This window comes from Aquila chrysaetos, chromosome 1 (genome assembly GCF_900496995.4).
Source record: "Aquila chrysaetos chrysaetos chromosome 1, bAquChr1.4, whole genome shotgun sequence".
Taxonomy (NCBI): Eukaryota; Metazoa; Chordata; class Aves; order Accipitriformes; family Accipitridae; genus Aquila; species Aquila chrysaetos.
In genome coordinates, this window is record NC_044004.1 from 84166315 (window position 1) to 84218270 (window position 51956).

The 51956-nt window shown below is 42.8% G+C and overlaps 2 protein-coding genes across 8 annotated transcripts; both read left to right on the forward strand.

The window, feature by feature from the left end:
• Positions 1–15902: 15902 nt before the first annotated feature.
• Positions 15903–28251, forward strand: LOC115340231 (collagen alpha-1(I) chain-like). 7 transcript variants are annotated; one of them, XM_030011487.2, is made up of 7 exons: positions 15903–16499; positions 16688–16814; positions 16894–16977; positions 26272–26405; positions 26591–26717; positions 26797–26880; positions 27304–28251. In XM_030011487.2, exons 1-7 carry the CDS (start codon positions 16057–16059, stop codon positions 27310–27312), a joined length of 1008 nt encoding a protein of 335 aa, XP_029867347.1. In that variant the 5' UTR covers positions 15903–16056; the 3' UTR covers positions 27313–28251. The 7 variants fall into 7 exon arrangements, with proteins under 7 accessions (XP_029867347.1, XP_029867367.1, XP_029867356.1 ...); XM_030011507.2 differs by lacking the exon at positions 16688–16814; XM_030011524.2 differs by having other exon boundaries at positions 16344–16499; positions 26797–28251.
• A 5321-nt stretch (positions 28252–33572) lies between these two features.
• LOC115340268 (C-X-C motif chemokine 5-like) lies at positions 33573–36824 on the forward strand. Its single transcript, XM_030011604.1, has 4 exons — positions 33573–33629; positions 35646–35772; positions 35925–36008; positions 36682–36824. The coding sequence occupies exons 1-4, from the start codon at positions 33614–33616 to the stop codon at positions 36704–36706; spliced, it is 252 nt and encodes an 83-aa protein (XP_029867464.1). The 5' UTR covers positions 33573–33613; the 3' UTR covers positions 36707–36824.
• Positions 36825–51956: the final 15132 nt, after the last annotated feature.

Below are 51956 nucleotides of genomic sequence, written 5' to 3' on the forward strand. Positions count from 1 at the left end.
TTGGTATATTGCATGTATGCTTATGGCTGATGTTTTTACGGTAAATGTGGTGGTTCTGGTTCTCAAAAGCACCCTGCCTTCCTCCTGCTTTGAATGCTAGAAGTATTCTGGAGACAGTGTGCAAGTCCTTTTCAATTCATGTGCCACAAGTCCTGCCTTTCACAGATTCACAGAGCTGAAAAGGAGCAAGACCCTCATTATCAGTAGGATTTTTCTTTCTTTTTTTTGTCCCTCCTTTATACTTCAGCACTGTTACTGTGTCAGGTATCTGGGAGTGCTTTTTCAAGCTTTGTTCTGAGTTCACAGGTCTTGTAAGTACAGAGTAATGAGCAGTTCCTAGGTGGTCATGAGATGCTGGTGCATCTGAGTCATTTTCTTATTCCCCGGGGCACTTTCCTTTCTCCGAGCAGCGCTATGTGATTGCAATGATTACAAAAGCCAAAAAGCACTGCCGCCTCCCTCAGCACCATCGCTTCCTCGAGGTAACTAATTTGTACTCTCTCTCATCCTGCTTAGCATCACGGCTGCATTCACTGTAGAGAAGCTGTGTTAAGTACAAGCCCAGTGCATCTACTCCATTACCTGTTGGTAGCATACAGACAAAAGCTTGTGTTCAAGGATACCCGGAGATGTTCGCGTATTATGAGTGCTATAATTAATGACTTTTTGCTTTCCTGTTGCCTAGGCTAAGATGTAACTGAAAAAGTGAAAACCCAAGACAGCCAGTACTGTTTGTTCACCACTGATCTGTTCAGAGACTGCTCCACCTCAAAACACAACGAAAATCTTCCTGGGCTTTCCCCAGGTATGTGTCTATTCCAGGGATAGGCATTTCTGACTGACCAGCCTGATAATCAGCAGCTTGTTTACAAGTCAGCAATTTCCCCTTCATCTCTTTGGTTTCACACCATCTCACAGTAATTTGTTGAGGACAGATATCAAGGGGCAGCTCTGCTTCTTCTGAGCTCTCTTGAATTGTGTCACACACTCTTACAGGAAATACGGCAACTCCAGGCCCTTGTTGGGCAAAAAGACCATGATACACTAATTCCATAATAGCCATCCACTACTTTTTTGTACAAGTGGATATTTCTCCTACTCCTGAGGCTCCTGTCATCTGCAGCCATCTACACAGCTATAGATGGGTTATTTGCCTTCTGCATTAGGAATCCGTGACAGCCCATTGTATTACCATAAACCAGAAATGAAGTATCTCATACTAACATGTCATACTGAAAACTGCACTACCTCAGGAGCAGCCTGACATGTGGCTCCAGCATCCATACTTTGAAGGTGGGAACCTTTTTCACAGTGTTAGGCTACACTGCTGAACAGATCCAGTAGCTCACTTTTGATTCACTGTCCAAAGTCTGTCAAGACACTTAGCCCCCTTACGTAGATAGGAAGTAGATATCTAAGTACCTTGGATGATCTGTGTCTATGGAATATTTATTTTCAAACAATGAAACTTGCGTTATGAGCAAGAGTTGCTTGATTTATTTAATCCACAGATGCCTTGCTTCCATGCAGAACCAGCTTCCAAGTATGTACTTACCTACCTGAAACAAGCATGTTCTGGGACATTTCCATCCTTAAGGCTTCTTAAGACTGGAACTGGATTGCTCTTTATACCTGCTGTGTCAATGGGTCTCATAACTGCTGTGGTTAGCCCTGAAAATGCCACAAAAACAACACATTAAGAACTGACTCCTGAAAAACTTAGGTAATCTGCAAAGATCTCTAGAAGAGCATGAGGATTTCTTCATCACATGCAGCTTTATATCACTGGTTGCCTCATGCTGTACAGGCTTGTGATATCAACATTAAAACTGGTTTGAAGAGAGAACAAAGGGGAATGTCCAGGTGTGGATGCACCAGGAGGAACGGCAGAAGGACTATAATGGCATGTACAGATGGCATCAAGATCCTAGCACACCTCCATGTGGCTTCTGAGATACTGATTCAGAAGACAAATGCCAGTGGGTGAATACAGTATGTACAGCATCATGGGTTAAGGTTAAATCATGCTGGAACTAATCGATATAATCACTATCCTTCATTAGTAATAATATTTATGAACAAGTAATATCTTTTCCAGATGAAAAAATTAGCAGCAAAACAAAAGCCCGTTTCACCACGCAAAACAAAGACCTATGAAAAGCACACACAAGTAAAGGGATATTGCTGATTGACGTAAGCCAGGCTGGATAATACCCATTCCCAGTGGCTCCATCTAAAAAGACAGTTTTGAGAGCACTCCCCAACTCTTGGAGCTGCACAAGTGATCCGGCTGCATCCCGACTCCCTGTCAGGACAACACCTGGATTTTCATCATCCCCTGCCATATCCTCGTCTCCACGGGAAAGAAACGCGGACATGCAGGGAACAGGATCAGGCAGCAGGCTGGAAAACCTCTTGTCCTGGTTTCAGCTGGGATAGAGTTAATTGTCTTCCTAGTAGCTGGTACGGTGCTATGTTTTGAGTTCAGTATGTGAAGAATGTTGATAACGCTGATGTTTTCAGTTGTTGCTAAGTAGTATTTAGTCTAAAGTCAAGGATTTTTCAGCTTCTCATGCCCAGCCAATGAGAAAGCTGGAGGGACACAAGAAGTTGGCACAGGACAGAGCCAGGGCAGCTGACCCAAACTGGCCAACAGTGTATTCCATACCATGGGACGTCCCATCTAGTATAGGAACTGGGGGGAAAAGGGGGTGGGGGATCGCCGCTCACGGACTAACTGGGTGTCGATCGGCAGGTGGTGAGCAATTGCACTGCGCGTCATTTGTACATTCCAGTCCTTTTATTATTACTGTTGTCATTTTATTAGTGTTATCATTATTAGTTTCTTCTTTTCTGTTCTATTAAACCGTTCTTATCTCAACCCACGAGTTTTACTTCTTTTCCCGATTTTCTTCCCCATCCCACTGGGTAGAGGGGGACTGAGAGAGCAACTGCACGGTGCTTAGTTGCTGGCCGGGGTTGAACCACGACACCTCTCTTTCCCATATACTAGGAAGACAAAGTTGGAGGTGGAAATGAAGCAGGATATAAACAAATAACGTACATTCAGCCAAGAAAAGCACTGAGAATATGTTCCTCAGAAAACACTAGGGACACTCTGGGCTAACTGCTGTCTGGAAAAAATAGTGTAAACAATTTTTTTGCTACTAGCATCCAGGCAAACATAACTGTGTTTTCTTTGTAAACAAAAACAATGTCACCAAAGCAATATCTCACTTCATTGCAACTTTCTCCTGTTTCCTAAATTTACCTCCCTGAACACTGAATTTAAGTCTGCCACTTGGCACAAAAACTGTTGATGTTATTTGCAGGTCTTAGTAAGTTAACTACAGGTTCTACAATGAACTATGAAAGCAAATTGGTCTTCTGAGGCGGGGAATACAAATAAGAACTTGTTAACTTGGCCCTGGAAACCAGAAGCCTGAGCACCTGGACACAGTGTCTGTGAAAGGGGACAACTGGGCACCTCAAAATAAGGCCTAAAATCTGGGACATTGTGAAAATCCTGCTTTTAGATCTGATCCCTAGAAACCCCTCACATCTGGCCCATCTACTTGATAAAAACCCCCAAACATTAAAGCAGTTTTTTAAGTAACCACGTAAGTTTAGAACACCAGAAGGAAGGCATTTTGAAAACAGAAAAAAACTTTTTAAAAACTGATCTTTTGTTTTTCTGAGGTCCTGTGGGGTGAAAAGATTATAAGTTATACATACCTGGCAGCACTGCTAGGGATCTAACATGATACAAGGAAATATAGATTCTGTGTACTTATTTAAAAGCAGAATATTTGAGATCACTAAAGATCTTATGAGTACACTCAGTTATGTTTTGCATCTAGAAGAAAGAAGATAAGCCTTTTTTTTTTAGTACCCTGCAACACAGAAGAGAGCTTTCAGTCCCTGTTGAATATCATCTGCATCTAATTTTTATCTACTGAGACAGGAGCATCTAAAACATTTATTCATGGAGTTAGTTAGAAAATGCAAGTAGCTGCAGTTGTCACTGTCCTGAAATACCGTGAGCCCCATATGACTCATTGTAACTTGCCTTCAAGATACTGGTCCAGATGACATTCTGCTGAGGGTTTGGCAGCTATGTCTGTGTGCATCCATTATTTGTTTAAGTAGCACTCACAGTTTTCCAACTATGATGAACTCAGCTGTTCATAAACAAGACCATAGCTGAACTCTTCCTAGCAAGCCAGAGTTCACTGGAGGCTGACAGTATCTTAGAGATACAAATTTGGGGGAATACATCTGTTGTTTGCTTCAGACTTCACAGGTGCCTCAGGATCTACCCAGTATGCAGTAAGAAAAATTGTGAAGATTTTGCAGCTAAGAAGTTAAAGTTTCTGGGCTGTTCCTCCCACTGGAATCGACTAAACAGGGAAGCTGACCACTTTTTGCTTTTACTTCTGCAGAGGCAGGTAGCTTTTTATTTCCCATACGTTATGGGAACCTTTTATTAGCACATCCCCAAGAAATGAAATCTGGAAAACATTTCACATTTGGAGGTTAATTCTCAAAGTCCCCCATGCCATCTAGGAAAAAGACAGAATCTGACTTCCAGGTAAAGTATAGGTGAAGTAGAGAAAGAATAAAGAAAAATGACACAAGACACAGGAAAGAGCCCTCACTAGTATTTAGTTACCCTTCTCCGAATAATTATGCAAGTGAGGCTGCCTAGAACAAACAGATGGTGTTTTCAAACTAAATGCATAATGAAAAATGAACCGTACAACTGATAGGACAACCTGTAGAATACATGACAATGTGCCACTCCAGCTTAAACAAGACAAAGCCCTTCCACCCAGTAACTTATCACTCCACCCTCTGCACTGAACGCTCTGCTGATGATTCTCTGCAAATCCCTCTGCACCCCAACACCTTTGCTGTTACTGTTTCTTTGATGCAGTGCAGGAAACCTCTTAGAGATTCCCACCCAAATGCAGGGTGTTGGCAAGCAAACATTCGGTTGGAGACGTTCAGGAGTTTTGGCTTGGTTTAATTGTTTTTCCCCACTGTCAGGAAACTCATGCCTATTAAAGAAAATGCACAGACAAGAGGCAGCAGTAGGTGGTGATAGCAAGACACTTTCATTCTCCCTCAGAGGCAAACTGATTGGAATTCAACAGTCACATCTCCAGGTTCAGGGTGGGAAATGCTAATACTTCCAGACTACACCGGGCTCAAGTTGTCATTATGTCGGCACTTGGGTGATTACTGTCTCTCTCATTTTGTAATCCAAGTACAGGACACAAGATCACAGAAGGACTCAGAAAATACCATCAAAAAGGAAGGCTGAAAGACAGGCCTCAAAGAACTGTTCTGTGTTAGATTAAGGTCAGAGCACTAAGACCAAAAAAAAAAAAAAAAAAAAAAGTTGTTTTAGGCCCATACAATCCTCCTGTGACTCGGCAAGAGTCTTGCCAGTGTTTTGTTGAAGTTGCGCAACGGGACTATGCAGGCCACTCCGCCATGCCCCAGTCAGGACAGGCTGCCATAGACCCGCAGGCTGAAGCCAGCTTTGTGGACAATAGCCATGGGAGCCAGCTCAAAACTCGGCTTTGCGCGAACACTTCCTGCCTGCCTGGCTGGACATCAGCGTGAGGAAGGGAGCACATGCAGAAACCAGGCAGCGGTAACAGGCAGGCAAGCACAGAACAACCTCGCAAATGAAAGAGCCCAGCGCAGGTGGAATTAGTGCAGTAGAAAAAAACATCAAGACAGGGCTTTTGCCAGACACTGGACAAAAGGAATGTGAAGTGGGGAAACTACATCTGGTGTTTGGCTCCTTAGGAAAGGAATGTTTTGTCCATTTTAATAAATACATGGGGTTACGTGAAAGATATCTAATTCCATCCACAAATCTTTTCTTCTGACTGGAAAAGCACTTTGAACCCCAAATTTTGATTAATCACCAATAACATGAAAGGGTGACACTGGTATAAGAAGTAGATTCAGTCTGCAAAGAAGACACACCGTCAGCTAGCTAGCATTCCTGGTGAAACAAGAGGAAGTAAGTGAAGGAGCTGGTGGGGGTGAGTGGGTGTGGAGTAGGGCTGGAAGAAAACAGGCAAAAGGAATTAAAATCAAAAGAAAGTGAGACTATGAAATCCAAGAGATGGAGAAGGTTCAAAATAAGCTATGATGTTCTAAAACAGGGGCTGGAAGCCTTCCAAAGAAAACTGCAAAATGTGTGCGGCGTGGTGAAAATATTTTCTTTGGAACAGCAAACATTAAACTTCTGCTGTGAGAGGAAGGCTAGCTGCAGACTTGCCAGTTCAGAATGGAGCAGAAATTAAGGAGGAGATGGGCAAATTGATCTTACCCTCAAAACTGTGGGGGACAGTAAATTTTCATTTAGTCTATAAATCACCACATCTAAATATCTGGTCAGAGACACCACAATTTAAAAAAAAAAAAAAAAATCCCCAGAAGAACAGTCAGTGGGAAGGGGATTTCCACTACAAGAAAAAATTTGAAGCTATATAGGATTGGCCAAGTCTCCATAGAAGTCCAGAGGTGCACTTTGATAGGCTTCTCATCCTGTTACGCAAGACTTATTTTGGAATTGCTTTTATTGCAAAACTATTATACTGGCTGAGTGAAAAAGGAAAGTGGTCAACAGCACATTTACTCAGCAGTTTTACTGACAAAAAGAGCTCCTGACTTGAATTGCCCATGTTTCCAAATTTCTATCACACTAGATGTAGATGCTAATGCCTACAGTTAGGAACGGTATTGATTCAACAACCTAAAGCCCACAGTCTAAGCTTACCTCCATAAAATAATTTCACCCAGCAGAAACTTCTAGAAGTTATTAGCTTTTTCTAACTTTTTGCACCACCACCCCCCCCCCCCCCCCCCCGCCCGTGGTCAGGATAAATCATACCTCCTTGCATCAAAATCCTGGGACAACCTCCCAACAAGTTCCAAACTGCAATGCTATGATCTCAGTATTATTCACAAATCCAAGCACAGTCATGATAGCACCAGTACCTTGCCTAAGTAGCAGTGCTGTGCTAACTGCTTCACAAAACCATCTGGCATTGACCCTCCAAAAAGTTATGTTGCTGGGACAGTAACAGATGGCCCTGTAAAGTAATTATTCATCAGACCTGGAGATCCAGGTGGCTAAACAAGCATCAAGAGTATTTCAGCAAGTTAATGGATTCTAGTTTCATAAAACACATCCCATACCTGCATGTTGACACTTTCAGCGGCTGCTGGAAAAGCTCAACAGATCTTGGGGAGAGTGAAGCACCTGCCTCTGCAGAATGAAACACAGATGCAGACTCCAGCATATGCCATTGCTTTTAAGAATTTACTGAACATCAGTCAGTAAGGATATAAATCACGTCTCGGGACAGCTTGTGTTAGGGCTTCACCCAGCACCATAAAGTAACGACATCAGCGTAAAATGGGTGCAAATAAAATCTGAATACACCCTATATACCTTTTTCTTCCTGCCAAATCAGAACAAACATTTACTATATTTGCAAGCAGAACACCAGAGCCAAAATTTAATTTGCAGCTCACTGTGCCACATGGGGTCTGGGAGAAGTTTGTAGGTAGCACACTGTAACTGGAAGCAGAAAGGCATGCTTAAAATCAAGCACAATCCATTACGTGAACACATAGGCTCTACTCTCTTTTATCAAAACTATAGCCTATTCTTCCCCCAGAACTTCTGGACCATCAACATCCACAGTCTTTCCTTAAGTACTAATTCATATTTAACGCAGCTCAGTTGCTCTTACTGAAAAGAGTTGTCCATGCAGGTGTCAGATCTTTGTGTGAAAGGCACTTCATGACCCAACACAAATAACGAAGAGCAAGTGACTTGTCAAGAAATGTAATGCTCTGAAAGCTTTATGTTTGAATTATCGATAACTGATAAACAAATGCACAGCAATCCGGGATGGTTCACGGCTGACTAAGCCGGACATTGCCAGCAGCAGACCAGTAATCAAGCCAATAAAAACATGTTTGCCGACTCACTTAATTCCTGTTGTCAAAATTCTATCAACTCCTCACTTTCTGCTAATTCCTTTTTCCAGAAAGTTAAGACAGGTGGAGTCCTTGTGTCCTCAGGCTCCTATTGTTAGAGGTAGAGTGCACAAGGCTGCACTAACTCCTGCTTCTCTCTCGCTTCCCTCTAGGCTTTCTCTGTTTGGTACTTCACTTCTGACAGCAAAGACTCATTCTACAAAAGAGAAGCAATTTACGTAAGCACTGTTCACTGTGAACACAATTTTAATAAAAAGAGAGCCAAAGAAAACACGCATTGTTGTAGCTAGTTCATACTGAAGACTGTAGCTTCACCCACTCCTAGTTAAGATTAACACCAAAAAAAAAAAAGTGTTTTTTGCATACCCAAATCTTTCACTAGCAGGAGACTAGACTGAGTAAGAAACATGGGAAAGAGCTGTATCTATCTGCATGCACTTGACCTATCAGCAGGCCAAATGCTATAGAGCAATTTCCTTGTTGAAAAATTCTCATTAATATTATTCCTGCTTGGAGGAAAGGATAAAGGAGAGCATGCAAATGCCTTCTGATACTAAAATGACTATTAAAAGAAACAGCATAAGCAAATGGGTCATGCTGGATCAATAACGTCTACAAGAGTGAGTTCTCAGTGAGAAGTACCAAGTACAGTTTGTTTCAAATAGTGTGTACCATGAATACAAGCTAGGGCCGTCCAGATGGAAAGTGTGCTGATAGAACAGTGCTCCACCAGAATAATGAGGATTTAAACAAACTGAAAAACTTCACTAGAAACCAATTATTTTGTCAAATTCAAGCATATACTCAAATGCTAATGGCAAACTTTATCTAAATTAAACTACTTCGATCTCACAGCAAAACAGTACTTGGAGATAGGTGAAATGATTCTTTTCAGTCAGTGTTCTGATCAATTTAATTTTAAGGGAATTTTGACTATTTAGAAGAAAACCAAAGGTAAAAATGCTGAATTTCAAGCAAATCAGAAGTTGCTTTTTTCAGTAGCCCATGTTCTAAAGAATCCCTCTAGCTTACTTAATCTTCTGCCTTCTCTGTGTACTGCTGACACCAGCGCTCACTAGCAATTTTGAGAAAGAAAAAATGGTGTGCTCACATTTGTTGGTGTAATTTTTAGCATGGTCTCCTTGCATATTCCTGCACCCTGTGTGTATTGAGGCTATTTGAAGACAAGCAATCAGAAAATTTAAAAAAGGAGAAAAAGAGAGAAATACAAGATAATGGGGAAGATAACCATTGACCATAACTTCAGTAGTGACTGCATTTATCAAAAATGTTATCGATGTTTTTCCTCCAAACACCTCCTTCTCTAAACATCTCCCTTTAACAAGCTGAAATGAATACTTGTCCCTCTTGCTGTTTTGTATGCTCTTTTGGATAGTTCACTGAAAATTAAGCAAACTTATCAATATTATTTTTTCCTTCCTTTCAACTAACAAGCAAGCATTTTTTGTTGCCAGGAGCAACGTAATCAATTTTATTACAGAGTCCAAACATGCTGAAGAATGAACCTACACATAGCACTCAAAATGCTTTAAGAAACTATTCTCTGAGATTGCAGATTTATTATCTTCTAGGGTGTAAGTCAAGTATGACTTCTTCACTTTTCCCTCATTGCAACACAACCAATGAAAGTAACATAGAGGATTAAAGTGTGGGTGTCGTAAGAGAAGACTTCAAAGATTTTGTGATGATTCCAACAAGTGTTCCCATTTTCACGTGGTCACCAGTCTCGTGTCACAGCTTTCTCAACTGATGTCATCACTTCGACCAAAAGACCACAACTATCCAAAGCACACCCTCAAAAATTACTCAGCTTCACAGAACCTGAAAACTTAGTTGGATTGAAATTGGCTAACCCAGGTTTGGGGATGTTTGGTTTTTTTTTTTTTTTTGTGGTTGGGTTTTTTTATTGGGTGAATTGTTAATTTTGTAATTGGGTGAATAGTTCATATTTTAAGAGACTCATATTTGCTCCACTTCCAACTATTTGCAGATGTAACAGACTTTTATGTATTTATTTTCAAACAGTTCATTTCCCAGTTAAGGGAAATCTTTGCTATCAGGATGGGAGGACTTTGTTTTCACTGCTTCTTTGTAGGGTCCCCTTAGGAAGCGAAAACTTAATCTTAGTTAACAATGCCCTGATATGAAACACCCATTTCACTGCTCATGAGCTGTATTAATACTGTATTCAATTTTCAAACTGAAAAGACCCCACTTTTTTAAATCAGGCTTTTAATCATGCTCCCTGGGGAGCCACACATATTTCTACCCACTACTGCAAAATATTACTACCTAGAAAGTATCAGCACAATGGCAGCATATTGCTGGCCCTGCATCCTTTATTCCATGCTTAGATAAAGCCACTGGAACAACCATCAACTGTTACAGGATCTGCTGTATCATGCCTGTACAAGGCATGGACAAAGTACAAGTCCTGCTGTCAGATGTTAGAGCCAGATACTCAAGGAGCAGCAGCCAGCTGCATATTCAGTGTAATTATGCCTGAATTAATGTGCAAACCACAGAACCAAGATCTGCCCCAGCAATCAGAAAACCTGCCTGTTTCTGGCAGACAAGCAGGACCTAACAGCCCACGGCAAGAGATCCACTCCGCCATCTGAATAAAGAGTTGCTCCTGATGTTTTTACAGCTCCAAGGACAAAAACCTGCAGGAAGTTCATAAGATGCAGAGCATTTTCAGCTGCTGGTAAGGCCAAGAGGAGCTCTTCATGCCTTTCAGGAGTTGGGATGACCTCAAAGGCTTACCAGCTGAACAGCTATGGGGGGGAGAAAGGCATCACCCAATTGTAATCCTTATCCAGGATCACACCTACCACTCAAAAGCCTGGGGGTTCCTCCCCCTCAGCAGGGGTAAGAACAAATTGCTTGAACAATTTGCTCCCATTCTCAAAAGGTATGTTAGGTATAAAATACCAGAACCAGGTCAGTCCACCACCAGCCAATCAATTTATGCGCTTTTTGAAATTGCTGTATGTCCAAGAGTCACACAAAGTAAGGTCACAGCATGGCAGTAACTATAATCCCATTAGCCTCCTCAGAAAAGGCAAGTTGGCACTTGAAAGTGAAACATGGAGAAATGATTACCAAAGAACTGATGTCAAAGCCAACCCTTTATATTTGCTAAGGTAATGCTTGAGTAATACAAACACATTCCTTTGCAGCTATTAACAGTGTGTTGGTTCATGGTCTTATTGTCACCAATGAGCACAGATAAAGGAGACCCTCAAACTCTGTTGAGGGGAAAAAGACAGACCTAAGGACTCCAGAATGTTAAAATTAGGTGAACATCCAGGAAGACAGGCAAGAAAATACTGACCATCATTTGTTATAGATCATTATTTTAAATGCAAATGTTAACATCTGAAAAGGTATTTAAGAAATAAGCGCACAAGAGTGCGTGATACGTGCCACAATGCAGTTGAAAAAAACTGAGTTGAGATCCTTTGTAACACAAGTTGAACAATGGGACGCTTGTATTTCTTACATATTCAGGTACTATTTACAGGGGAATATGGACTGGAAACAGTTCAAAACCAGAGAAGAACACAAGGAAATTTAAGGAAAGAAAACATATGATAGATATAAAAGATACTTCGCACAAAATAGTAGCATGATATTGAAATTTGGCTACAACCTCCAGCAAATAATCCCGGACACTGAAAAGCCACAATATTGTCTCTCTGAGAGCAGAGGTTTATAGGGTTGTACCTCATGACAGAGCTGGATCCACAGGAGGAGTCATAGGTGCTAGGGAATACTATGAAACATAGTATTGGTATAGAAAAAAAGGTAACATAATAATAAAGATAAGAGGGAATATCAGCAGTATATACCCTCGGATTGTAGACACTAATAAGTAGCAGTGACTTGACATTTTTCTAGCACTCTCTTACAAATCAGAACATTATTCATTCCTAATCAAAGCACTGGAGGCAAACATCTGACTTGTTAGGAAAAACCCCTGCCCCTTCAGAGATTGCTCATGTTAAACGGTTTCTAGGCAGTGTTAAAAAGTTGACCTAACACTTTTATCTGGGTCATATCCTCCAAACTCATTTTTGTGCAGTTAGGAAAGGTCCTCACTTGTTGAAATGAAAGAGACATTGTCTCTTGTTTAATTGCCTATTAGCTTTTCTGGGCCTGCCGCCAGTGAATGCATGGTCTCACTACAGATGCCAAGCCAAATACCTGCTGTGGAAAGGCAAGCAGCCAAAGTGTGCAACAAAGCAACGGAATCGCTTCCTGCATTTAAGGAATTAACAGCTGGGTAACTCAAAGAAGATTAAGTCATGTGGGTAGTAATACTCGGTATGCATTTCCTTAGGGCCTACCTAAGCTGGGACAGCTTTCTATGCTCTGGTAACCCCGAGGCCCACACTAAGGACACTAAGGGATTTCAGAGTTTCTTCACACAGCAGGTGCTACCGAAGAACCTAAGCAAGGCGGGTAACTTCAACGGTAACTTCAACGAAGCTGATGCAAACACTTTGGTGAGTTCTGTCATAGCTATACTGACACCACCACTCATGATAACTAATTTAAACTTAACTCAAGCACATCTGTACCGCCTGCAGCCAATGCATGACAAACTCATCTATAACGAAAGAGATATGGCAGCAGGCGGGGAAGAACTCAGCTTTCTAAATTCTGGCTGACATGATGCTATCTGTTCCCTGTCTTTTCCTTACTTTCAGAAGGAAATGTGCCAAAGGTGGTGAGGGGCTGCTGTCATCTGGACAGAAGAGAGCCTACCCACATTCACATGGAAGGCAGCTAGAGGTGATCTGGAAGTCAGCAGGTACAAAGCCTTGGTCAGGCAGATGGTCTTGCCTTCTGAAATACTCCGGGAGATACCCATTTCCCTTGTGCCAGGCCTGTTTGCGCAAGTACTGATTCACAGAATCAAGCTCTGTAATGCCTACTGCATCTCAGCATGTTCACGACTTCTCTGACTACTGCTCATCTCAGCACATGCCTCTCTGCTGGAAAGCTGACTGCTGAGTTTCACATATTGCTGTTCCGTGTCCAAAACAGCCTCACGCTTCAGACCCCAGGAGGCTACTTCTGGAATTTCCTCAGCAGTAACTGCTGTGGAATGAGTCTGACAGTTCACAGTTCAGATATTGTGAACAGTCATCCAAGCATAAAACCAAGCACTGTCACGTAAACTGTCCTTACTCATGTGTACCATCCAAGAACAACACATAATCCTACTGTGTATGAGTGACAATTTCTTACTTAACAGATCTGCTCTCCACATTTATTCAGAGCTGGATCTGCTAATGATAGTTTCAATGACCTGCACTGGATTATCTGTGCATCATTCTAATTCTTTATCGCCTCAGTTTGCTACAGCTGGGCAAATCCTTCTTCCTGGTAATACAGCGTAAGCCTCAGCTTTGCTGTTCAGCTTGTGAGGGCTATGTTTAGGAGAAAACTAGTTACGGACACACAGAAGTCTGTTCCACCCATGAGGGTGGTATAGGGCACCTGATTCCCATAGATTCAGGTCACTCAGGCGTGTGCGTTCCTATCAACATAGTAATGCACGTTTGCAAATGAAATTTGTGTTCATTAGTGTTGTCCTGCAAAGAACATGGCACTTCCTTGGGGCAGCCATACGGGGAACTCACAGTGCAATGCTTGTGCTGCTACAGCCTGGAGGGAATGGTGGCTCCATCCCTATGATCTCAAGGGGTCTCAACAGATCCCAGGGAAGGCTTCTAACTTTTCTGCTTAGTGGTTGCCCCTAAGCACCTGTGGGCAATTGTCCATTCTTAACAGTGGTATTTCTTACAGTGTTTTTAAGGAATCTCTCTAATTTTCAAGGAAGGCATGCCCCTGCCTCTCCCTGACTCCAACTTCTTCAGTTGCCACTCTACTGCCTTCAAAAACCCCATACAACACTACTTACCAGGGTCTACTACTACTATTACTACTTAGAAGAGTGAGTCAGGCTGCAAAAATTGAGTCTGGAAGAGCACCTCTGCTACAAAGTTTTGTCTTGAAGACGGAAGCCCAAGTTACATGATGCATCAGCTTTATGCACAATTTCATATACACATCAGTGCAGAATTCGTTTTCATTAAAAATAATTCATTAGTTTTCAAGTTTAAAAAAAAAAAAAAGAGAGAGATGGCATATGACTCACGGGAGGGTAACAGGCCCATATTTAAAGATGTATGCTTCTTTCAGTCTACTCAATGTAACATCCTCTGGACTCCAGCACAATCCCTGTGTCCTCTAGTAGACTACAGTCCACACTGCTTCTCTTGTAACCTCTCCATTTCTCCCCAAGGCCATATAAGCCAGTCCACATTTCTGCAACATTTTTCATGTTCTGATCATACCTAAACAGCTGGACGAGAGACAGCGCAGGAGGTAGCTAACTCCAAGCTATGCACTGGCTGCAGGCAGGAACATCTGGACTGGCCAGCTGGCAAGATGGAAAGAGCACAGCTTATGCTGCAGATTTTCCCTCAATGGCAGCACTCATCTGGCACTCTCTCTCCCTCCATCCAACATTGACTCTCCACAAACTTGTACTAACTTGGTTAATATCCCCTGATAGCCTCTTGTCAAATCTTTTTGAAGTTGGCCAAATGATACGAACTTTACTAGAGGGGTGAAATTGGGGAGCGGGGGGGGGGAATGACAGAGCAGGACAGAGAGATGTCTTGATCGTGTGATTTCCTTTTAAGACCAAGCTAAAAGCCAACAGCTTTCAAGGATGTCATTACCAAACTGCAACTGGAAAGGGGTGCAAATTAGTCATTAGATATTTCCTGATTACATGGGGCAATCGCCATTTGCTTATGACATACAATCTTCCCGCACGGCTGATCTCCCGAGAGACTAAGTCAGCATATGAACTAGCTGCTCTGTAGAAAACAACTCTCCAGAATGAGAGTCTCTGTGTACCACTAGGGTGCCACCTAATTAAGCTCTCGCTAGGACTGATTCACATGCTACATCTTACCTGTTTTGAGTCCTGACTTGGTTTTGCTTTCAGACAGTAAATCTTCTTATAAGGAAATAATGTCATTTTTCCCCTGAAAATCAGGTCAAGCCAGTTCAAAACAGTCACTATAATGTGCTTGGTTTCAAGTCATTCTAATAATGATTCATGAGCAGATCTGTTCTTCATAAACCAGGAACGTTTCACTGAAATCTGACTGGTTTTATCTAATTTTGCATTAGCACTTAAAATTTCAGATGTATACTGTATACAGCAAAGAAATATTTATTAAGTAAATAAAGATTAGAAAGTTGCAGGGGAAGGGAGAACTAAGAACACACCTGCAAATCTTAAATTCCTGCATAGCCACAAACACATCATAAATAGAAGCTAGAAGCTTCAGGGATACACAAGGCATTCGAGCTGTTGGGACAAGACACATGGCAGCCTGACCCAGGAACAATCTGATTTGCCGAACTCCACTCATGTTCACAAGTACCTGAGGAAGAGAGAAAAAGGATATGCTGCAAAAAAAGGACGGGCAAAATCATATTTTGTACTGAAACTAATTACAAAAGCAAGTGCTTTGACCATAACTGAACTAAACCTATGTGTAAATAAAGCTCAGAAAAATTGCATCTAATTTTCTTTAAAAGCTCCCAGAAAACTGCTTTTTTGCTGGTTTATAACAAAAGTTAGCAAAATGCCTTGACAGTCATGAAGACAAAAAGAGTGACCTATCTGTGCAGAGGAGTGGAATAGAAGACTTAGTGGCGTGTAGGTATGGAAATTTGAGTGTCTCCTAGCTGCAGGAAAAACAGGTTTGCAGTTTTCAAAAGGCAGGTGAAGATAGGGGTGCTCAGGGGAGCAACCCCCACCGGATGAGAGTGTGTAGTTGCACGGGGTTAGCCAGCGAGGCGAGCTCCAGAGCCCAAACCCTCCTTCGGCTCAGCACCCTGCACCGAGACTAACTGAAAGCAAACCGAGATCCCCCACGAAAGAGCCTCAGCTCCTTCCAGAGAATGGGGCGAGTCTCCTCCAGGTCCCACGCAAACCCCGAGCGATCCTCGGGACAATGCGGTGCCATGCTTCCCCCTCCCCCGTACCTTACAGGGCCGCTGTGCCGGCAGCCTCTCGGGGCAGGGAGCGGACCCTCTTCTCCCCCTGCCCCGCTCCTTCGGCACCAGACGCTCGGCGGTGGAAAGGGGCCAACGGGAGGTGCTTCCAGTCCGGCCGGCCCGGCCGCCCCACCTGGCCCGCGGCCGGGAGGTGGGGAGCCCAGCCAGGCACAACCCCCGGCTCCGCTCCGCACCCGGGAAATTCCCCGACAGCTCCCGGCGGGAGATAAAAGCACCGGCGGAGAACGGGGCGGCAGAGACGGCTCCCGCAGCACCTCGGCCGCCAGCACCAGCCATGAGCCCGCACCTCCTCCTCGTCCTCCTCCTGGCCGCCGCTCTCTGCCGGGGTAAGCGGCTGCGAGCTCGCCGGGCGGGCTGAGCCGGGGGCACCCAGCCGTCCGCGGACGGCTCCCGGCAGGGGCTTGCGCGGGGTGCCGGCGCCCCCGGGGCCCGGCGGGGGGTCGGGGGGGGGGGGTGTCGGGCGGCGGGGGGGGCCCCCGGAGCCGAGGCTCAGGCGGCACCTCCCGCCTGCCAGGCGCGCCGCTGGCCGGGGAGCTGCGCTGCCGCTGCGTGCGGACCGTGTCCGAGGTGATCCCGCCGCGGCGCCTGGCCCGCGTGGAGTTCGTCGCCGAGGGCCCGCACTGCGCCGAGCCCGAGGTCATGTAAGTGCCCGGCCCCCGCCCCGGCCCCGGCCCCGGCCCCGGCCCCGGCCCCGGCCTCACCCCCTCCCTCGCCCCGCAGAGCCACGACGAAGCAGGGACAGACGGTGTGCCTGAGCCCCTCCGCACCCTGGGTCAAGCTCATCGTCACCAGGATCCTCAACAGGTGGGTGCCTGCCGGGGGCAGCCTGCCCAGCTCCGCCCGCCCGCCCACCGCCGCCGCGGGGGTGTCCCGGGACGGAGCGGGGCGGCCCCCGCACCGCACTCCCCGGGTAAAGCGAGGGGGAGCCTCTTTCACCTCCCCCGTACCCCGCTTCCAGGCAAGCTGAAGGCTCGCAGGTGATGGCAGGCGATCGCTGATCGCCCCCTTCGTGGCTTTTTGCTTTCAGCTCAGCACAGAAGAACTGACGGGAGAAGAGAAACGCGCTGGAGGGGAGATGACATTGATCCTGACGCTTCGGGGGCTTTCTTCTCCTGAAATGCACTGCGTTTGAGCTCAGCCTATTTATTGAGGCCTTTATTTAACGTATTGATACCTGTTTGTATTTATTTAAATATTGCAAGTACTATGTAAGACGTGTCTTTAATTTGGACATTGTCTGAAAAGCACCATTTTCAGTGCTGTACTAATTTACTGCCTTTAAAACCTTGCTTTTGGGGTGTTGTGCAGGAGAAAAGATACAGGCAATATCCTGAATTCTTTCACGGGAAAATATTTCCTTGGGCTGCAGCATCAGCAAACCACTGATGAGGCTTCAGCATCAGCATGAAATATATTTCCACACTACAGGCCTTTGTAAGGACTTGAGTAACTCACGTAGAAACATTTATTCTACATAGCAGCTTTGAGCGGAGATGGGAACTGCTGCCTCCCAAAACACATCTTCGTTTTGTTTTGCACATCGTAAAACTACGTGGCTGGGAAAAAACTTTCCCAGCTTCTGTTGGAAAGCCGTGCAGCCTGCTGTGCCAGAGCCAGAGGTTAACTTGGCAGCGCAAGTTCACCAGCAGCCTCTAGTTCCCTTCTCCTGCCAGAAGTCCTGGTATACACAGCAGTGCTTACCTTGTGCGTTTGAATTTTGAGGGAGCTGGTGGGTTTTGCTCCTTGCAACCTTAGACATGTGATGTCTTTTTTTGTATGGCATAATGTCATAATTTATATAAAGTTATATGTAAGGGAACGTGCTGTTGTGTTGATGGATGTTTATTTATTCTAGTCCAAATTCCTTTTGGAATTGTGTATATGCAGTTTCCTCTTCTCTTCATGTTTCTGTCCAGCAGAAAATTAAAAAGAAGGGGGATCTAAACCACTTCTAAATACGAGTATTTAAATGTCATCATGGTGACACCATGTGATATCTATTCATCTACTCATTTTCCAAAATGCTGAAGAAACCCTTGTCACTGTATATGTATAATTATTGTCTAGAGGTATCATCATACATCCCGAATAACAGTAATAAGTTCCTGTATATCAAATGGAAGATTTTTTCGGATGTTTTTATTACTATCTATGTTTCCTAATTAAGAAGTTTTCCCTTGTTACTTACAGAGTTGTGCTTTTTAAAAAATAAATACTTAGATACACTTGCCTGGTGTCTGCTTCCATGTGTTAACATAAAAAACAAACCTTACAACATCAAATCTTGTCGGTTTAGTTAATGGCTTGTGTAAGCTGTGCCCATTGATACACTTTCACCATTCCAAAACTACAATTCTCAGCATTCCTGTGCCTTAATGGGAGTTCTGGACTGAGAGCAGTAGGACTGAACCTCTTTTATTTGGTCCCGTTTGCAGGGAAATTAATTTATTTGGGAGGCTGATGTGAAAAGCGCCAGGGCTCCATTTTCCTCGCTTCTATTTCACTGCAGTCACCTAGAAGTTGAAAACTGGGCTAGAGACAGTAGGGTTTGGAGCAGTGAAACAACTCTTTCCCACACATCCCCCTAAATATTTGTGCCAGTTTCTAGTTCCTTTTGAAATGAGGAAAAGTACAGGTTTCATATGGCCAAATGGCTTAGACCTTTTCTTAGCAAGGTTACAAGAAAACCTTTTACCCTTCCATCCTCTCGCTGTGCTTGAAACAAGCTAGTGCTGCCACTTGGAGAGACTGAGAAGAAACCCTGGCCTTTTGGCAGACCCCAAGGGCAGGGAGCAAGTCTGAGCTGGTTCAAGTTGAATGAAGCCAGCAAACTGCGGTCTGGATGGCAAGGAGGTCAGATAACATAACTTCATCGCCGATAACAGATTGATGTTAGTTTAAATACGAAGCTGTGTGATTGTCTTGGGTTTCTCAAGCCCAAGAGGCTCTTCTTTCTGTCTACTGACATGCTTCTGTCCTTTCACCTACTGCAAAGGAGCAATGCTATTTTCACGATGTATTTTTCTGACACGTTCTCCATGAAAATGCAGCAGGAGGCGGTAGACTGTGGGTAAAGCAAGGGCAATACTACCTATTTCGGCCCCGATTAGCCTGCTGCTAATTTGTTCCTCAGGCAAACTCCCTCCTAAATAAATACTAGTCATGCCAACATTTGTGATGGCTTCACAAAGTTTACTCCCAGCCTCTGTGAAAACATGACCAGGCTGGATGTTCTCCTTAATAAAAGGGAAATTGTTGGGAATGTGGAATTTAAAGTGTCTACAGAACTTGCTTTCCAAATTGCCTAGCTGCAGTAACAAATCTACAGATGTGCAATCGGAGTCGTGCGAATGTACTGCAGTATCTGTTGTTTGCAACACCTGACGTTGCCTTTCCCGGTTCATACGGATTGTTGTGACTCAGCTGTGGAAGCCTTTTTTGGGGAAGAATGATCCTTTTGGTCCATACTTGCACAGTGCCTAGGACTGAGGCTCCTGACCCTGTTAGGGACACAGACACCGCTTTAACACAAATCTGGCTGCAAGGCCATTGCTCTAAGCAAATTCTGCTGCTGCAATATGGAAGGAAGGCACCTTCCTCCCTTCCTCATATTTACATCGGTCAAAAAAGGCTGGAGATCAGAAAGTTCATAGCAGAGAAGCGAAGTGGACAGATTTCCAAAGCTGTTTGATGGAACAAAGAGGAGATGTGGCTGCCCCAGCACTCCCTCTATGACCTGTAGAATCCTCTGGCTATTGGGGCACTTCCAGGTGGCCAGAGGAGACTGTGAAGGACAAACTGAGGGACAGCACAAGCTTGACAAGTGATTCTCAACTCACTTTGAGAGTGGCAGCAGGATTTCAGCATTGTTGTCCTCATGTGAATATCTTTCTTTCCACCTCCACCCCACGCCATCTCTTCAGTACACACATATTTAAATAGGTCTGGAATGGCTGGATGTCCTTTTCACTCTACCCCTGCTACACGTCTGTAGCTGCCACAGACAACATGGGGATTTTCTGTCTGCAAAGCTATTGTTCAAATATGATTACTTTATTTGGATGACCTCCTGGGAGTGGAACAGTACTGAAATCCAGTTCCACATCTGTTTGGCAGGATCTAGCCTGGTTTTCTTAGTAAATCAAGTCTATTATGTGACAAAGCTGCCTTGATTGTTCTTTATTCCTCTGTTCCCCTGGCAACTTTTGAGTGTTGGCCATTTTCAAAGTAATAGGATCAAAGATATTCACTTTCTAGATGTTTTCTGAAAGTCTACAGGTAGCTGTAGAAATTGCCATTGTGCTCACACTGATGAAAAGACTGCAGCGTAAGCATATAACACACTTTTGTAACACACTAGACAACCTAAGGCAGAGGGTGAAAGAGAAGTTATGAGTGCCTTAACTGGGGGAAGTTCCTTGGTTGGAGTCTGTATCTAATTAGACATCACAGAATTCAATCGCAAACTCAAGTCCATTGAAAACCAGTTTCATCAGTTCTGCTACTTATTTGCTCAAAGCACCTTAATCATCCATTGCAATAATCCTCACCTCGTGGGAGCAAGGGTCAGGTCTACCGTGTCAGTGTCAAGTAGAGGTTAATGTTGCTGGGCCTTCCTTCAATTTCCCAAAAATATCATCCATGCACAGCAGCAGGATGAGTTGTGCAGATTGCATATTTTCCTTACGTTACGACACAGATTCTTGTTCTCTTTGTGTCATCAGATAGATAGACCTCTTAACACACTAACCTCATCACAGATAAATGCTTTTAAAGTTACTCCTTCTCCTTGGGCTTCCCTGATTCATACTCACTGGCATAAGAAAATTATCTGATCTGCCTCTCTTCCTTATCTCTTCTTCCAGGAGGCACCAGTGCAAGAGGACAGCATACCTATGGCCTTTCATCATGCTAACTGGCAGTGGACCAGTCAGACTCTCTTATGTCTCACCAGTAACTAATGACCAAGTGTGACCAACTGGTTGTGTCAGTTAGAAAAGGATGGGAATCTCCCTGTAGCCGGAAAAGTCTGGCCAGGAGCTTGGGCTGGTCCCATTTGCAAAATTCAGCTAATTGCCCAGGGCATAATCCTTGAAAGAGTTCATTCCTTTGGGATGATCCTGAATTATTTTCCTCTTAACTTAGTTGAGAGTCTATCTGAAAGTGACAGTGTGGATCACATATTCATAATTTCAGCTGCCTCCTAGTCACAGCCTTCATTAAAGATTACTGCATTGACTCCAGTACAAAGGAATAGTTGCAGGATATTCTGAGCACCAGTCCAAACAGCACAAGGTGTTCTTGTTTCACAGGGACAGAGACAGAATAAATGATGCTCATCTGACTTTTTATTGCTTTTTTTTTCTAAAACGTGGTCCTGATAATAGGGCTTGGAGTGTACCCTGACTGAGCCAGATGTGTAGGGTTAGTCTAGCACAGCTTAAAGGGAAGTGACTGAGCAACGCTCCTGGGCACATGAGACATCTTTTCGAGTCGTTGTAAATCTCGAGTTTCCCCTCGCTCTCTTGGTATGATGGGTATTTGCACAAGACTGTCCCCACACTCTAGCCTGGGCTAAAGGTCAGGCCAGCTGTTGAGGAGTTTGATATGTCAGAGAATGAAGACATTCTAGCCCATCAATAAATGTTCTTGTGAACGTCAAACAAAATGGTTAATTACATCACAGGAAAATGACTGAGCAAATGAGCTTCTTCATAAGCACTGCAGATGTTGCACATTTATCAACAAGCCACATTTGCTGACTGAGGAGTATTTCCTTTTCTGGCATAGTGAAGCAATCTCAGAGCTTCTTCACCTCTTTCTGCAGTGAGTTTCTGCTTCCCTGACACATCATTATTTCATGGTTATGAGCTGCTCAGTGCTCAGATCTCCCTTTAAAAGCAATATACCTGAACAGCTTATCTGCTGAATTAATGCTGAATTATGTTATAATTCACATTAAGACTAGGCAGTGGCAAGTGAATGTATGTGAATGAATTTTTCCTAGTTGAAGAATAATAAAAGAGATTGCTTTGAAAAGCTGTATTGGCACAGGGAGGCGGTGACAGGCCCAGGAAAACATGGGCACATTGTCTAGTTGACTTTATAAGCCCTGAACAGATTAAGTTCCAAATCCCACAAACACCTGTCCTCCAGATTTTGACCGTGACTGTTCTACTAAAAAGATGAAAACTTTTCCAGTTCACAAGAAGCTTAGCTTTACTTGAAGGTAGCTTATTTTTTTTAAGGCCCTCTTGATCAGTTCACAAGAAGCTTAGCTTTACTTGAAGGTAGCTTATTTTTTTTAAGGCCCTCTTGATTATTTGTTATGAAATCTCCCACTGGAGACAAAAAAGACTAGGAAGCGGCTTTCCAGATGTTTGAGAAGACAGAGGAAAGTAATGTAATTTAAGATCCTGTTGCTGGAGTTGATAGTTTGAAACCCACGGGACAAAAGGCTCATTGAAGAGTTTCTCACTGTATGGGGAGTTTGTCAATGCTGTTTTACCACTTGCATGTTTAACCGCCAAACTACTGTAATCATTGATATTGCTATATATTTCATTTAGCTAAGCCTATTCCTGGACATAAATTCCTGCTGAGAGTTTTGGATAAGACTTAAGTAGTTACTCTACTGAAATATGCTCAGTTAATGCAGATTTCTATGTGACGCAAGGCATTCGTCACTCTCTAACAGAGAAATCCTTTTCCTCCATGGGACAGGCCCTTAACGTACCATCCGTAGCAATTTTCTAAGACCTCAGCCACTGCTGCCCTCCATGAATTGCTCAAAAAAGGGGTAAATGCAGGTCAGCACCAATTGTTCTTCTATACCTGGTCTACTTAAAGTGACAACTGAAGTCAGCGATGAAAAGCCAGCTTCATCTAAGTTGCCATTGACGTCAGTGCGATGAGGACTTCACGCAACAAGTGAAGTCTTCACCCTGAAATCCAAGACGACTGCGTTCAGAACGAGGCTGCTATGGAGGTGGTACTTTCTGAAGCAGAAAGCCTGTTTGCACAGAACAATGCCACAAAAAGAAAAACAAACTGATAGCATAGGCAAGATTTTCCCAAATAAACAAAAGACAGCACATAATGCCATATCTTATAAACAGCCACAAGGCAGGAAACCTTAGTTTATATAGGGGGTGGGGCGCGTGGCAGGAACCTGAAATTTGGGGAGAAAAAAGTCAGAAAACACTTCACAGAGACTATATTCCTCACATTTTAAAGCTAGTCCACGTCTTTATGATGCCTTTGCATCTGGCACACCTAGCATACCACTTAAGGTTCTACTCTGAACATTTCTGTGTTGGAGAAACAGGATTCTCAGCATGAAAATGTTATTTTTCCCTTGGCACCTTCTAAGGAAATTTCATAATAACAGGCAGGGTTGTAGCTGAGTTTTGGTGTTGTGGAGCAAGGACTAGTACCCAGGCTAGCGTTTGATAGTTGGTGCTTACCTATTGAGCGAGAACATGTAGTTCTTTCAGAAAACTCTTGAGCAACGCAGAAGGAATTACAGATGGTTAGGAATTAGGTATTTGCTCCCTACCCTTTGGCAGACTGAACACAATGAGAGGCAGGTGCTTTCGAGAGAAATACAAACCCCCACTGCTCTGAGATCTTCCCCTCCTGGTTACTTTAGTGCTTCCATAACTTCCTGCAGGTTGGCAAAAGCGAGAAATAGTCAAGTGCCCCACGGCTTACAGATCTGATGGACCTAGAGCCACAGACACTGCATTGGCAAGGCCCAAATCAGTGAATTCACACCCAGCTCCAAGGGGAGAAAAGTCAGCTCATTAACAGCAAGGCAGTCAAATTGGTCAGCGTGAAGGGAAATACCTGATGGAACAGGTAACTGCGAACACGAAGTTATCTCTGTTCTTAGTTTCCCTCTTCCTGGGAATATTGTGCAATTAAGCAGAGAGCTGATTTACAAGCTTGCACACACTGCACTAATAAATCAGTCTGTGTTGTCATCTCCCCCTGCCCGAGTTAAAAGAAACGAGGTGTTCATTGCCTAATACCAAATTGGCTCTTTCGCTGCCCAGACCAAGGAAAAAAAATTAACACAGTTATTACATCTTTGAAAAGATCTTAGTGGAAAAATTTTAATCACTCTTCACTACTCCAGGAAGCACAACAGCAGTCCAAAGAAAAGCTGGAGGACTGAAATAAAACAATGCATGATCTCCAAAGACTGGGAAGAAAGGGTGGGATGGCTGTGGCACCCCTGGACTGCACCTGCTGCTCAGAGATATCCCTGGATCCTCTGGCAGGCTTTAAGCCTTGACATCTTTCCAGATGGCTGGAGAGGGCCCCTACCACTCAGTGCTTTGCATAACATTCAGGGCTCTTTGCTTTTCAGCTAACAACTAAATCCACATGGAAATTAATGTGTGCTTGGCAGAGAAACCCAGATGCTAAAATTAAATGTGAACTTATCCTTAGTTGCAGAAGACAAAGGATTTTATGTCTCAGTTTCCACTAGCATCTTTCAGGCTTATGAACTTCAACTGGTGACAGCCAGCATGGCTTCACTAAGGGCAAATCGTGCCTGACAGATTTGGTGGCCTTCTTACGACAGGGTTACAGCATTGGTGGATAAGGGAAGAGGAACAGACATCATCCACCTGGACTTGTGCAAAGCATTTTACACTGCCCTGGATGACATCCTTGTCTCTAAATTGGAGAGGCATGGATTTGACAGATGGACCACTCGGCAGATAAGGAATTGGCTGGATGGTCACACTCAAAGAGTTAGGGTCAATGGCTTGATGTCTGAGTAGAGACCAGTGGCGAGTGGTGTTCCTCAGAGGTCGGTATTGGGACCGTCACTGTTTAACAACTTTGTCAGCGACATGGACAGTGGGATTGAGTGCACCCTCAGCAAGTTTGCTGACGACACCCAGATGTGTAGTGCCATTGATGTGCCAGAGGGAAGGGATGCCATCCAGAGGGATCCTGACAGCCTTGAGAGGTGGGCCTGTGTGAACCTCATGAAGTTCAACAAGGCCAAGTGCAAGGTCCTGCACATGGGTCGGGGCAATCCCAAGCACAAATACAGGCTGGGCGGAGAATGGATTGAGAGCAGAGAAGGACTTGGGGGTATTAGTGGATGAAAAACTGAGTATGACCCAGCAATGTGTGCTTGCAGCCTAGAAAGCCAATCACATTCTGGGTTGCATCAAAAGGAGTGTGGCTAGCAGGTTGAGGGAGGTGATTCTCCCCCTCTACTCTGCTCTCACGAGACCCCACCTGCAGTACTATGTTCAGCTCTGGGGCTCCCAATATAAGAAAGACATGGACCTGCTTGAGCGGGTCCAGAGGAGGGCCATGAAGATGATCAGGGGGCTGGAGCACCTTTCCTATGATGACAGGCTGAGAGAGTTGGGGTTGTTCAGCCTGGAGAAGAGAAGGCTCCGGGGAGACCTTACAGCAGCCTGCCAGTACCCAAAGGGGGCCTGCGAGAAAGCCAGAGAGGGACTTTTTCCAAGGGCATGTAGTGATAGGACAAGGGGTAATGGCTTTAAACTGAAAGAGGGTAGATTTAGATTGGATATAAGGAAGAAGTTCTTCACTGTGAGGGTGGTGAGACTCTGGAACAGGTTGCCCAGACAGATTGTGGCTGCCCTCTCCCTGGAAGTGTTCAAGGCCAGGTCGGACGGGGCTTTGAGCCATCTGGTCTAGTGGAAGATGTCCCTGCCTATGGCAGGGGGGTTGGAACTAGATCATCTTTATGGTCCCTTCCAACCCAAACCATTCTATGATCCTTTGAAAACTTGGGCTGGGCTAAATTTCACCTCCAAATTCTGGTGTCTAAGCGACAGTCTGTTCCTGTGTGAGTTCTGACCCCTGGCTCCCTGGCACTGCTGGGCTCTCCGGTAAGTGGAGCAGGCTGAACAGACACCCCCGGCCAGAAGCAGTGCGGCAGGGAGACTGGCTGGGGCTCGGAACCCGACCCCGCAGCCCGTTCACACACCCCGGCGTATGGCAGGCAGGGAAGAGGGCCAGCAGCGGCCGCCCGAGGATGTGCAGGGAGGAGGGAAAGATGGGTGACGGCGTGTGAATCACGTTTCTCCTGCCCGACAGCTCCCGGCGGGAGATAAAAGCACCGGCGGAGAACGGGGCCGCAGAGACGGCTCCCGCAGCACCTCGGCCGCCAGCACCAGCCATGAGCCCGCACCTCCTCCTCGTCCTCCTCCTAGCCGCCGCTCTCTGCCGGGGTAAGCGGCTGCGAGCTCGCCGGGCGGGCTGAGCCGGGGGCACCCAGCCGTCCGCGGACGGCTCCCGGCAGGGGCTTGCGCGGGGTGCCGGCGCCCCCGGGGCCCGGCGGGGGTCGGGGGGGGGGTGTCGGGCGGCGGGGGGGGCCCCCGGAGCCGAGGCTCAGGCGGCACCTCCCGCCTGCCAGGCGCGCCGCTGGCCGGGGAGCTGCGCTGCCGCTGCGTGCGGACCGTGTCCGAGGTGATCCCGCCGCGGCGCCTGGCCCGCGTGGAGTTCGTCGCCGAGGGCCCGCACTGCGCCGAGCCCGAGGTCATGTAAGTGCCCGGCCCCCGCCCCGGCCCCGGCCCCGGCCCCGGCCCCGGCCCCGGCCTCACCCCCTCCCTCGCCCCGCAGAGCCACGACGAAGCAGGGACAGACGGTGTGCCTGAGCCCCTCCGCACCCTGGGTCAAGCTCATCGTCACCAGGATCCTCAACAGGTGGGTGCCTGCCGGGGGCCCGGGCGGCTCTCCCTTTCCGTGGGGGGACGGGGACGTGCACTGTGCAACAGCCGAGGCTAACGTGAGCCCTTTTGGAGGCCAGGCTTAGCTTTTGGCTGGGTGTCGGGGGAGTAACAAGCCACATTCTGCCGTTCATTTCTATGGGGAAATGTGTTCAGTTGTGCCACAAAGTTGCCCAAGAAGTGGCTGCTTTGCTGGGCAGAGCAAACCCTGCGGGTCAGGTAGAGTATCCACAGCAAATGGCTGATGAAACGCAAATCTAGCCGCAGTACCGGGCCAGTGTGGTCCACTGTCACCATCAGGCACCTTTTCCAGAACACACATCTCCTATCTGGGGCGTGCAAAAAGACTTAAGGAAAGATTTCCTGACTGGCGGTATAATCTGAATTCTGCCTGTTGCAGTTCACATAACCAGCTCTGAGGGAAGAAACATCTCCAAATGAAGCCACCTGTATCTGCAGAAGATGCTGGGAAATGGATGTTGGAAGAAGATAATAGCCCGACTCTCTAGTTTTGATGAGTTCGTAGACCAGCTGTTCTACGTTCAATCTCTCTGAGACTCTCCCCTCCCCTTATATTTATTATTGCCTATGCCTACGTATGTATTCATTGACTGAGCTAAAGTGACTGAATCCATTTGATAAGACAGCTTAGGCTTTGCTAGGCACCTCTCAGCAACCTTGCTGCAGTTCTCACAGTTTGAGTAGCCCCACCTTTGTGCAAGCTCCTTCTCTCCAAATATAATTTGCCAACAAGTTCTTATAAATAGCATTAATATCCGAAAAGAAGACGGGTCCATTGTAGAGACCGTTGTGCAAATGTCTGCAGATAGTCCGATACAGAGAGGTTTCAATGGGTAGAGCTGATGATAGTGGGTAATCCTTCCATGAGGAATAACAAGATGGCTCATTCTGAGCGCTGTCTGGCACTTGGCATTTTAGTGCCCATTCAGAATTACATGGCAATAAAAACTGGTTGAAGCAAGCGCAGTGCTGTGCTGCCATGCTCAATCTGCTGCCTCAGGTGCCTAAATGAGCCTTGGGCTCGATGTTTTGCTCAATCTGTTTTCCCCACTATAACTTACTAGCATTTACTGTAGAATGCCTAGGATCTGCACAGTGAAATTACAGAAAACTTGCTCCTGAAATCTCACTCTATTCAATATTTATGACAGTTCAGAATTTCCATGAAATTGTGGGGTTTCATGCCGAGATTGTTTTGGTTTCTAGCAAGATAATGTTGGGGTTGGTTTGTTTGTTTTTAAATTAGTTTACATTTAATTATTTGGTATTTATGCACAAGATGTAAAGGAACAGTAAATGTTCTGAAGAGGCTTAGATATTTCATGTCTACTTGTATGACATACTGTCATAATTTGTATAGAATAAGTAATTTTCCTTATTCTGCTTTGGAAAAAACGTATTTATGTAAAAAGGTGGATTTATCATTAAATGGTAATGTAGTGAAATATAATGCAATAAAAATACCTTGTTGTTGAAAAATATACTGGGTTTTTTGGTGAATTCCATGTTAAGATGGACCGGTGTGCCTGTGTTAGTTTGGCTAGCTGGGAAGCAGGGAAGCAGCAACCTCTGTGCGTGCCCAGGGGTTCCCGGGCACATGCGCGGTCCAGCTCTCTCTGAAGTGTCGGGGACGCTCTGTACGGAGCAAAGGTGCTTTTGGATTCAGAGGCACATTATTGAAACCCTTCACTCAGAGCTGCTGCTGTGAAGAGAGATTAACTCCAGGATGGATCTGTTGAATCCAAGTAAGCCCCTGCAATCTGCAGGAACTTGTATTCTGGTTTAACTTAAAGTGGGGCTGTGTTTAAAGTTAAACATGTTTGGCTGGGTGGGAAGGAGCAACAGTGTCTGCTGCGGTAAGAAACCATGACAGTTTACAACAGTGAGTTTTTTTCCAGAAAAAAATTGTTCAGGTCCCAGCTGTAACAAGGAGCCCTGACACCTTTTAAAGCAAAGAATCTCCACCTCTGGATTCTTTTTTAGTGCACATTTCTAGTGCAAACAGTATCTTCAATCACTAACTACATAGTACTTCTGTAGTGACAGAGAAATCAATTGCTGTTTGCTCATGAAATTCAATAGAACCTTAACTGAAGGTATAGCCATATCCTGGTCTTGTTGACACGACTAAGAGTCATAGTGTTCTCCTGTGACACCTGAAGAAAGCTGGCTCATCCTCGTAACACAGTCTTGCTTTTCTTTGAGAGAAATCATTGGGAAACAAATTCATATGAACAAGGACTGTCCTTGTTCCTTAAATCTTCCTCTTTACCTAGCAAGTAACTGGATGTTATTTTTTTTAGTTGTGGACATCTTACTGAATTTTGAAAACTTCTTGATGTATAAAATAGCTTTTCTCTCAGTAATGCCAGAATTTTAAGGTCCAATATTTAGGCTGTTGTGGTTAGGAGAAAGCATTACATTGCTCAGAAAAAGGAGAAATTACCGTATTTTTTTTTTAGTGATACCATCTTCCTACTGTTGCTCTTGAAGGGAAAAAGTCTTACTATATTAAAAACCTTTCCAGGGAAAGTAATTTATTTTGCCCGACTTATCCATCAGATTAGCACAGAAATTTAGAGTAGTTAAGGGCTAAAAAGATGTCTTGCATCTGAGAAAAACAACGAATCCAATTATGCAACTTTGCAAACTTTAGAGAAGAAATTAGGGGAGAGTGTAAGCTGGACAAAGCTACAGGCCAAAAAGCAATGGATAATGGGAGGGGTTACTCATATGTATATAATTAAATAAATAAAATGTCTATCAAAGGGTGGATTTTACAATATGACAACTATATATATATGTACACGCACACATCTACTTAGATCAACTGCATATTATGAAATCACAAAATGACTCAAATGATAGATATTCTATAACCAACTGGCTATTCCACTGGGTCATAACGTGAACTACCTAGAAGCTGAAGGTACTCAAATGACTAGTGTTACTGGTTCAGTCACGTAGTGAAATCTGGCTGTAAGGAAAAACAGCAGCTTCCAAATGACTGTGATACTATTTGTCAAACAAAAATACTGGGAGTTTTACCCCACAGTCCACATTGCTAAGTGAGGTGGAGTGATTATTTACTGTCTTCCCCGAGAACATGTTCCTTCTCAAAATTTATGCTAATATACTGTTTCCTCTTTGCATTTTTCAACCTTTTGCCCTCTTTTAGACTATATTTCCCTTTTATTAGTGAGAAAAAGAGAAACTTTGCTTTTTTTCCTCTCCGGGGGAGTTCTATTTCATACAGGTGTAGGTGCCTGTGCCATTTGGCACCTAAGCCAGAGGTCCCCCTTGTAGGGATGCTGAGAGACACCTGTGCGTTGAGGAGCCGGTGACCCACCTAACGCAGCTAATGGGAGTAGGCCCAGGCCTGCGCTGTGCTGCGCTGCACATACAGCTTGGGCTGCATGGATCCCTCGGCTGCAGGGTAAATTTAGCCAGCTAATTGTAAGGGAGAGGTCTGCAGGGAGCTCCCTCGCAATGCTGGTGATCAGCTACGTGTCCTTGCCCTTATCTGAAACCGCAGCAACAAATTCTCATGTGAACATTCTTCCTATCTGACAGGAGAAATGATAAATAGAGTTGATTTGTTTTTTGAAAATCCTCAAAAGTGTTTGAATGACTCTCAATGGGGTAACATTTCCACAGTCAGGATCTGTACAGAAAGCTCTGCCCTGACTGGAGCCCTGTTTGATACCACACAACTTAGGGTTAGCAGCATCTGAAGGGACGGAAGACTATCTTTACTATCCTCTTCTTCTATATAGTGATAGCTCTAAGAAATGGCATTTTAGGCAATACTTGACAGAGAAAAACAAAAGCCTGACTGTCTTTTTTGCTGGCATTCTAATGGACTAGCACCTCCTGGTTCAAAAAACCCTTCAGGAATTCAAGGAGGTTGTTTTCAAACCCGGGCATACGCAACACGTCTGCGGCTGTGCCTATGCTAGCCAACTTGCTTCTTCCACACAGGTGATGTCAGCTCTACTGCAGACACGCAGAAAAACAGCGTCACCTCTTACATCACCGTACAATGAGACGTCACTGCTCTAGGCAGTTTCTGATGAAGCTCATCCAGATGCTGAAGCAAGTCTACTGGACTTCCCACTTCACCAAGCAGAGCAAAAAGTTCCCAAAAGCAAGCATAATGACAAATAACCTCAGCCCTCTTCTGTCTCACTTCTAGTCACACCATGTTGGGCTGCAGAACCAAAGTTGCACTTGGCTTCTCCTTTCCTCCCTCCTTCCCTCCTACCTCTACCATCCAGCTCCTTTTCAATCATCCTAACTCTACCACAGAAATGGATGCCTCCTTCCAAGACAGGACCAATGCAATTCACATTTCCGATGGACCTCATTATTATGCTGAAACCACTAGTCTACCCTCCTGACCATCCCATGGATGCTGTTTGTCAGTATAGGCCTAGAGCCCAACCTTGTCGGTTTTGCAGAGGTTTTTCCTGTTCACTGAGGAATTCCACAAGATACTCCTCTGCTGGTCTCAGAGCACAAGTCCCTTGCCTGTCCCAGAATTTATGCCTTGTCTTGCACTGTAGTTGTTCTCCTTTAAGGACAAGCCTGAGAGTATAAATTTTCAGGTGGTGATAACGGGCCCATTGGGCTGCAGATACCTGACCAGGAGGTGCAGGTTCCTCCACTGATTACAAAAATGTCACAGAAGTGTTCCGATACAGCAGAGAGAGCAGCCCTGCAGTTGACACCTGCTGAGAATGCAAAAACATGTGCCTCCACATTATTTACAAAGGACTGAAGTCACACTCTATGCAAATTAACATATAGACCAAAGCTGAAAAGTTATGTTGCACGAAATGTTAGAAACTTCTCAGAAAGACATATATACAGATACATATAGAACAAGTCTTTCATCCCGGTCCTTACAGTAACCGATGATACTTTTCTGCTGTGAACTGTTCACTTCACAAAACCCCTAAAGTTTTCCATTGTTTTATGAAATAACCTCAGTTGTAAAAATAATTTTAGAACTGTAGAGTGGCAAGCTTCGCTGTTTTTGAAAGCAAATGCTTTTCTAAATACATACTTTAGAAAAAACATTCTTACTTGTACTTTTGAGTTAATAATCCAAAATATTGTAATTAGGTACTTCTTAAAATTTTTACCTATTTTTTCAGTCATTTTCTAAAATTACCAACATTTCAGTCATTTCATGAAACGACCAATTTCACAATATGCAAGTACACACACAAAACCACAAATATCTGTTCATTTTGTAAGCTACCACTCACTTGCATGACAACGCAAAATGATTCTGTATCATCGACTGGATAGAATCGAGTGCCTCAGCTTCAAGAATCCTTTCCGAATACAGTATTTTAGGTATATCAAAATCATCAGCAGTTCATTACAAGAGAAGGCAGGGCGGCACTGGGATCAAAAACAGCAGGCAGTGTGCATGTCTGGTCATAGGCCAGGAGACAGTGACCAGCGGTGTGGCAAATGCATGCTTTTTTTTTTAGTACAGATCTGAATTTTCCTCTCAGGAGAGACACCTAGAAAGAAGTGGGAAGAAGAGATCTGAAAAAAGAGATGTATTCGATAGGGTTAAATGCAAGAGCGTAGTAAGAGGCAGCCTCTTTGTGCTTGCAAATCTGAAGGGACTTGCGCTTGCCTGAGAAGAACACAGTAAAACCAATAGAGGGCTAAGGGCATAGACGGGAACATGAGGAGATGGTGGCTGTTTCCAGCATTTCCACAACTGTTTTTTTTGTGTGTGTGTGGTATTGCACAAGTAACTCAAATCTTCATTAAACAAAATCATGAACCACACATTATTAGTTCCGTTTTAAAGGAATGGGAGCTGGAATGACAAAGTTAAAGCATAGCTTTAAGTGCTTTCTAAAACACTGCTTAATATTCAGAGGTGTTGAAAACTCGAAGCTTCTTAAATTTTTATTTTTATTTTTTTACTATTATGCAGTCTGAATAAATGCCAGAGGTCAGGAGCTGTTTTCTGGACATCAGAGCATGTGCCATGGCATGTCTTGTCCATACAGCTGAAGTCTCTTTCCCTAGAGCCACAGGAAGATTCCCCGGCCCATTCTGGCCCATGAATTTGCCAGGTGTTATATGGGATAGTGGATAAGTATATGTAAGAGATTACTAAAGATCATTATCTTAACATGATAATGCTCTGACTTCCTCATCCTATCCAAATAACACAATTACCTAGCTTTTTGCCAGTGTTCTATTATTAACTTGATTCTGTCTTGTATTTCAGCACTGAGAGAAAATTAGGCAAGTACTAAGCTATGAATGATGACAACCAATGAAGCTTAATACCTCTCTCCCTGCTTTAACTAGCATGTTATTCTCTCTTAGTGTTTTACTGTTTTCTTGGAATTAAGAAGGAATCACAGCAAGCAGAGTGGCTCCAACCTACTGCTCGGTTTCAGGTGTGTTAGCACAAGCCGTTTCATCTGAGATTTTCCCACTACTTGTTCTGGTTGTGGCAAAAGGCAGGAGCAAGAGTAATTCCATCTGTATGTACATGTGCGTGAGAAGCAAATCCTGGAGTGTAACAGCGTCAGCAGTCCCATGTGGGTCTGAAGACACCGCAGAGCTTGTTTTCAGTTCACCATAAGAAGGCACAGACAGCAGTCATGGATAGCAAGACTGTAATCTCCCTCCTTATTCTCTCTTTTATGGGCAATCTTCCTGGTAAGAAAATTCAATTTATTTTCCTTTGTACTACAATTCTTTTGCAATGTGGTTTAGCTAAACAGAATGTTTTCAAGGTGTGTAGGACTTCCATACTCACGCTGTCTTTGAGGTAGCAGGTCAAGAAAAACATATTGATGGACTGTCAGAGTGGGCCTATTTCTTGTCTCCTATTATTCTTCAGCTAGTGGAGATTCACTAACATTGGTGAGCTTGTCCCTTAAATATTCTGAGGAAAATGAAAATACACCCGGGGCCTCAGAAGTGATAGCCTGCAATAACTGTGTAGCATATTGCATCGCTATCACTTTTCATGCTGCTTTTATGGTAACAGACCCTGAGATGAAAGCTTGGAATATTCAAATTGGTTTGAATCAATCTATTTCTAACCAACAGCCAACTCTTAGAGCTCTTTCCTGAGAAACATGAGGGTAAAAAAAAAAAAACCAGACTCTGCTGGGAAAGTCCAAACAGTATTTTGTGGGCAGCAAGTATGCCAAGTTTAGGGTTCTGGAATGCTTCCAAGCCTCAGCCCCATGTGGATGCTTGCTCCTACTGCGTCCTGGCTTCACGTTGGGATGACACACATCTGCAGCCTCTCCTGAGCCAGAACAGAGCTGGATGTGGCCAACCTCCACGCTGGAGAACTGGCTAACAGGGCGACTGTATCATAACACACACCTGCAGTGAAGCCCTGGTACAGCCTTTGGGAATCTCATTTTCTTCTCTTGAGCCTGCAGATGGGATGTTGCTTCTCCGCTGTGATACTCTATGCTTCGCAATGCTTAACTTGCAAGTGCGTTTTTTCTGCTTTCTGCCAGGTAGGTAGGGAGGTGTTGGTCAGCCAAAAGAAGCACCGGCAGATTCAGCTGGGCAGATAAGCGAAGAAGGGAAACAGGTGGATGATCATATCACGGTAGAAGAACTAGCACAGGGTGAGGTAAAGGGGTTTGCTGTTTGGTCTTAAGGGATGTCAAGAGTACCCACAGTAAGAGAGGACTGAACAACTGACTGGGATTTTGGCTCCTGCAGCCCTACTCATCTCAGTAAGAGTGTCCGTGTGCCCCACATCCATTTATCTGGACCTTGTCTTTGCTTCTTGATACTGCCCTCAAAGTACTGAATCTCCTTTTTCAAATACCTTCGACAGTTCAACTGTCAGGAATTTCAGGCTGAAGATGCAGCTTCCCTTAGTAGGAAAAATGGACAAATGTGAGAGTTGTGATTGTCCATTTTAAACTGTGATATCTGAAATGAAAACAGGAACATAGCCCAGTGTCTGCAGTGGTGGAGCTGGGAAAGCCCTAGGCTTCACGGCGTGTGATCTTGGGTAACTTGCGCCACCCCTCTGGCACTCTGTGCTCAATCCCCAAAGCTGGGATAACTTTTTTTTTGCTTCACTAGGGCAACGTGGGTCTGGAAGGACTGTCAGGCAACACCAAGTTCAGTCCATGGGCTTGGGTGCTGTACAATGTGTGGCATAATTTAATCAAACTCCATCCCAAAGCTTGTTGGGTTTCTTGCTCCTAGTACTTACCCAGATTTGCTTCCTCAGAGGCCGTCACACCTTTCCAAGCATCTTGATTAAGCTTCTAAGCAGAATATTTTCGTGGCTTTTTCACACCAGGTACCAGTGTAGAATTTTAGCCCAAAATAGGTTTTACCTCCAGGCTGTATTCATGGGGAGTAGCTGTCTGCCTGTTCAGCTAGCTTTTTCTTCCTCTCATAAGAGAGGAGTCCCACACTTCAGTAGCCTTTTGTTGCACTTGAAGTTGTGGGATGCCAAAATAATTGTAGTGGTAATGGGAACTTATAAATTGTTAACTGTACAAAGTCTGGAGATCTCAAATGCCCTGTTCTTCCTCAGTGAAGGTACTACCTTAAACCCAAGAATAGCAATCCATTTATACCTTGAGGCATGAACTTTTTATCCCTTCTGCTTTCTCTAATTAATATTTTCATTGTTCGTTTGGTTCAGTTGCAGACGTTACAAGCTTCGCTTTCCTTTCCTCACAGAGATGATGCTGGCAGCAGAGCTGCGGTGTCACTGCATCCAGACCGTCACAGGATTAATGTTGCCAAAGCGCCTGGCCAACGTAGAAATCATTCCTAAGGGCCCACACTGCAACGCTGTGGAAATCATGTAAGTAAAGTCAGCAGGCAAAAGAAGTCATGGTTTATGGATGCTGAAGACTTGGCAGCCCTTAAGCTTATAGTCCTCAGCGCTGTCTGCATCCTCCTCTGACCTCCTCAGGTGCCAATATTAACTAAAGTGAAATGTTCATTCCACTGCAGAGCAACGCTGAAGAACAGCCAGCAAATCTGTTTAGATCCTCAGGCCAAATGGGTGAAGATGATAATTAACAGGATTCTACACAGGTAACTGCCAGGATTACCTAGTAACTGGAATTATTCCACCAAATGGCATATTTTCTCCAGTATAAACATCAACATGTGTGCAATCTTCAGCGCTCGTTCTCTGAGACCCATTTGAGTAGTGCAGGGCTAGGAATACAGGAGGACTAGATTTAGTTGATCTTTGGACAAGGCAGAAGCAAGGCCTACCTGACATATCTCAGTAATTTAAAACAAACTAAGTGTTACATGTCATACTTTTCAAACAAGTATATCAATCCAGGGTTCCTCAGGGTTGTGTTCAGCTCCAAATTACCAAGGACAATGTTTGGGCTTTCTGGAGGAAGAGTCTTGGAAGCAATACAGAAGTGTTGTTCAGCACTGCCCTGCACCAGCTGGTCTGCCCAAGAGACAAGATGATCATTACGACAAGTTTCTCTTGTGTCTGTGGGTGCGTGCATCCCCTCGGAGATACATTACACACAACAGCTATCCAGGCAAACTTATTCTAGAATAGTTTGAAGTGACTTCCCCCGGTGCAAATTAAACAAACATTAAACAAACAAAAGAAACAAAAAAGAAAAGAATTATTTTATTTTCCACTAAAAGTGAATCCGGTTTTGTCTGGTTTTGATGTTTGTAAATTAATACCACTGCTTTGTGCCTGCTGTAATTCATTACAATATCTGTATTACAGTGCATCCAAGGAACGGCGTCAGTGAAGGAAACAGAGGCAACTCTGCAAGCAAGAGAAAGCTGCATAGAAATGCCATTAGCCTTTAAGTGTCTCCAGGCTCACAGTATTCATAATTTCACTTTAGCTTTTTCTATCCTCACTGCTCTCCATGCACAGACTGTTCATCTGCAAAAGGAAACTGCTGGGCTGAACAGGCTGTCACAACACTAGCAGACTCTCGTATTTTATGGCAAAATTTTACATGGTGCTTAATTGCAGAGGCATTTAAAGCAATATCCTAACCAAACCCTAACCTTGCATTGGTCAGCTGGAAACACCTGCACAGGTTTAGCAACACCAAGGATTTGGCATTCACTGAACTGGTATTTATACCAAATCATCTCTAAGCTTCATTTTGAAGGACTATGAAGTACAGTTTTGTCTAGTTTAAGAGGGCTGTAGTTTTCAAAGTAAATAAGTATTAACCAAAGGAGATTCTTACAGAAAGAAAAAAAAAAAATTAAAAGGGAAAAGAAAGGGGAAAAAGGAATTTCTTGATATCAATAAAAACCTTGCTTAGACGCAATATGGTCAATGAAGTAAAGCAAATGCTGTAAGATTTCAGTGCTTAAAAACCGTTTTTTTGGTCTTATGCATATTAAATATACCTCTAACATTAAAACGGCAGAGTCATAGTAGTTCTGTTTTTGTCACCAAGCTATCAATGTCACAAGGACTCTTCCATAAAAAAGGTTTTTAGAAGCCATCAATTCAACTTTTCATAAATGAAATGTGAAGAAAATGTGTGTGAAATATCATCTAATGTTTTCAAACATGCTCAGAGTTTTGCCACCTGCAAAGCATTGTTAGGGTTTAGTCATAGTGCACCAGGGGCTGAAAAGTAATAAATAGAAGTTTACAGTAAGTACAGCCAGACTGTAGGTAATATTCTTATTCGCTATGTCTGTTTTTACAAGACAATAAACAAGATTTTAAATTTATTTTCAGTAATGATGGTTTTGCTAAAATACGTTTCCTTTTCCCTTTAAGTAACGTATTTGAATACGATCCTGTTTTCAAAATTAAAAGCACCCGTTACTCACCTGAACACAGGTGCATTTCTGGTTCTCATGTATGCAAGAGATCATGACATCATCATTGAATACTAACACTGTAGGTCTCCAAACACATTTGAGAGATGATGTCTCAGCTGTGTAGCATGAGATGCTATTTAAGGACCACCTGACTACTTAATAAATTAAAGAAGAAACCAAACGAAATGAAACCAAACCAGATTTGCCACAAAGACTTTACAGATAACTGAAAAAGTAAGTATTTTCTGCAAGAAGAATTTTCTTCCACCAAATATATCGAAAAAGAAGCTGATCTAGTAAATTAATTAGAAACAAACCCACTGATCTTTTTATCAGTGTTTAGATTAAAAGTATATGTCTTTCAGTTCTAACTGAAATAAGGTAGCTTTTTTGATAAGTTTACTTCGCCAAGAGCACACTCATACCAAGGTGGTACTGGGAGTGCATATGCACATTACAGTAGGAGTTGATAATGAAAAATATCTGATAAATGCAGTTTTGATCTCTATGGTAAACCCCAAATTGCTATCTCAGATTCAAATTTTTGTCTCTGCAGACAGCCAGTGACTGCAGTGACACAGATGACTATTAATACAACATAAATATGATGCAGAGAAACAGCAAGTGAATCTCCTTCCAAGGCTCTAGGAAACAAAAATGCACCTGCTAGCCAAATGTCACTGCCCCTCTCAGGGGCATCATCTTAAAAAGATTTACGGTTCCTGCCCTCACATCTGCCATTGCAAAAACTCTTGCAGAAACATTACGCCTCAAATACTTAAAAAGGTCTTCTAACTTCCAATCTACCTTTGCCCAGAATTAATTCAACTCTCTCGATGTTTTTCCACTGCAGTCCCTCTGCATGAATAGGTCTTTCCTTCCTTCCCCAATAATGTCTCTGTAAAAAGCCCCTATCGTCCTTTTTGACATCGTAAAACCTTTCTGTTGTTGCAGAGTATAAATAATTCAGTCTTCTAATCACCGTCATAGTTGTTCTCTTCTTTGATTCAAGCTAATCTTTCTCAAACATAAATAATAATCTTTCAGGTAAGATATTGATATTGTCAAGAAATGATGAAACCTAATTTCAAAACCAGGGATTGTTATGGTTGCTTGCATGGCAGTTTAATTGCACTGTAGGCAGTTGTTCAGACGTAAAAGTGGATTTCAGCAGAGGCAATATCGACGGTGCTTTTATCATCAGGCCGGCATCGTATTACAAGTAAGAATAGGCACAAGCCGAACCACCCTAATAGTTCTGAAGTACAATGAAGTTTCAGATGACATGAGAGGCAATCTGTCTAACTATGGGAGGAGGGGAGGAGGAGGAAGGACATCTGTATAGTAGAACAAGATAAAGTTCAGATGAAAACAAGAAAGATAATAGGAGTTATAGGATGAGAAACAAGTATGCAGAATAGGTCTTTTTAGCCTGGAAAAGAGATGACAGAGGGAACATGACAAAATTCTGTAGTGCTGTAAATGGCATGCTTAAGGAGAACAAGGAATGATTGATCACTGATTCCAATCTAAAAGAAAAACAGGGAAAAAAATGAAGGTAGCAAGTGGCAGGTTCAGCAGAAACTCAAGGAATGTGTTCTTCTTACAACAAATAGCTAAACTGTGGGATTCTTTGCTACACCTATTTGTGGATATTAAATGCTTCCAGGAGTTCAGGCAGTGAGTAGACAAATTAATGAGGGAAAATCCTGTAAGGCCCATTCAACACAAAGATGCTGTCTTTGGCTCAAGAAGTTCCTCAACTTCAAATTCCCAGCATCTGGAAAAATATAGAGGAAAAGTAATAGTGGAAAGTATCTATATGTTTTTGCTATGCTTCCCCAAGCATTCTTTATTGGTTACCATGAGCGTGAAGATACTGTTCTAGATGAACCTGTAATGAGACGTGGAGCAGCTGTTGTTACGCTCTTTTGTCCTAAGGCCCTGAAATGTCATGGCCTTTCCAGGATACAAAATAAGACCTCTGTGGGCTTGCGTTTTGTGAGCAGCTGAAGAAATCTCCCCTATACACCAAATTAAATGGAGGCAGCAATAAAACAGAGCAGTTTGTTTCACAAAGCGTGCTGAGTCAATTTTCTGATCCTCATGCTGCTGATTTCATATCCTACAGGAATAGCAATGTCAGCATGAAAAAAGGGAAACTATCATTTCCACTGTTGAAGGATGATTTAGAAACTCCACAGCATGACGAGGAAGGGTAACTACAGTCTTGAAAGATTACACCATCACTGCATATCAGAACCATGTTAGAACTGGTGCTTGAATTAGTCATGTCCAGTAAACTACAGAAAACATACACTTTCAGAAACTTCTTCCACTGATTTGAATTGGGTTTCCTCGTTCCTGGAACCACCACCCAATTTAATATGATTTACCTGATTAACACGCGCACTTATCAGTGTTAATTTATCAGTGAATGAGGAGTCAGCACTTGATGACCTGTTGCTTTGCCCTCCCTTCCTGGGAGTCAGTGAAGAGGGCTTTCCCCAGGCAGTTATATTGTGCTTGCAGTAGTAGCAGACGGGAGATACCTAATTAAAGGTCAGTCCCTTTAAACACAAAAAAGTTCAGGTGATAAAAGCATCACAGGTAGACTTTCCTCTCTTTTTAGTCAATTTTGAAGTGATTTGAAAAAATAGTTTTGTCACGGTATGCAATATTTTCACTGACATTTAAAAACATCCTTCTCCATCTTGGGTGGGGGAAGAAATAAAAATCTTTCCTAAGGACAAATATTTTCAAGCAGAACACAGTGGCTGGTGTTTTTTTGTTTTGCTTTGGTTTGTTTGGGTTTTTTTTCAAAAACAGCAAATAAGAATTTTCAAATCAGATAAAGAGAATTCTTCATCACGGTGATTTCCCAAAGTGATCAATTGGCAATCGCAATAAAAAAATTGCTCATTATTATGGATTCCAACATGGTATAGCAGTGCTATATTCAGTCTTTCCTGGGAAGCTTTGCCCGTCTTGACGTGTGTATCTGCACAATTTTAACCTCTCATGAAGCATTTTCTTGATCCAGGGTTATAAAAAGCCAATAATAAATATGAAACAAATTGTCCTCATTCAGACAGTCACCCTCTCAGTGCATCTTTTCCATCTGCACATTCTGAGTAATGTAATAATGTTGTCACTGAGCTGAAACCACCAAAAACCAAGGCCAAGTTATGAGGTAATACTCATGCTGAGTAAATTGGTGTGGTGAATGAAAACAATTAGCCACAGGTCCTCGACACTTGCTAACACAGACATTAAATGGTGCCAACATAAAAACATACATTATACCACACTGGCAACAGGGCTATTTAGGAGCCTGAAATATAGCATCATTCATGTACTGCCACAATTTTTTACAGGAACGTAGCCGCAGGGTCTGAATTTTGCACTTCTTGTCGCAGCATTCTTCTTCTTGTTCCTAATGCCAAGTTTATGTAAGACTGGCTACCACACTAGGCATTGCTGTGGGAGCATGCCAATGAGTGCATAGCACCAGGGTGAGATGACATTCAGACCAGACCAGCTGAAATGTGCTTAGTAAAGCCACATACAGGATGCTGCATCTTTATTGTTGTTGCGATCTGTGCCACCTTTGGATATCTCGAGGTTTTGATAGGGTGAGTTGCTTTATGATTCTTTCTCAGTGAATTACAGGAGAAATTGTTGTGTGAAAAAACAGGATTAAGTGGTCACTAGGAGACTTCTGCATTCAAAAGGCTTAGTGTGGTCACTGCAAAGGTTTTGAGCTATCTGTGAAGGAATCAGGTCAGCATTCTGAAATGGATCCAGTTAATGAGAAAGAAAGCACCAATAATTCTGCATTAAAAGCCCTTTCTAAGTCTTTAGATCAAAACCCTAACAAAGTTAATTGTAGCCTTGTTGCCTCCTTCCACAGGCTTCACATGAGGCCTCTAACCCTGGGGTGCTCTACTTCCCAGCTACATGTTACTTCCCAGCTCAGATAATACAGGTTCTACAGAAAGAGCTGCTATGAACAGTCTCTTAGAACACCTGAAGAGGAGATTAATGAGAAAAACCGATCCAAAGGGGAAAGCAGCCGGACTTGTCTAAGACTAAAAGGAAGAGAAAGAAGGATGAGGAAACAAAAAGGAAATCTGGAAAATAATGAAATAGTAAAGATTGCTTAGAGGGTGTAGAATCTTCCTGCTCCTGTCTGCACTGTCCTGATTCATTACAGCATTTAATTTTGGCACTCTAAATTATTACCCATGTCATCATATGTGAGAAGGAAATGTGCTATTGTGATGCCAGATGTAGGAAATTATGTGGGAAATACTAATTCACTGCAAGGAAAATAGTATAGTCATAAAAACTCACCTGTGAGGCTTGTGGCACACTAAATAAAAATAGCCTATTTTCAGTATTAAATTAAAACGGCGAATACACAGGTTATTCTTCAATCATACACAGAGTCAAAATCAGAAAAGAAATGTAAATTTTTTTTAGCCATTTTGATATTTTGAATACCAGCACTTGGGGTTTGAAACGGCCACTTCTGTCCAGCGCTTCTGTCTAAGCCACAAAGGAGCTAATAGCCATTGGTCAGCAAGACATGATTTCTCGGTAATGATGATATCTTCATTAGACTTACTCATAATGATAAAACCTTTATTAGACCAACTACTTTATGTGGGAGAAGTAAGTATATGGACCACAAAGCCTTCATCATGCCACTTTTATATTTCCTTATATAATGAAAATACCTATGTTATTTAACTGTCCAGTAGAGTTTTGTATTTTTTTTGACAGAAATCTCAGGATGCACTACAAGACCAACATTCTCAAACCACTGTGTACTGCAGGCCACATTTCACTGTGTCACATTAGTACAACGACGGAGTGCCACATGGATGTTTGAGAGCAAAAAAATACTTTCCTTAACTTTAGAGCCTTCTTCAGTAAGGAAGTGAGTCTCCAGTCTACAGGAGGTAATGACATATTATCACCCCCGGCTTAACGATGAGGAAACTGATGTCATAAATATCCCAGAACTGTGACCAAGGTCTCCTCCCTTCTAAAGCCAACACTGTTGAAGGATTGTCCTCCCAGTTCTTTAAATCAGCAAATTGCCACATTCAGGAATCTTTCCTACAGACACAAAAATCTTCTCTTGTCAACAAAATAGAGCATAGTGGTAGTATGATTAGAAAATTTTATAGGCAAACATGTGCTCTTTAACAATTCGTTCAGACTAAATGGAACAGAAAACTCTTCCATTGGATTTTTTCATACCCTCCAGCAGGGAGGAATGGTAAAAACAGTTCTCACTGAGAAATACAATAAAGCACACAACAAGATGTACATTTATACCAAACTTCTCTTCTCATTTATTTTTATTTTTACTCTGCTTGACACACAAGCTTTTCTAGCAGAAGGATTGCATCTGGGTTGCACTATAGCAAAACCTTGCCCTTTTTGTTTTGTGCCAGAACTGTAGCTTAGCACTCTTTTCCATACAAAATAGCAATAAGCCTTTGCTGTTTGAACAATCTTTTCTATATCATCAGCTTGTTTTCAAACCCTGTGAAGGAAAGTTGGGTAGTTAAAGGGTGGGCACCTGGTGCTAATGAGAAAGACTTCCCTAGAGCTCTTCTTCAGTAGGGGTGCCATGGCAAAGACTGCAATTTCAGATTCCTTAAATCTCATGGGATTTTTCCCATGATCTGAATTATTTGCCTACTTTCCAGTGACTTTCTGTCCCGCCCCACCTGAAGTATTACATATGTCAGTCACAAGGTGTGAAAAGTTACACCAGCATCATTAGAAAATAGTCTCAAACTTCATATTAAACAGAAAAGTTCAGCCTAGAAGTTGCTCCGCTGCAGCCAATAGAGTTATACTACAGGTGAATGTAGCCTGCAGATGCTTTTGCCTCATGACTGCCATATATCTAAGTACTTGTCCTGTGGATGAACTCATTAGTATTTACTATGAATAGCTTACTGAACTGTGGAAAATACCAGTTCTCTCTACTTCTGTGCAATAGCAATTTTTCATTTCAGGGTTTTTCCAAAGACACACCCCACTTACTAGTCATCATCTCTTAACTACTCGCAACATTTTCCCTCCATGGCATATGAATAATAGTATATTGCAATGGTAGGAAGGTATTATATACCTTAAACTCACTACTGGGCAGGAACTGGGTAGCACATTATGATCAAGCTTGACTGTCATCTCTCCTTAAATTCTACTTTTCTGTGGGAGTGCTCTTAGACAAATAATTTTTGAGATTAAAGTGTCTCCATGCTCATTCTGGAAGATTTTTATGTATGGAAAATTTTAGTCACATCCTGGGGTTGGAACTAGATGATGGGGTTGGAACTAAATGATCTTTAAGGTCCCTTCCAACCAAAACCATTCTATGAATCTATCTTTTCAATGACAGATGAGTTGTTTTATCCAAAAGTACAAGTACCCCCACACACACACACACATATCCCTCTGGTAATGCTGTGATTAGATGAAAAATGAGAAAGATTGAAATGAACAGTATGAGAGCTGACACATCTTAAAAACCTACTTAGAAAAAAAACAACGTAGCAAGAAGATGGATGAGGGAATGAAGATGAAAAATAATGGTGATTTGAGATAAAAGGTTCCAAATATCCTCAAACATTTCCTAGAGTAAATGCCATTTTCAGAAGTGATGTAAGCATGTAAATGTCTAAGTCATACTGGAAGCCAGTAGAATCTACATGGCTAAGAGAGTTCATAGGTTATGAATTTAAGATATTAGTAGTATTTGGTGGTAAAACTTGCAGAGGGCACTTATTCTGAAATATGAATGACTTGTTCCAGTTCATTCTCACCACTTTGCAGGTAAGAAAAGGCCAGTGTTCAGATCTACTGTAACACCAATACAATTATTAATATTACAGTTATACCATTCTAGTTTGGCTTCACGTTTCCCTGTTCAGACAAGCAAAGTGTCCCTTTCAAAAAAGTAGTATTTTTACAGCACTATTAGATGTGGACATTAAAGTTCAGCATCTTTTTGGAACTTAATGAGATTTACTAACTGTACCATGAAAACCTTAGGTTGTCTCAGCATTTCAGGGTGCTGCTGTCTGAAGCTTTAGATAATCCTCTTGAAGGGTATCAATTCGAAGAGGGCCAGAATCATTAAAAATCTACATAATGGCTAACAGCTTAGAAAAATAGTTATCATGTTCTGCCCAAGCACCTACAGGGAAATTAAAAACCTGTAAATACATTGTTAGAACTCAAGTACAAACAATAAATGAAACCAATTATTTTATTCCCTCCTAGAAGGGACCAGGGCACCACATGCACTACAGACAGAGCTAGGAACAAGACTGGGGACATGACATCTGGTGCACAAGACTGCTGTATTGACAGAGCACTTATGCTTCGAATTAAGGGAAAAAAAATCATGTTGTAAATATCTCATGATTTCAGACGCTAAGAATATATTTCCTTTCTGGTTCATATAGAGGAGAATAAATCATACCAACATTATTCTTATCTTTACAGCTGCATAAACCCCTTTGCCTGACATTTAGGTCAGCTGACACAGCTGCAATTCAGATTGATTTCCTTCATACTGCTAAAACACATACAAAAGCGTAGCATAAGAAATCTTAAGGTTTTAACAGTGTTGGGAAGGGGAAAGGACTTTTTTTCCATATCAGCAAACATTAAGTTTTATCTATATTCAGAATGGTAAAAAATGATAAGTCAGTTAGGAACACAGCTATGTAACTCAAATTGTAATGTGAAAGCACATTTTTTAAAAAGCATCCTTTCTCCCAAGAAAGCTTATTTTATACTGGGAACTGTCCAAGACAAGGAACCCTGTGTTGTCAGGAAAGTTGCATCTTTGATGAAGGGGTTCACTGGGGAATGACAGCGCCAACATTGCACTGCTTGCATCCCGCTAGAAGGCTACCCTGGAAAGCTGCACAGCGAAGAATGAAGATCCGCAAGGAGCATTTTCTTCTTCTGGCACATCTACCTCACTTACTGGAAGCCCTCTAGTTAAAATCTTGTCTGCATGTTCAGGCTTATACCTCCATAATTATGCTGCTAGAACTGCCTTGTGGTGCAGTTGTGTCTGCCCTTGCCTTCTCAAGATGAAATTGAAAGGATTTTGCAAGTAGCTCTGACAGCCCATTATTCAAAGCCGTGCCACTACCAAAAAGTTGGCAAGGCTGAAGAAGGTGATTTAAAATAATTGTGCTAGTGTAACCTGAAGTCGATGAAAAGAGCTACCATACCTTCTGCTGGCAGAGCTAGTGGGCAATGACATTCGCAGCTGCTCCTTGAGATCCAGAAGACTGGCACAGGTTGGAAGGCTGAGGTACGAACGAGAACAGGCACGGCAATGCTGTTGTCCCCCTAGCTAATACAGATATGCCAGCTAAGCCCCCCAAGCAATGACATGGCTGGAGCCATCTTCATGAAATTCTAGGGACAGAGGTCAACTGTTATTGATATTCTTAATTAGCTTAATCAGTGTGACCTGAATATTTTTTTTCTGCAATCTGTCAGGAAATTAGAAGTAAAATTGAATGGTGAATTCTTATCTAACGAGCTTGCAGGGTAGCTATTCTAAGTAAGTCCAAGTTTGCTGTTGCACGTTAATGGTTTAAACCTGTATTATACATGTGCACTGAACAGAAAACTCAGGTGTTCAGGGTCAAAGTCATGGATAACGAAACAAACAAGTTTTAGAATATTAAGAAAAGTGCACCCAGTTATAGCATAGCTGGCTGGAGCTGAACATTGTTTAGGTGATCAATACCCGTGTTTTTTCGAAATACCCACTGTGGTCAGACTGTGTAAATTAGGTCAGTAATTTCAGAATGTTTCTAATTCATTCTCAGGGGTTTAAAATAATTGGCTTATGTTATAAACAGTTCTCTCCACAAGTAATATTTTTAAATCACACAGAGAATGCACACCCATGTAAATGTGCCTGTTCATTATTTTTTTATGCAAACTTATTGACTTTTATGAATATGAATTCCACTGAGATTAGTTAATCTACTCCTACATACTACCTTGCCCCAAATTTACCATTACAGTTCATATTTCTTAGTGTTATTGGGCCTCAATTGTGAAAACGCCAGCACTTTATATTTAAGCCCAGAAATGGCACCAAATCACATGGTTGACCTTAATAGTACAGTTAACTCTTTCTCTGTATGGCAGCAACAGTCTTTAAGGAGTTCAGCCAGTCTCTCCAGCAAGTTCCCTGCTGTGTTTAATGGATTATTCCCACCCACATAAGCCGGTAACCACAGTCGGCAAAGTAAAAGATTCACGTAACTGCTTACATCCAAATACAGTCAAATAATTTGTCAACATTCCTTGTAATAAAAAAAATAAATTAAAATTCCAAAATTCTATTTTCTACCTCACACTGAGACTCAAACTTAGAAACAGAACATGCTTACATGACTTATGTTCCTAACTTTTGCCTCAACAACCATATTTATCCTTGACATTCATACTTTATAAGTTTGTAGCAGCAACAAAGTATCCTGGCATAAGTTTTATGCATCATCTCACAAATCTTTCTTCATACACAGGCAGTGATTAAGTCAATAGCACTGTACAGTTCACATATTTCAACATCAGCTGTCCATTAAATGGCATCTATTAGTAACATTGTCAGATTACAGACTGCTATTGATTAGGAAATCATTATTTAAACTAAAACCACGACAGTTTATATTCAGAACCACAGCTTGATTACCCTTTCTGCTCCACCTGCACCTACAACACTGAAGGTGAGGACAGAGGTACAGCCCTAGAGTACAAAACTGCGTCCTATGAATAACACCAATGTTTTCCAAAGAGCTGAGCATGGATCAGTTCTTTCCAAAGTCGTAAGAATCATGTGAGAGCTAATATTCAGGCATGTCACTTCAAACCTTGGCTGAAGTGACAAACCCTCTTTAAAATTTAACAGGCCCTCTGCATTTTGAACCTACATCAGAGTCAGAATCAGGACTGGACGAGCATTAAGGAAAGCTCCTCATGCTGAACAGCTAGAAGAACTACTTCACAGTTCATTCAAAATCAGCCTTTCCTCAATACAAACGCAGCACATCTGACTGACACTGGCACGAGAGGATACACAGACAAAGAGCTGCCTAGGACTACCCCTTTCACAGCCTCTGCACTAGATAAAAACACTTCAGCAGCAAAAAGGAAGAACCCGCTTCCTCAGCACATTAATATTTGAACATTATTACATAGAAACGTAATCAGAGGACTTTTTTATAATGTTAACAGGATCAGTTTCCTACTCTGTCCCATTTGTCTGCTACGAAGTGGATCGATTCATGCACAAAACATTCAGCGGACGTAGCTGTCACGCCAACTGCACACGCTCTAGGTTAAGCAGACATAATAAAACAGAGCAGGCCCCACTACTCTACCTGATCAGTGCCAGTTGCATCGTTACCACATCCACTGAATCCTGATATGTTCATGTATGGTGTTATGCAGTTATGACAAGTATGGCAATACAGAAACAGTTATGAAATATAATATATGCTCCTACTCTTTGTGCTATTTATTTATTTCTCATTTGGTTTGCCCTTGAGTGGTTTGCTTAAAAGTATTTGGAATGTAATACAGATAAATTTTTCCACGTGGATTTTACAGGGCATGCCAGAGGGATGAATGTCCTCTTGGTTTATAGCCTGAGGGACAGAAAGGCCCAAAATCCAGCACTTTAGGTTAGAGTGACAAATAAGGCTCTCCTGGGAGAGCATTGTGACACTGCTAAGAGACTGGAGAAGGAAGTGCATCCTATTTAGAGCAATGCTACATGAAGATATTTATACTGAAAAGCCGCTATATCAAGTGACCCACATTTCATGTCTCGTGTGTCAATGCCTCAGGATTGCACAGACATGGTCAGCTGCCTGACTGCAGCGAACAGGCTGGAAACCAAAGGAAGGTCGTTAATCGCATAACTTGTAGCTAAGTCATAGCAAAGGATGTTGTAAATAATAGGAGCTTACAAGAGTCTCCTATGGATAACGTGCAGACATATGGCAAGACTGTTGCCTAGCTCAGGCAGTCCCTGAAACACAAATCACTGACAGTACAGGAGCAATTCTGGGAAACTAGTGCTACGTGCCCAGCCCGTTCTTGTCTTCTTTCCTAGAAGTAAGTTTTTGGCTACCATCCAGGACAGGAAGGTGGGATAGATGGATCTTCCGTCTCATCTGGAATGGCTGTTCTTATGAAAGTCATGTGTATTTTAGTCTGTAGTCTACCACTATTAGGAGAAGTTGGATTTATCCCTTACCCTCCTCATCTCTCTTGTGGAAAATAGGCACAGGGATAAGTGGTGTCTTACTGCATTGCAACGACAAAGCAGTCTGCATTTTGATGAAGCAGGACAGAGCAAACTAAGGTATATAAAAAACTGTATCCTTCGCCGGCACTAGGGAGTTGATGTAGGTTCGCAACCTCCATCCCCGACCTTGGCAGTGCCAAAACACACCCGTGGATAGGTAGTATGAAACATGTTCTTCCCTTTCCCTCCCACCATTCCCTTCCTGCCATTTATAGGTGACCCAAAATTACTCCTCCCTCTCCACAACCTTGAGAAACTCCTGCCTGCACCGGCCACCACTCAACAGACTTGAGTGCATCTTCACACATAATAGTTTTCCTCCAGGGGATGGTGTCTATGAGAAACCACCGTCAATGTCTGTCTCGGGAAGAGCATGGATTCCAGAGAGAGCTATATTTGGCTTCACTTGACCAGAGCAGCTGGTATCTGCAAAATCCCAAGTCTCCAAGGCAGAATTTTCACCTTCACTGCCCAGTGCACAGTGAAGACAGGGACTACAACACTGACAAGAACCAGTTTCCCTCCAGAGCCGAAAGACGTAATTTACCTCCTGGAATAGATGCCTATTTTATATGTTATTTTTGAAAACTGTGGATCAGTGAAGACTGCTACAATTCTTCCCTCCTGTTCTATGTCATATGTTTTTCTTCAGATGCAAGTTTATCTACTAAAACAGCAATGGAAATATCTTCTTGTGCAACTCTGGATTTTTGTCTCCCACCCAATTTTCAGCATGGAAGCATATTGCCCAACAAGACATGCTAGTAAAACAAGACACATCAAAAGCCTCTCATTTTTTTAAAGTCCTCATGTGACTTAGGACTTTTTGTCATCAGTTCTTTGAAATTCTCAAAATACTAAGCATGAAGAAAGTTAAGTTTGACAGTACCTTAGGAGCTTCAGATAAATGCCTACAGATCGTCAAATGTACATAGTCACATTAAGCCTATTGTTGCAACTTAAAACTGGATTTAGCCCTTGCAACTATTTTTCTTGGCGAAAAAAGTGGAACAGGAAAGAGGGTTTCCATGTAAAGTTCCAGCTTTGAGTGATTAGCATAATAGCCTTTGTGCTGTATTGTAATAAACTTGATGAACTGAAAACATTTATAAGATATTTAGAGAAATGGCTAGGAAATTGCTTTGTTTGCCATAGCTGCAGACTGTGGAAGCAGAATGCTTTCACGGAGAAATTAGAAATTGCTTACTCTACAAGGGTACTCAAAAATGATGACTATTACCGTCTGAATAACTTGTCAGTTCTTTGCAATGACCTCCATCGGAAGCCAGGAAAGTTTCTTGAAAAGTATACTCCATTTAGCATTAAAAACAGAGGAACACCTACTTCAGTAAAGACACAGGCAAGCATCTTGCTCCATGGATATGAGTTTACTATCCTCTTCCACACAGAAAGAGTGCATTCAGAAACTCACTTGCCAAGCTAGCAACAATTATTACAGGGTTTGGGGTTTTTTTTGCCAGTACTATTTGAATAAAGTAGCTGAACACATTGTCAGTGAAGGTGCTGTATTTCAAGGGGTTTCCACAGTCAGGCTAAATAAAAAGCAGGTTCTTACGCTCTGTGCAGAAATGACTTGGCACAAAAAAGAAATAGGTTTTCTATGTGAAACACCTGGTAGCGTAAATAAAACTCACTAACTGAGTTAAGAGATTTATCCTAAAGATAAATTTGTCCTTATCATTCCTGACTTGCGCGTCAGCATAAATCTGACTTTTCACCTCAGCCCAGAATTTCCTTCACACTCTTACCTGCTAGCAGCACAGCTTCACTTCTGACACCCACACTAAATATGTAATCTCAGTTAAGACGCTGTACTTGGTACCTACATTTGATGCTTCTCTTCAATAGATTGTTGATATCTCCAATATATATTTTTAGGATGTCTTGCATACATACTTCTATAACTTCTATTATATTAGTGACCTTTCAATAAAATGCTGATTTCCTGTCAGTTTCCAGAATAACAGTTTCTGTAATATCCAGACAATAAATATAATACCCCCAATAGCATTTACTATTTCAACAAGCTTGCTAGTCCTCTCTTCCTCATTCAATACTACCTGTAAATTCCATCTATAATTAAATCCAAATTAAAGTTGCAAAGTGTCCAGTTTGCACAGCAAGGAAAATATAATTGTGTTAATGAAGTTCTTAAAAACTACAGGGAAAGCAAACAAATTCGGATCCAGAGAAATGCATTGAACATGGACTTCCTTTTAAAAGGCCTATTTATTCTTTGTCAAATTGTGTTCATGTAACATACCAGACTTTTCTAACTTTTACTTGTGCTTTTATTTTGACCAGCATCTTCTGCTTTCCAGGAACACTGCACTCCTCATCATAAGGGTATTAAACTAAATTTTTTACTACTACATCATCACGTAAAATGGACCCTTTTTCTTTCCACACTTAACATTTTGTTGTTAACACTTTAATACACTTTAACATTTCCACACAGAACATTTTGAGACATTTCTTTGTAAGTTTTCTCCCATGCCCTTCTCACCAAGAGACAAGATCCAAGATCATAGATTCATTTAAGCATTTCTTCTCTAATTTTCCTGCTGATCCTAGATGGCTGCCAGCACACAGGCTCTCCAACAGTGACACGCCCAAATCCCTTAGGCCCTGGATACCAATTTACCAGCCCTCATCAGCACGTAAAGGTGTCTTCCAAAAAGAAGAGTGCTCAGAGCAACCCAACGCACATCTACCCGTGTCTTTCCTCAACCCCAGCCCACCACGGTATTTGTAGCTTTTCCCCAGGTGATTTTCAGCCCTTTATGGCCCTGCTCATA

What these genes read in the sequence shown, in the direction of transcription:
- LOC115340268 (XM_030011604.1), top strand. An exon ending in TGCAACGCTGTGGAAATCAT is followed by an intron (nt 35,773 to 35,924) that starts GTAAGTAAAGTC and finishes ATTCCACTGCAG; the next exon opens with AGCAACGCTGAAGAACAGCC. An exon ending in ATTAACAGGATTCTACACAG is followed by an intron (nt 36,009 to 36,681) that starts GTAACTGCCAGG and finishes TCTGTATTACAG; the next exon opens with TGCATCCAAGGAACGGCGTC.
- LOC115340231 (XM_041126604.1), top strand. Translation starts at nt 16,057, where the DNA reads ATGGGGCGAGTCTCCTCCAGGTCCCACGCAAACCCCGAGCGATCCTCG. An exon ending in TGCGCCGAGCCCGAGGTCAT is followed by an intron (nt 16,815 to 16,893) that starts GTAAGTGCCCGG and finishes CTCGCCCCGCAG; the next exon opens with AGCCACGACGAAGCAGGGAC. An exon ending in GTCACCAGGATCCTCAACAG is followed by an intron (nt 16,978 to 26,271) that starts GTGGGTGCCTGC and finishes CCTGCCCGACAG; the next exon opens with CTCCCGGCGGGAGATAAAAG.